A 70,551-nucleotide genomic window follows, 5' to 3' on the forward strand; every position below is an offset into this window, starting at 1 on the left:
TTAGTATTGAAGTTCTGCTGTACATACAGTGTATATAGTGTCTCAGTGTCGCGCCATATTCACACACGATACTTCTCAATGATCTGCAGTTCCATATTAACAGCAAACCCTTTCTTGCATCTTGTATAATTTTGTATAATTTACCTACTTATACTGGCCTTCCTCTCTTGTATCTCTTCCTCTCTCTCTTCTTCGTCTACTCCTCAACTCCTTCCTTTACTCCTTTATTTGTCCAACCTTCTTTCACCCAGTTCTTCTCTCCTCACCATTCCTCCATCCAATCCTTGCCTCCTCCCACTCCATCCCTCCCCTTCCTTTATTCCCTCTCACATTATCATCTGCCTGTTCCTAGGGGATTGGATGTGACCCTCTGCGCATGCGTCTTCGTGATCACAAGGACAGACTACCGGTTCCTTTCCGCTTCGATGCTCCGTGCTCGCTCGCCGCGAGTTCCGTTATTCCACCGGTGACCTTAGAGAACATTTTTACTTGAAATCGCGAATTACATCGTCCATACATAATTAACTTGATTGTGAAATAGCTCAACAAATGTCGCTCTCCCTCCTTTCCTCTCTACGGTTTTGTGGCGGTTTCCGAGCCGTTGGCAGTATTTTCACACATTCCATTGTCTGCATTGAATAGGATCCATCCAAGCACGCGCAGGCACGCACACTCACACACATACACACACCACGTCTTCCCAACAACCATCTCTAAAGGTAATGATGTTTGGGGAGTTATTGTGGAATATAAAATTTTTAATTTCTCGTCAGGAGAATCCAAACTTTAGAAATGAAAACTGTTTTTGAGAAGAAACAAATTGCAAAGAGTAAAACACACAAAATATAAAATACTTGTCTTATTCTTCACCAATCCAAATATTCCTTGACAATATAAAAGTTTCCATATTTCCCTTGGGAAAATTAATTGCCCACCCCTGCCCTAGACTGTCAAAACTGTAATTGTCAACTGTGTCTTAGTGGAAAGTCAACTGCTTCTATACTAAGTTGTAAGCGCATCAACTTTTTAATCGGTTTCCCAAACAGAAGTAAATATCTTTTTAACTATTTTTCCAGATGTAAGTTCTGTAAAAGTAATGAATAAGTAGCTCATCAGATAAACAAAAATTTTTTCTAGTCTATCAAAACTGTAAAATAAACTGAATTTCGTCTTGAAGAACTGTAACAGTACACTGGTTGCCAAATGTAAAGTATTTGTGAAATGTGAAACTGAATCTCGTCTGCCAGAATAATAAGTAGTAAAAGCATAAACTGCTTCTAGACTTCAAGAAATTCTAAAGCAGTGTTTCCTTAATTCCCTGAGAATGTTTTCTGGCGATGACTGTTTCAGACGGGGGACTGTGGCCGAGTCCATTGTCCCCTATAACTGAGCTCACATCCACAGACTCCCATTGAGCTTGTTAACTCATTTCCACATCTTGTTGCCAGCAGAGGTCCTCGCAGTCGTTTGATGGCGAAAGTCAGCTGACATCTCGGGCATGCACGCACATGCGCCATCCCTTCACCAATCAAGGTAGATACCGGAAGTGGACGCACTTGCAAGATGGCGTTCACAGGCCACTAGGCGATGGCTGGAGAGGATGGGAGAGGTGGATAATGTCTCGCCTTCACGAGCACGGTCTGTGCAGTTATTTCGGATCTTTAATGTTTTATTAACATCTTTATTTATTCCTTTTATCTCTAGATATTTCCTTTGTGGCTCAAAATCCAATTACCACAATCTGTGAATATTGTTGTTCCCTTTTTAAGATAACACAGAACCTACAAACGGGAGGGAAACAAAGAAGTCGTCAAAGCGTCCATAAATTACACAAGTTTTTACCACTTTTGCATCAGTAACGATATCCAAGGGTAAATGACCAGAAGCTTCAAATGTATTCTAAAGACAGATGCTATAACAATGAGAAAACTCTGATAAAGATTTTTTAACAAATTTTTTGATTTAGCTGGAGCCTAAAAGAAAGCCACACATCCGCACTTCCCCCTCCAGGGAGTGGAAGGGCACAGAATGTTTACGAAGCACAAAATAAAATAATTTAGAAGCTCTGCGAAGCTTCAAAATAATAAATAAAGTCATTTTGGGGAGAGGCCATGTTTCTAAATACTTAGTAACTGCAACTTGCATTATCTTTATTAGCCATCTCAAAAGGAGAAGGCAGGAGGGTCCTTTGCTGACCCAATTTCCGGTCTCCAGGGAAGAACAGGAAGTGACGGCAAAACTGTGCATTGTAGACTGAAAATAATCACAACTCGGAAAACAATCGCGGGCCTATTTTCAGCGTCCGGCCTGGGATGAAGGCCAGGGCGAAAACATTTTCGCCGGAAACATTTTTTGCGCTATTTCTGGACGGCGGCGCATGCAGGTGTTTATTCGCACGTGAGAATGTCAGCAGCCCGCCTAGTCATCCGTAAACGCCGGGCGATTGATCGAGCCTAATGATGAAAGGTTTCGCTTCTGTGTCTGGCGGGGACATGCAGCTGACAATGGCGGCGGTGACGTCACGACAGGAGGTTGTGAGGCTTTCAAAGGCGGATGAAGGCCTCTTCAGGGGCTGTGCTGCCTCTGGCAAATGAAGCTACCTCAGGGTGATAATGACTGATTACCTCACACTTAAATGTGTGCTTTGGTGGGAGAAAAACAAAATTGTTGTCGGACTGCGTTGTGTCAGTCCATGTCGAACTGCTTTTTCTGTCTGTGTGTATGTGATCATGGGTGGTGGCGTGGCACTCTCACTGTCTCTTTCCTTCTAGAGAGAGAGTGTACACACAAGCTAGCACATATACTAACAATCAAAAATAGTAAATAATGAAATCGCAATATTTGTATAGTGCAAAAACGCTCGTAGCTCTTAGCACTTAAGACAAGAACAAGACGTGGGCAATACACGAAGGATGGAAGGAAAAATAACAGTACTGATCAGTAATAAAAGAAAAATATAGAAAAGGCAACAAAAAAAATAAGGTAGCAAGAACTGGGAGTATAGTGATTCTTCAAAGAACGGCAAGCAGCTTTTGGATTACTGAGTTTATCAAGAGCCCCTTCACACACACCCTGTTCCCCGCCACCTACACCCAATAAGATTCTCATTTTTTACATGCATTTATAATCATGGTTTACAAATTTTGCTTTTGCTCAATCGTTATTTTCCACTTGCTCACAAATCAGTAATTTTACAGAAATCATTGGCATTGAAACCAAGGTTATCAAACTCTCAGTCTTGTCCATTCCACGAAGCACATGCAAAGGATTTTTCCCTCCTTTGTTCCACTAGCCAACAGGATCACAGAAACAGCCGCAAAAAGTTTACCCTCACTCTCTTCTCCTCGCTTTAAAATTCTCCTTAGTTTAAAAGCTTTGCGAACAATTAAAGAACAATTGTCTAAGAAGTGTGATTAGGCTCATTCAAAGGTCAAGGACCTACACAGACGCTATATTTCATTTTCTCTCTCATTAACAACCACACACATACTTTTTCACAAACTCAGGTATTCATGAGAATGGGAATGTTACGAGTAAGGATTCCATACTTAACAGTCATTTTCGCCATTCCCCAGGTGAACATTCCTGCTGATGGGACTGGCGCGACAAAGACCTGTCCTCCAATGGAAGCTGCTCAATCCATCAAACCTGAAGGCAACAAACAGCATGCAATGTCTGTCTACAATATTATTTCCCTCTTAATACCGCTGCCTCCTTCCTCTCGGTACAAACACGAAAGCCCTCGAGAGGAAAGCGACTGTTCAGCTCTTCATTTTAACGACTTACTTTAACACTTTCGCACTCATCATCATCACCGGCGTCTTACCGACAGCCCACTGCCACAGACAAAGTAGTCCCGCATGAACTTCTGCTGCTCTTCAGAAGCTGTTTGTAAAAATCCTTTCATCGTTTCGTGGTTATAACTAACTTATTATTTCAAGCTCTTGTGTTCTCGTTCCTGTGAATCACAAGGGGTTAACAGTTGTGGCTACATACTGTTCTCGAGCGCAGCGTGGAACTGAACGAGTCATTAAACTAAAATGTTACAGGGATCTCTCGGCTTCAGTCGATGGCCAACTTGGTGAAGGTCAGAATAATTTAGCTGGATTTTTGTGGGGAGAGCAAAATATGTTATCTTTGCCATTCCTATAACGACTTTGTGCAGAGGTGCGCTGTGGTTCGACTTGAAAGTAGTGCAGGACTGTGTACCACCTGAGGACTTGTTTTTCTCACTTTGGCGGTGAGCTGGCATTCGCTGGCAAGCTTTCTCCTAGCAGAGAGCTAAACTGCAAAAACAAAACGAAAATTAGCATCTAGCTAATTTAGCTGGCTGTTAGAGTGCCGTGCACCCGTTCCAATTTTCGTGATTTGTGAGAAGTGTTTCTCATTTTTTCATCCAGTATGAAAGAGAGGAAGAAATGAGCGCGCATTTTCTCTGAGATAAAAGACTTGTACAGTGCTATTCACCACATTCCGCGAATTAAAATCCATGTCCTCCTTGTTATAAATGTAGTTTCTTTGCAAGATGTTCTACTTGTTTTTCCGTGAATAAAGCGTTCGGCCAACCTCAGTAATTTAAAATTAATGAGCGGATAAATAATCAATCGATTGATAGATCAACAGTCTACATTCTCTATCTCTCCTTAACTGACAATTTTTATCATGCCCAAGGCCTGCAATAAATAATCTTATTGCTGAAAGAGAATGTTTTTCTTAGGTGATTGTTTATTCAGGGTGGAGGCGGGTTGTTGGTTGTTGGAGTGGGTGGGGTAGGGAGGCAGGTGTCCGCAGACACCAAACTGGCTGCCAAGCCTCTTTGTTCTCCTTCTTGATTATTTGATGAGACTGTGTGTACATCCTCTCTAGTGTCCAGCCGCTAAGACATCGAGTGGCCACGGCTAGGAAGAAGACATAAGAGGGTGTTTGGGATGAGACTAGTGACTACTCTTCCACTTGGCAATGTCTACACCCCAGTGGCTGAACCCTGTAGCCATCGCGGCCCCAGGTATCCCTCCCTTACTCTTCAGTTGTTCATCCCTCCGTCTGTCCTTTCGCTAGTCCGTCCCTCTGTCTCCATCTGATCATTTCAACGATCAGGCTGCTTGACTACGTGTTCTGAATGTCTGATTGTCAACAAAGCGTTTCGATCTCCGCTTAAGTGGAAAAAATCGATCAAACTGTAGGCACGTGGATATCGCGTGAGAACACGTGACTACCGATTGGCTCATTAACTATTGCGATTCAAAATGGCGTCGGCGAGAGCCGCCAGACCTGCTGAAAGCTTTAAGACTTTAGAAAAGGTTTACAATGAAACATTTCAACCGAAAGTTGATTCGCTCTGCATTGCAGATGGTCAGGCCGACCGCCGATGACCCGCTTCATCATGTCCCAGAGAGCAAGCAAATCATTAATAGGCCATCAACCGCGGCAGGTGCTTGGTGCCACATTTATGGTCTCCCAACAAACTCTATCTTTTTTTTTTTTTATTTTAATGAACACGCGTGAAACCTCCAGAGACAGGAAAATGAGAAACGCTCACGAGATCAGCGACTTGAAAGCTGGTGATTTTTCTCAAGTCGGTCATAGGTACTTGGACCACTCGGTGCCTCCCAATCTCCAAGGCCCTGAAGCAATTACAAGCGACGTGCAGGGAGGGACATCGTTATTTTAAGGGCGCCTTGGAAATGGAAGAGTGAGCTGTAGTGGGGGGACGGTCAAGCACCGTCTCACGATTGTTTGTTTGGAGAGGAACGAGTTTATCCGAGACTACTACTTCACGATTTTTGATGTATTAAAAAACATTACCGATGATATTGATACATCCTGCAGAAGAGCATCTCGCTATCATCGGTATATAGAAACATGCCATTGAACATTATGAGCATCCTGTCAATAATAGTAGGTGGTGAAGCACATGTTTGAAGAAGTTGATTTACCTGCTGTGACAGCCGGGCATTCCGCCCGTCGGGGTTTATTATCCTCACATCCATTATCTGCAGCCTTAAAAACGGAGAAATAGCGGGGTAATGATTAGTCTCTGTTGTGGGCAGTTGTTAGGGCAGTGGCCAGACAAACTGTAGACGCCCATCCTTGCTCCCCCCTGTCATCCCCGTCCCTAACCTCCCTGCTTTCTCTTTCCCATCATGCGTCTCGCTCATTTCCTCAGACCCTGCAGCGTGTCCCCCAACGACCCCGTGCACACTACTCGTCCATTCATCCTGCTTCCAGTCTTGCATCACACGATGACTACAGTGAGTGTTGAGAGGAATGAGTCTGTGGACTCTCTAGTCAACGACTGTGGGTAAAGGCGGCTGGAAATTATGGGCCCGACAGACGTGCTTCTGTAAAGTTGTCGTTCCCACACAAGACTTTATTTCAGAAAATAGTTCTGGTGATGAGCAGCTCCTGTTTGTGATTGTGGCGCCAGAGAATGTCTTTAAAGATGATTTTCGGAAATCTGAATGGTGGAAGGGTCTGGAGAGTGCGAGTTTGGGCAAATTAGTGGATGAGGTGGCAGTTGGAGTCGTGTAGTCGATCCCTGGCATGATGCTTGTGGTGAGAGTGGCATGACAGAGCAAAGAAGGGCAAGGAAGGCAAGTTAGAAAGGAAAAAACTTACCAGCGCCATGTATTCTGGTCCTAGTATTCGTCTGTCTCAGTGTGTTTGTGTGTCTGCCTTACGACTGATCCTTCACAAACTTATTCATTAGGTAGTCGTGAAGTATGAACGCAAACCAGCTGGCTTCTAATCCAGTCACTCAGGGGCAGATTCTCCATCTTGATTGTGCTCTGCATTTAAGCGGATTACAAAAAATTCTTGGGGGGGGGAAGGAATTGGTGTTTTACGCAGACCCAGCAACGACGACTATATCACGGCAAGGCAGCCAGCCCTGTAAACAGATACCACAGGCAGAAAAAAAAAACAGCGTGCCTGAGACGAGAGCTGAACCCAGGACACCCAAACTTCACTGTATTGGTGTCAGGCACTAACCGCTGCGCCACCGGGCGGCCCAAACAAAGTCTCTGAGTTTAGAAAAGAATAAATCACTTTTCAATATCGCTGATGTTTGTTTTCAAGCGCTCGTTTTCTAGAACTTGGTAAATATAGCTTTAAAATAATCATTCTTGCAAATGCCCTGGTTGGACTGCAAACATTTGGGATGTGGATATGGATGTGGATGTGGATGTGGATGTGGATGCAAGAGCTCGCTGCTTTCCAATAATCAGCTCCTTCAAACCACCTCACCCCAGTCGCCTCCCTTTAGCCTCCCTGTCGCCAGCTCTCATCCCATAAAAGGCAAAACCCGCGAAAGCCGTTCTCAGAAAAAAGATATACAGGTGTTTGAAGCAGTCTTTGTAGTGCAAAGCTCCCTCGTCTGTCAGTTGACATCGTCAACAGTCAAGTGTCATCGTCAGTGCGACCATGGACAGCTTAGTTTTGTCCACAGACAGCCTCGCTTCTGATGTTCATTACAAGTAAGCAAAAGGAGTAGGGGAGGGGATGAGGAGGAGCTCTTCACGGAGTCAGAGGTCAGAGGTCAGTGGACAGACTAAAAGAACATATTTCATGGCTTATTGCGAGTGTTGTGTGGTTCGTCCTCTTGAACCCATGTCATCGCCTTTGAAAGCGAAGAATGAGCTTGTGTGTCCAGTTCCTTTCTTTTTCTGTCATTCACCTGTCGCTCACCGGACATTCAGCCAGTCACACACGCGTCACACGACATGAGATCATTCACAATCCAGGTCACGAACAGGGCGATGGCGAACGTTGTATTCCCAACTGCCAGGAAAAAATAACTCCACAACGTGATCGGGGATTTAGGAGAGTGACTGCCGCTTGATCCCTTATTGATCAGATGATGTCAGATTGCGCGTGACAACTCCTGCCTTTCTCCGTTTACTTCCCGCTGCTCTCCCCTGCCTCAGGCGCTTGTCTCCACTTGGCCCACTCCTCCGTTCTCTTCGGTCTTGTGTTTGCTGTTCAGATCCCTCCCCCTTCTCCTCCCTGTGTTCATCCTTTTCCTCTCTCGCTCTGTGAGACTTAGCCAGAAGCCTGTATTATGAAGACATATTGTGTATCTCCTCTGCCTGTCTCTCTTTGTCTCTCCCTCTCTCTGTCTCTGACTTTTTTTCTTTCTCTCCATGCCCATGCAGCATTTTGTTATATTCTCCTTCAGGTACCAGACTGCGACAATCAGAAAAGCTATTTCTCTAGGCTGGAAGGGAATCGCAATCATTAGACGTTTTCATTATTGTGTAACCTGTAAGTTTTCTGCTACAAACAGCTGTTTGTTAGGTCTGGTGTGCTTGTGTTTGTGCAGTGTGTCAAATTTTACCTTCTGTACATTAATACTTGTGATTTTTTTTTTTTTGGGGGGGGGGGTGTATATGAGGGAAGTTGTGTATATTATACATATAGAGATATAGACTGTGTGACACTGGTAAAATACTACGGGCTACAGATCTTTCATCAACCGACATGTTATTCTATAAACATAACATTTGTAATGTTGCGTGCGTCCCTATATGAGTTGTTGCTATTTTTATTTTTATTTTTTCAAGCGTTTTGAACTAGTCTTTGGTGGTGGGATAAAGTGCGTTATAAGTAACTTTATTATTATTATTTTAAGATATATATACATCCACACACAGATTGTTACATTGGCGAAGAGGAAAGAATTGAAGACAGGATGAAGGATTGAAGGAAGTATTTAAAACGCATGAGCATGTCACATTTATACACACAAAATATATTTCAGCTAAACATCCTTTCAGGGTGTAGTAGAAAAGAAATAAAATATGTTCGAGTGAAGTATCAAGGCGCAAGAGTGGAACGGAGAAGTTTCTGTAGCAAGGTAGCCAGCTGCAACTGTCAGCTTGAAGACCCCTGGGGCTGTTGTAGGGAGAGTGTAGACCCTCATTATAGGCAACATCTACAAGTCGACATTCCACACTCTCAGCAGAATGGCACAGAGTGTGATGGGGGGCGAGTAAGAATGGTTGGCATGCCATGTTCAAGGAAAATGATAACTAGATGAAAGCAAAAACGAATTAAAGCGACATAAATTTAAAAATTCTAAACGCAGACGAGGAAACAGATTTTGATAGCATCCCATCATTCTTCAATTTCGTTGCCCCTCAATAATAACCAAACATACATACAAATATTTGCAGACACGTGGAAACAAAACAGAAATTATCTTTATTTGAAAATCTTTGTCCATAACAATCTTTGCTCTAATCACGGCAGTGCAGATGTCGGGTCAGGCACAAGGCCACGACTGGTTCCCTGCGACCTCAGGTCAGATGAAATGTTCTTCAAGGTGCCAGTCCTCCCAATACTGTTTACAGCCAAAACAATCACACCTCTTTGCCGTACCAAACAAGTCTTCAATGACCAACACAACTCTGTTTCAAAGCTTGAAAACTTCATTGTATGAAAAGGGATTTCCTAAAAGTTAATCTTTCATGTTTTTGGGAAAACTGTGTATAGCTGTCGTGCAAGAAAAATAGAGACAGCAACAACAAGAATGTAATAAACTAAAACGTGTGAAAATTTATCTAAATAAACTGTATGCATAGGTAAGCAAAGAACAAGATTACATTTCACATGGAAGCAGGAACCGTATTTATTGTCTTTGTTTACTCACACATTTTTATTCTTACGCGCAGATGATTAAAGAACCACCCCTATGTTTGTCGCATAAACATTCCATCCTCTCTTGACCCTCACTGTCCGTCTGATTCCTCTGAGATTTGAAAGGAATACAATCGCCCCTAGAGATATAGCACCCTGCAATGAAAATGTCCCAACGCGCAGTTTGAATAGCAAGAATAACATGTGTGTTGTCGTGGTGTGAATACCTGCAATAAAGTTATCAACACACAGCTCACCCGTACCTGTCTACCCGGCAGGGTTCGTATTCATCACACTACTCGGGCTACCCGCAGGTAGCGGCTACAACACTTGTTTGGGTACTTCAGGCTACACCTAATTAGTTTTAAAAGCAGTTACTTTATTGGATTGAACCCCTTCCTATAATTTTGTCCATGTAGGGTGGATATTATAGGAAATTATGGATTAAAAGAATATACGAGTATATGGGTTAAGAGGCTGGCTATTTGGACGAGGTGATGACGATGGTGTAGTTTAGATTACAACTTCTTCTGGTAATAGTGTGGCGACGAACTTGAAAGTTACCGCCGGACAGGTGCACATTTAATAACTTTGTAATCACAGCACTAAATATATTGACAGGGATTTAGACACTGACAAATACTCACCGAGTTCCTCTCCAGGCTGTAGTGTACTGCCGGACGCGTTCATATTCACGCATTTGAATTTCTGACATCTGTAAACAATCTCCTCATTCAGCTTCAGGCACGGCTTCCCTTTGAAATCTTTAAGATTTTTGGTGGAGCACTGGTTAGCTACCACAACATCAGTAAAAAATACAATTTAATTGTGATCAACAAAGAGTGCATGACAGACTGACAGTGTTGGCAGTGATGTAGAAGTGTGTGGTGGTGGTGTGGTAGTCATGGTTGCGGCGGAGAGGTAGCGGTTTAGAAAGATCCGATGTATACAATGTTTAAAGACTTTGTTACAGAAAAACTGTCTTAGCCACATTTTGAGTGTGCGCATGCACATGTGTGTGCGGGTCTTGTTTTTGTTTTTTGTTTAACAAAGAGATAATTCAATGATGCAATGGTGAATTTTCTTATACATTTTCTCACAAATTAGTTTGTAACTTAGGAACGTACATTTTTGTTGTTTGGTTTTTTTTTCCTTGAACCGTATCCAAGTTTTGCTTCAATAATTTAATAGCGTTGTTCTGATCTAACATTTACAACTAAATAGACGAAACTAGAAATCCATTACCTGGACACTCAGATTTGCGGAAAACATTCTGAGGGAAAGCCCACGTGACAACAAAAGCACACAGGAACAGCGAGGTGCGAAAGAAGCTCACCATGGCTTGACTGCAACAAGAAGAGTTAACAACAACCTTTCACACGTGTTCTGCGGCTTTGTCATTAGTGCTTGTAATTTAAGAGTTTTATAATCTTACATCTAATTATTTTAAATTTAGACATTTTCATTTTACAAGATTTAACCCAACGCTTTACCGGTTCAGCAACAAAGGTTCAGAATCATAAATTCAAAGTCACAGAAGCGCCAAACTGTTTGTAATCTTATTTAAATGTAAATTTAAAGTAGAAACAAGCAGTAAACGTTGCATAATCTGAAACAGAAACAACACAACAGATTTCTACCTGTTTGTAGTGAACAAAGTTCGTCTGGCTGTCAGTGAGTTGACTGTATACTGACGGGTACCTATCGTATTGTCTACGTCAGGACGTTGCTCCAGCGTCAGATAACACCTGTAGTTAGCGTGCGACACTCATCTCTGTGATGATGATTACTATCTGTAGTACTGATGCTTCATCTGTCTAATGTCGTTCTGTGGCAGTCATACAGAAGAGTTGTTTAGAGGATATATCTGTCAGTTAATACTGTCTGCTTACAGATTTGCTAGCTGTTTACAGATATCTTCTCAATCTGCTTCTCTTCTGCCTTCTTTTGTTAAGAAACAGCTGGCGACGATGGTCAACAATATGACATACAGAACTTTGCCCATTGCGACAGAAAGTTGTTGAAATGCGATAATTGCCCTCCTCAGATATACTTAACGCTGAATGATTGCAGTCAAAACGTTTGTCACTTTGCCTGCTTCAGACTAGCAGACTAGAAGGAAATTACATAATTTACTGAAGAAGACAATTGAGATGAAACAGAAACAACACAACATGTTTTTACCTGTTTGAAGAATATAATGAAGTAATCAGTCGTTTGAATCCCTGACAATATGTTTACGGGCATTGTACGTTTAGACTTTAAAGGACAAAGGTCAAATAACACAGAATCCATATCTAGCAATTATCACGTGACGAATTCTATTAAAATGTAATTTAAAAAAGTCTTCATTAGAGAATGTCGTTGCATATCAGCAATAATGACATGCTTGCTTTATTTGGGCTAAATATTAAACTTAATATCTTCATATTGTTCTCTTGATGTGACTGAACCGTAAGCTCTCTGACTGAACTTATTCTCTGAGTCGTTACCGTTAGATCTACAGTGATCTCCCTTTACTGCCGGAACACAAAGGTCACTGTTATCCACATCGAAGCGTGACCACAAAACACAAACAAAATCAAGGACAGCCGATCCCCTCAGCCTGTTAGACGGGGGGACAGAACTCTCAAATCATAAAGACATTTGCAAAATGGCCCACCTTGTATAATACTTACATCGTGTTAAAATGTAGCATACAGTGGCTTCGCTCGACAGGCGGCTTATAATTCAGGGGAGGTAACTCCCCATTGTTCGGTAACGGGAATAATGCAGTAGCGTCCCTTAGAATGTATGCCCGCTAATAAAAATCATACTCCACACGAATAAAAGAACTATGAAAAAGAAAACTCAAGTTTCTACGACAACTATTGTGTGCGCTTTGCAATGGCAAAGCAAAGTTTTAAATATGTTTGAGAACGCTATTCATGCAGCTTGTAATAAAAATTGAATATAAAAAAACTAAATAAATGAAGTACGTGTACTACAAAAGGCACCGTTAGAAGACTGTAGTGATATTTGATATGTGATGGTATGTGTATGGCTTGTGTCTTTATTTTATTTGCAAGCTGAAGTTTTTTGGTCAGTGCACGTATGTATGGAATGCTCGTGGGTTGTTTAGGCTGGTTTAGTAGGAAGGTGTTTACACCTTGAGGTGATTTCGTCATCGTCACTCTCCACCATCACCTCACCAACCACTTTTTGCAAAAGACTGAAGACCCATCTGTTTCTTTCAAACCAGTCTTAAACAACCAAGAAACACTTCTGCCTACATTTTTTACTTTCATGGTGTTTTATATATTTGTTCGCTTTACTCTTTCTTCTTTTGTTTTTTCTGCGCAATGAGCATTCTTCTGAATGAATACCTGCTCATTACAAATCGACATCATCATCATCATCATTTCGTACTTGGGCTGGAGGGGAAGAGATTAAAATAGCGTGAGTACCCGGAGAAACCCCTACGCCCAGACCTGCAAACAGGTGTCACATATAGAGAGTGTCCCAAGATTATAAGTAGCGACCACAAAAGCTGAATAAAAATTTGTTCTAAAATAATGGACAGAAAACAATTTTGAAATGGATGTGTTAGTTCAAAAGTCACAGCAAACTAATAAAATAACATGTTGTTGCTCTGGTGGCAGAAATAGTGAGGATATGGTCATCGTAAGGAAAGAGAAGTTCAGAAGAATAGTTAGGGCAGGAGCCAACAAAGAAATGAAGACACAGCACACACAGTTTGTACTGAATGTGAGGACGGGTAGGTAGTCAGTACAGACAACGAAGGAGAGGAGTGACAAGGTCCCGTGTCCTACCTCAAGGCACCAGAAATAAAAGTTCCTTCCCTTCTCTCAAATGTTGGTTATCGATAGATTCGTCAATTCCTTCTTCTCCTATTGTTTTTAAGTCTGCCTGCTGCACTTCATTTGTCGTCTTGCTATAAGCTTTTCTTCTTTCCTTCTCTCCCGCTATCTTCCCCATTCAGTAAAGTGTGCAACTTCACAAGTTAATAAAGCAAACATCAGGGATCGAATCCACGACCTAACAAATTGAAATATAAAACTATTAAACACTTAACTATGCAAGTTTTAATACAAGCTGTCGATGGCAATATAACAGCAACCTCCAAATGTTTTGATACGAAGGTTGTAGTCAAGATTATTTCATAGGAAGCGCAGGGACTACAAGCATGACGGTTGGGGGGAGTTGGTCCTCATTTGGTGTCACAGTGGAACTGCAGCATGCCATTGGTGCCTTGGCGACAGACACAGGAGGGGTATAGAGTGCCGTTCTTTTTGAAGGCAGACGTTTCCCCGGGCAACCGACACAGACCATAGTAATCCTTGCACTCTGCAATCAGTTGGTCAAACAAGTGGTGTTAGTCTTCTCACATTAATTGCTTCAAACCGCCGGTGAGTCTCCCCATCAAACAATGAGTCAGTCAAAGGTAAAATTACTGACTTACTAATTGATAGAGCATGTGCACTGACTTCATTGCATTAAAAGGTGCCTGAAATGAGTTTCCTGAAAAAATTAATGTGCGAATAAATCAACTAATAATCAAAAGGAAGATTAAAAGCTATTCAAAGAAATTTTATTATTTTCAATTGGTGTTTACTTGAAACAGTTCAGAGGTGTAATAAGAAGTACATATTGTATAAAAATCTTAAAAGAAGCTCTTAGGAGATGGATGTAGCAACCAAATAGAATTGTGGAGAACAGAATTTCCGACAAGTAAAGTTTTAAAAAATTACTGTGTCCTTCATGGCGATGATGTAGAGCAACGAATCAGTTTTAGTATTAAGTTAATTCAAGAATTCAATAAATATGTATTAATACATGATAAACTGAGGCTGGATTACTCTCTCTTTAGCTGTTGCCAAAAAGACTGTATCATGTTCTCACCACCATACCTTGCTGTCAATGTCGATACACATCAACTATTATTTTGTAATGAGTGCCAGACTTTCATCTACAAGACACACTGTTTCTATGCCCATCACCGGCTATCAAACATCTACTAAGTGTGTGAAGACAACTCACTTGCAGGGCCGATGTTTCGGAAGCGGTAGACCTCGGGGTCTTTGTCCTTTAACCTCTTGACGCAGGTGTACGTGTGACATTCGTGTACTACGATTGCGCCGAGAGGGTAGCATCTTTTATACCTAAAATAATAACAACCTGCGGAAACATACTTTGTTTATCGTAAATATTTTCTTTTTTATCATCATCATCATCATCATCATCATCATCATCATCATCATCATCATCATCATCATCATCATCATCCTTAACCTTCTTTTTATCATTACTATGATGATGAAATATAGTCGAAAGGATAAACGATTGATAAGTGTCAGTAGAGGCCAAGAGAACACACCTTCCAGTCTCTCACCCCACCACACCTCAGCCCAGGTGAAAAACCGATGACTGACCTTCTTCAATAATCTTTGCGACTCCATTTTCACAATGGTATTTGTTACAGGAACTGTACAGGCTTTGGGAAAAATTTGTTCCATGACGATAAAGCTTTCCGTCGATCAAGCAATTATCTGGAAAGAAAAGACAAAACTTTTTTTGTTAGTTTCTTGTCTGTAAACCATTTCGCAGCCAGTTCTTACAGAATGATAGTTTGGGCACAGAAAAGTGATGAGGTTATCTCAAACAATGGTGTCTGGTTACTCTGTCCAGATTCATCAAACTGCTGACCTTCTGTAAATGCTGCAAACATTCTTTTGGAGACTGTCGTGTTCTTCTCGTCAACTTCTTCTGTTGAGGTGCAGATGAGGACGAATGTCAACAGCCCGACATACACAATCTTTCCCATTGCCTCTGAAAGTTGTTAAAATGCATGTCTCTTAGAATATACTCCTTAAATACCCAAAATCATTAAAATATATACTTGATTCTAAATGATTTTGAAAAGTTTATCGCTAAAACGATGTTATTGCTTTTGGACAAGATTTTGTTAAAGGGAAGTTATACTCAGCGAAAAACAATTTAGCAAAAACTATCTACAACAGTTATTCAGCAAAGCTAGAAGTTTGTTTATACATGAAGAGAGACTGACAGGCTTGCTGGGAGGCAGACATTAAGATGAACACTCAGATGGATAGACAGCGTGGAGAAAAAAGAAAGGCACACATACAAAGCGCAGAAGTCGGGAGAAATCTGTCCACCTATCTTCTTTCTTTTTTAAAAAAAAAAAATACTGTATTATTGTACATACCCTGATACTCCAAGACTTGTCGTCGCCAAGAGACTGCACTCGTCTAGTCAGCGCCCACCTTCCCAGACAATTCGTTTATCTGTTTACGTCCCTTTGTTGACAAACAACTTATTGCCACATCCAATTTCCTCTTTCCTTCAATCAACTATTATCCTGAATAAAATTGTCATCAGTCCCACAGCTTTAGTTCACATCTGTAGGAGGCGTGTAGCAGTCTTCTTTCCATTCAGCAAGTCAAAGATCAGCAAAGTCAAGGAACAGAGAGAAAGCCATGCAAACAAATTCAATCACACAGATGACATTTAAAGATAACGAAAGAGAAAAACGATACCCTATCCATTAGATTTCATGTGAAAAATGCTTTTTAAATTTTATTTACATAGGCATATCAAAATACAACGAGTCTGCAAAACTTCGATGTTTGAGATCTTGTTACCTCTTAGGAGATTGCTCATGATGAATGTAGATAATAGCTGCATAACATCTCTTGACGATTTCACATTTCTAAAAGTAGAGTCATTAAATCATGCAGACAGGGAGTGTGTTTCAACGTTTAATTAACAGTGTTTTGTTTAATCATATTCTCCTATTTAACTGCGATAAAACAAATCATTCAAATACTTTCTTAACGTATAAAATGTCTTATTGTTAAGTACGCAATCAGATACCATATGGATAGATATCAAATGACTATTATAAGTAATGAGATTCAAGATAATATGATTTATCATGAAAGCGGTTGGTTTAAAGACAGCTCATGTCATCAAAGATTGGAACGATCTTCATTCCTCCCCTAACTGTTTTCTCTTTCTTTCTCTCTCTCTCCCTCTCTATGTCACACACACATATTCATCTTTTCCAAATGTTTCATACCTTTCCTTCTTACTTGTGGTTTTGTTGTGTTCAGAAAGATTGTGTTCAGTGTTGTCTGTTAATTTCTGTCTTGTCTGCCGCCCGATACACACTCACAAGCGCACTCACTGATACAAGCACGCTCACAGATATACACTCACAAGGACATATCTGTGCTGACAATACAAACAGAGGTTTATTTAACATCAACGAATCAAAAGCTGGATAAAAACCAAAAAGAACAACAAACAACAGAAAACACACTCAAAATCAATAACATAAACCTGATATCAGTCTTAGTTACCCAATGTGCTAAATACGTTCCAACGTCGACACAGAAAACAAAGAAAACATCTGATGCAAAACCTGACGCCCTCCACGCTGCCCCTTAGCTCACCTTGTTTCTCCCCCTCACTCTCAGCCCCCTACCCACTGACTAGCCAATCACTGCTCGGGTCACAGATCACCGCGCAGAATCCATCGTAAATGTCTTGCAGCGTCCTTTTCTCAGTCCTGGTGTAATTGTGCCTATTCCCTAGTTTGTTCCTTTCACTCAAACCCTCTTTTACAATTTCCTTATTCAACCAACCCTACATCATCTGCTACCAAATGAAAATACTCCGGCGAAACAATTAAAAAAAATTTAAACAATTAATATAAGATATTAATATAAAACATGATTTACAAGCATTAACCCCGAAGAAGATCCCTACCCTGCTGACCTTACACCTCTGACCTTCTACCCTTTAATATGTTCTTGGTGTATAATCTCCTCCAGCTTCTGCGGGATCTGTCTTTAAATTAATGTTTTCAATTTTCCATTGGAGTACTCTCCCTTACCGAACTAGTAAAGACGTGGGCTGAGGACCTGGGGTTTGAACAGTCACAGGTGAGACATCTGTCGCACGTACTCAGCGCGATTAAGCATATTTTAAGTACGTCCGATCCTTTGTCATCTTTAACATCTGGTTATCTGGTAACAAGAGTCACCTTTAATTTTCCTGCCGATGCTGATATGTGTGAAAATCTCATATAAAATTAAAAATGCTATAAAGATGTTTTATAGACATGTCAATTAGGCAAGATATACACGTTGCTGACCTAAAGTTGACTTACACCACTTAAACACTATACAAGAGGTTTTGCAATAGATAAGACGAAATTAATTTTTTCATAAAGTGCTATGACCTATAGGGACAGATGTTACTAAGAAAATGTTCCACATCATCAAATAAAACTTTAGTCTCGCAGCTTCCCAATAATTATTATTATTATTATTATTATTATTATTATTATTATTATTATTATTATTATTATTATTATTATTATTATTATTATTATTATTGGTCATTATAAAAATTAAACAATAATCTTGCAGCAAAGCAAGTAAATGAATAATGCATCAGAGCATAAAATAATACACGACAAACACATAATCATGATGAGAGTTATGTTCCTTCGCATAACAGACTAAAGATAATCAGTCTCTCTCCGCCGCTTCTACTATGTTAGGTCATCATCGACTGTAACTACTACTCTTTAGGACTTGTTTGTGGATATTATGATGTATACGTGGCAGTGAGCGCGCTCCTATTACGCTCCCTCTCTATCTATATATCACTAAATAAATGTGAAACTTCTTGTTTTTAGTTGTATAATATTTCTTATTATTAACAACCAGCTGATACCTTATACATCAACATAAACGCATAATAACAGTCTTTGCGTGCACAAGGGGAACCAACAGGCAGCCAGTGGGAACCGGGACTGGCAATGACAAACGATGAAACGATGAAAAGCTGCGATAAGTTGAAATCATGTTTGATGGGCATTGACAGTGACAGAACACACTGCACAATACTCTAGGATAAAAAGACAATAAAGACAATAAAGATATCTTGCTTCGACACCTGCACAGCTGATCATAAAGATCTTCTGTTGACACAAACTTTTTATGCGAACTGTTCGTCATATACTATGATATTAAATGTATATCATCATTGCATTACAATCATCTACCAAATATTAACAAGTTTACATAAATACTCAAAGTGTACAAGCAGCAAAGTTTAGTTGTTGGACTTGCTGTTGTCTTCTCTACTTCATGTCACAGTCCAGTGCACTTCTGTTGTCCTTCAGACGGCAGACACATCGGACCATTCGCAAGTCTTTCACGATGGACAAGCCCTGGCCCTTCTCGATGCACTGTCCGTACATGTCCACACACCCTGCAGGCACAACATCAAACAAACTGTCAACAGCTTCCACAACATCTGGCGGCTTGGACATCAGGGACGCAGACAGGAGACAACAGAGACAAAGAGATGAGCAATCAAGTTTACAGGACTGACATATTTCTCTGCTGCGTCTACCCGAGTGGTTCTGGCGCTGGCGACGGTTCGCTACCCGTGTAGGGCAGCAGATGAAGCTGTGAGACACCACTACAAGACCACCATTACCTACCCTTGTCTTTGACATCTACGTGGTAGATGAAGCTGTGATACACCACTACAAGACCACCACTACTTAGCGTGGTAGACGAAGCTACACCACTACAAGACCACCACCACTACCTACCGTTGTCTTTGACGTCTTCTACGTGGTAGACGATGCTGGAGTCAGTCACAGTCTTCACACACCTGAATGTCCGACATTCATATTGCACTTCTGTGTTTAAAGCAAAGCATCGTTTGGGTCCATGAAGAAATAAACAGTGTTGATCTGCAACAAGACGAGTGTCAATTAAAACTGGTTTCTGTTCACGCCCATTCCACAGTTGTGTTTGTTTCCCGTTTTGTTCTCTTTGTAAATATAATTATGTGGTCATAAAACATTTCTATTTTGGTTAGTTGTACGAAGCTTGCATTTCTTGATGATGCTTTCAATCTCGTGTAGATGTTTGTTGTTCTCACGTTGCATAGTCTAGTCTGTCAATGTTGACAACAGATAAGGTCCCTCTAGGTGAACATTTCATACGAGACTGTCCGAGAGTTCAGATGTATCTGTAATAGTCTGCGTGCGCTTGTGCGTCGGTCTGTGTGTCAGGAAGAGAGAGAGAGAAAAAAAGAGTGATTGAATAGGTTAAAGAAAGTTAGAATCCTATTGATAACAGTGGGCCGACTTGTCATTCTAACTACGAAGATATTGGTAACCCTGTAACCTTACAAAGGTCGCAACCTAACCCTACACCCTAAATACCTGGACAACCAACATGAAGACCTTCAGATACAAAGGAGCAGGTGAGAGTATATGACAGCACCACGAGTAGCCAAAGGCTTTGCATTGTGTCTCTGGAAATAAAACAAACCATTTTTTAATCAACTTCAATCTTTTTAATAGTCTTTTATATTGTTTATAAGAAACGGGAGTTTATTTTTATTATTTTACGTACCATCGAATGTTGATGATATTGTAGAAACAACTATTATAAGCGACAGGTGATTTTATAGCAAATGAGTTTCTAATGACGAAAGTATTGAAGTACGTGGTAATTTATTATTTATGGCGAAACTGGCGTTAATAATAATATTCCAGATTTATGGAGTTCATTTCTCTACTGTACAATACACTCAGAAAAAGCGACTGCAGCATTAATGTGTGGCCCCTCGGGATGTTTGCCTCTAAACATGATAAGCAGCGCTTACCTTCCCTTGTTTTGTGCCGAGAAATAAATAAACGAGACAGAACTGTCACGTGATCTTGGTTGCCAACAAACCGAGGCTGGGAAGCGGACGAAGACTGAGTGTTGTCGTCTGCCTCACAAATCCTCACAACACTGAGTCCCTCCAGCTTCCCTGGCGCATGCAGACGACATCATCACCTGTTCAGTTACCTCCCCTATTTTATTAAAGTGCAGACAAGCTGTTTTCATCGCCTGGACCACCAAACCTTCAGCACTTCCCTAATAAAATTTCATCGTGAGAGCTAAAACGATGGCGATGCCACAGGGTCACGACCCTTTGAGTGATTTGCGGCTAGTGCGTAGTTAGCCGCCATCTGGAGTATGTAACCCTGCTTATGCACTGCCAATAATTGTATTAGCAAACTGTTCGCAGATACTCATCCAGCTAGCGCCTCTGATTTGTTTTATTCATCATCGGTATTGTTGTTTATTCTTCCCCAGATCATATATTGTTTATTCTTCTGTCCCTCGGATGTTGTCCATGTCTTTAAGAACGTCCTCTCGAGGAGTGTTAGCGTGCACTTTATAAATTTTGAATTTATTATTATTATCTCTAATCAATCGGTAGTGCGTGTGAAATTATGTTCATGAGAACCCCGTGTGGTATGTCTTTCACTCCTTTCCTTCACGCACACAGCATGCACGTGTGTAGGTGGAGCTGTCTGTATGGCGAGACTCACTCTTAGCCTCTTGCGAAGTTCTCCGCTGTTAGTCTCGGCGAGCCTAAACAATGAATGTGACTAAACCGGAAGCTTTATACAAACCTGCTTTGTTTTAATATTTAAATAGAAACAAAACCGTCTGCCAATAATACGAGTTCGTGCTCACAGCGTGTGTGTATGTGCGTGTGTGTATGTGCGTGTGTGTGTGTGAGAGAGAAAGAAATACAAAAGAATCATGGTAAGGATCAACACACAAAACAATCATTTCAAGAAACAAAAATCAGATAATTCCTGCAATTTTATTTGTAGAGAATCTAAGACTATCATTGAAACATGTTGTTTACATATTTTCCAGGCTAACGTGTGTCTTGAACTTTGATGCGAGGTTTGCATTCATCTTCGTCCAGTTGGAAGCGCAGAGACTTGACATGTGACGTCATGGTCATGTGACGTTGCCGCTCACCTGCTGTGACACTCGTACCGAACGCTGGTAGGACCAGTTACGCGACAAACACAGGCTGGGTACGAACGGCCTTTTATGGTATATGGAAAGACATCCCCAGGCGATCTACAGACCCCATCCTCATCCTTGCACTCTGCAATCAGTCCGTCAGACAAGCGGCGTCAGACGTGTAACAACCATTGCTTCCCACTGTCGGTACGTCACGCCGTCAAACGTGTGAGTCAAACAGAGATGAGATGACACCAGACTGTACCATCAAACACTATTTGTCTGCAGTAGTCACCCACACTAGTTCTCCCGCCCACCATCTGATGTCTGAGTAAACAGTTGAGAAAACAACTCACTGGGTGGGTCGACGGGCTCGAATTTGTAGTGGGTGTAATTTTTGTCCCCCTCTTCGTGCAGCGGTATGTAATGCACTTGATTTCAGTCATGGCGTTTATCTGGATGCAGCGATCGTTTTGTTTAACATAACACCCTGCACAAATAATAATAATAAAGTGACTGAACAGCATCTTCCTCTCTCTTCAGAATGACTGTCATCAAGTGTATACGGTGTTCTACAGAGACACATGTTGAAAGCCAAGATACTACTTAGTCACCACACACCTACTCCTGCGTCTACCTAGCTATGGTTATATCCACCACCACCACCACCACCACCACCACCACCAACACCACCACCACCACCGCCGCCACCAAACGTTACCAAATGCTGACCCTCTTTCACAATCTTGGGAGTACCCTCTTCACAACGGTATTTGACACAGGGGCTAAGTTTACTCAGAGTGAAGGTGACTCCATTTCTGTAGGTTTTTCCTTCAGCAAAGCAGAATTCTGGAAAGAAAAGACAAAATTTTCTTTTGTTAGACAGATAAAATCTAGTCTCCTGACTATAACTGTTTCTCCGTCAGCTCCTACACAAGAAATGACTTCCATCTCCCGTCATGTAGTATACTCTCACTTACTATTGTCGCTGTATCTCTTATCTCTAAATATGTCCTCCTCCACCGTCACCCCTTCTGTAGGTAAAATATCCACATTTTTCGACACTACCAAAGGCTTGTCGTCGGCGGCTTCTGATGACATACAGGTCAGGACCATTGCCAACAGCACCACATGGAGACGTTTGTCCATTGTCATTCTGAAAGATTTTAATATGACAATCGTCCTTAGGACATACTTGACTGAATGATTTTATTTGCGACCTGAATATTTGACAGAGATACTGACTTCTGTGGATATTCTGTGTGGACACGAGTTTACTATTGTGGGAACATCGACAAAAGCATTATTTGATGTGAAAGAACACTCAGGTAAGCTAGAGGAGCGATACACGGACATGCAGCAAAGTAGATAGATAAAGGCTGGATAAAAGATTGAAAATACCAAAAGGAATGAAGTGTACAGGTCGTGAAAGCACTCTAACCTTTTTCTTTATCTGCTCAGGTAGAGTCAGGTAGACAAAGATGATATTCGCGACTTGCAGACAGATTCCTGTCCTCCAAGCTTCGTTGTCGCCAGCAGACGGATGAGCCCTTGTCTTGAGGAAGACCCTCCTTTTAAATCCGTTGAAGAGAGAACAAATCAATGCTAGTGATATATTCCCACGAATCACGACCGCCAGGACCGAACTTCTCTCAAGTTTAATTAAGACAGTCTCTCCTATCTGACTATTTTAATTAACCACCTTTGTCCCTTTCACTGTAATCTTGTTCTGACTTCATGTGGATCGACTTTCAGTTTTAATAATCGTGATTCATGGGAATTTACCTGCAAAATGGATTTTTCTGTTCCACGTTGTTTGCCAGGTGTGACGAGTACATCAACTATGGTGTAAATAAAAACTTGAACAAATTAACGCGCGTCACCTAAAACCAGGTTTTGAAATGCACGCAAAGACAATTATTTGTTTATTTCCTGTCATGACCTATAGGGACAGCTGTCACTACTAACAACTTTCATATTTTTAAGTAAACACTTAGTCTCACCGCTCCCCGAGGAAGGGAGGAGGGTGGTAATTGGTATTTTACGCCGAGTCAGCAGCTAGGGTTACATCACAATCAGCTAGCCCTATAGACAGACGCCACATGCAGAGAAAGAACAGCATCCCCGAGATGAAGGCTGACCACTCTTGTTTGTGTCTGTTTTTTTTTTCCTTCACTTCATTACTCAAATCCTTGCCTGCAAGCTGCCCTAAATACTTTTTTCATCTTTTAAAGGTTCCTCAAAACGCAGCTCTTCCTTGAGTATTACTCCTAACAACAGTCAACACAATGTTGATCCTCCGTCACACCCCACCCCTCTCCCCTCTCTTCCACTCAGTGCTACTTCCCTGCTTGTCTTCCTTTGCTCAGATGCTCTGTCCTTGTTACTTGGTTCCTCTTAGTGTTTCTGTATTTGTCTTTTAATCGTCACCGATACTGTTTTTTTTATTCTTTCATCGTTCATGTTTAATTTGTTTGTACTTCTGTCCCTCGTACGTTGCCCCTATCTGGTTTTTTTTTTAACGCTACGAGCATGCTCCTTACAAATGTGAGTTTTGCGCTTTAAAAATAATTATTATAATTAAAATAATTATTATTATGCAGATAAATAATTACGCCTGACAGAAATGTCACGTGATCTTGGTTTGAAGCGAATCGAGGCTGTGAAATCGATGAAGACTGTGATGTCGTCTGCTTCACAAATCCGCGAAGCACTGAGTGCAGTTTCCCTGGCGCAGCAGACGACATCAGTTATCGCCACCTTTCATCAGAGTGCAGACAGCCAGTTTCATCGCCTGGCTCTTGTCCAGGACCACCAACCCCTCATCTATTCCACTATAACCTTTCATGATGAAAGCGATGACACATCAGCGACGATGCCACAACCACAACACAGACTGTCAATACAAGGAATGAAAACGAAAAGGTGATGAGTTCTGCAATTTTATTTGTAAAAAAACTAAGATTTGAACATATATATTTTTGTCCGACTACCGTGTATAATTAGTATAGTTATATACTTTATAAAGCTTCTTAGCTCGTTCACGTTGCTAGATAACCTCACGTGATCTGTTACATCTAATGATGTGTTATTGCTGACGACGGGGGCGAGGGTGTACACATCAAGTACCACTAGCAGTCTGAAACGACTCTTGTCACTGACATCAATGTTTTGCATAAATAGTCCTCTTTATTAGATTAATCAATGACTATCTTCTGTTTTGGCATTGATAAAGTCAACAACATGCTACAGAACTCAAAATAAAACCTACCAACCCACGTGACATCAACACCCCGAACACCGATGTCTGCACTTATCGTCAATACCCAGAAAATAGAAAATTCCATGAAATTTTTGTAAACGTATATGCTCCTAGTCTTGAGGGCTGCATGATGTCTTGAGGTGTGACGCATTGGTTCAACATCGTCCAGTTTGAAGCGAAGAAGTTGGACGTGTGACATCATGGATGTGACGTTCTTGCTCAACTGCTGTGACACTCGTACTGAATATTCAGAGGGCCGAGTGGGCGGCAAACACAGTTGCGGTAGAGACGGCCGCCCAGTGCGTAGGGGAAGACCTCCCCAGGTCGTCTACAGCGTCCATAGTAATCCTTGCACTCTGCAATCAGTCCATCAGACAAGCAGCGTCAGTCCTCCTACAACTACTGCGTCACACTGTTGGTACGTCACACCGTCAGACAAGGGAGACAAACGTCACTGTTCTCACTCGTTGACTGTTTAGTACAACGTGCTCGTCGGCAAGCTTGTCTGTGTCAAGGTTTTATTACATGAAAAGACACATTAACCGACCTTTTTGTTTGAAGCAAAACAAATAAATACATAGCATAATAAACAACATTGCTCATACTGCTGTGAGTAAAGAATGAAGAGGACAAACTCACTAGCTGAGTAGATGGGATCAATTTTATAGAAGTAGAAGTTGTTGTCCGTCCTCCTGGTGCAGCGGTAGGTCACGCAGTTGATTTCAGTTTCAGCGTTGACTGGGATGCAGGTGTGATGCTGTCGAAAATTACATCCTGCACAAACAAACTGTGACCGTACTACATCTTTCTTTCTCTCCAAAATAACGGACTGTGATGTCATTGAGTGTGCATGATGTTCAACCCTATCTACCGCTACATCTACCCCAAAGTGCCTAAACTCCGGATAGAAGTGCCTTCTGGCATATTCCGATCTCTGTCCTCCACCAGTCATTACTTGAACACATTTAGTGATTTGGAGTTAAAACTTTCTAATCCGTTAAATTGTTTTTCTCACTCTCATCTTTGACTTTCTTCTTGTAATAAAGAGTGGAAGAAGAAAAAAATTAAAAGTCTAAAAATTATGACCTTCATGATAATCTCTTTATCACATCTTAATGGGAAGTTTTCATTTTTAAAGAAATACAAAATAAACATTTATTCGTCGAGCTGGGTTGTATTGTTCTTATGCTATCATGTCCAGTTATTCGCTAACCCATAAAAGCGTGTACTTGAAGCCAGTTAAATAGTGGATGATGATGATGATTTCAAGTTTTACAGCATGCCCGAGACGAGATTTGAACCCAGGACAGTCAATTCTTACTGTATTGGTGACATTGCTAACAGTTGCGTCACCGGAACACCATGTTATAACATACGAACGATTGGGAAGTGTAAACAAAGCACAACAGCACACACCTTCCACCCCTACCCGCTTAACCCAAGTAGTCAACAACTGCTCACCATCTTGTACCACCCTGTGAACTCCAAATTCACAACGATATTTGATGCAGGGGTTGTGGCCGGTAAAGATGTCGCCATGGTTGTACATGACTCCTTGAACAAAGCAGAAGTCTGGAAAGGAAAGAAAAATTGTCTTCTGTTAGACAGATACAATCCAGCATCATAACTATAACTATTTCTCCATCAGCTCCCACAAAACAAATGACTTCCATCTCCAGTCATGTAGTATACTCTCACTTACTATTGTCGCTGGATCTCTTCTCTGTATCTATTTTTTCCTCCACCTGCTCCTCTCCTGGAGGTGCAATAGTCACAGTTTCCGACACTGTCGCACCCTTGTCGTCGGCGTCTTCTGCTGAGGTACAGGTGAGGACGATGGCCAACAGCACCACATGGAGACCTTTGCCCATTGTGCTTCTGAAAGTTTTTAATGCCAAAATGTTTTGTTTAACATCTACTTCACTGAGTGATTTTTTTAAAAGTGTATTATTTGACAAAGATGTCGACTGCTGTGGATATTTTGTGTGGACATGATTTCGATATCGTGGGAAAGCATTACTCGATGCGAAAGAAAACTTGCTAAGAACACAAACATATTGTGAAGGAAAGACTGATATAGATATGAAAAGTGTACAGGTCATGAAAGCACACTTACCTTTTGTTGTTTATGCGCTCAGGTAGAGTCAGGTAGACAAAGATAATATTTGCGACTTGCAGACAGATTTCTGTCCTCCAAGCTTCGGTGTCGCCAGTAGACGCAATGCTCCCTTGTCCAGCCACCTTCACCTTTTATAGACAATCCCTCCTGCCTCCATCAGACTTTGCTTTAACCACTTTTATCCCATTCACAATAATCTTTCTGTTTGACCTTTCACGATTAATAAACACTCCTCTATTTGTGAGCATGAAAATGTCACTACTGCCACCTTTTAATTACCTCCACGCTGGAGTCTGTAATCACCGTTACTGCAATCTCTGCAATCAAGGAGTGCAAAGACATTCATTTGCTCTGTATGCTTGCTGACGTCATAAGCAGACATACAAAGACGCACGCGCGGACACACTCGCACACACACACAAGCATACCTACAGTAGAAAGATGGTGGAGAAGGTCAGTACGTACACTACTCTGACTAACAGTCATCAAATCACTGTATTTATTATATCACTAATCTCTAATGACAGACATTTGCAACATGTGAACGAGGTGATACGTCATGGCATGACTCACGTGGACAAATCTTCTCTGCCATTCCGGATATAGTTAGGAGCCCGGTATTTCCTGACTTCAAGGGTGCAACAAGTGTATCAAGTTCAGAGCAAGACATTAGTTCTTTTGGTGTTTAAAAGCTTTTTTGGAAACCATCACGAAGCCTTTCACCACCATCACACTCCGCTAAATATTGGCTTTCCCTTCTTATTATGACTTCACCTATACAGTAAGAAGATTTCACCTGAATAGTATCATCCTACTATAACATATTTTTAAGTTATAATGCATCATACACATACATGTGTATCATAAATCACTAAATAGCTTTAGTGTATAGTTTTCTTTGTTTAAAGTGCCCACGACAAAAAAAATGCTTTGCTGTTGGTTTTATTTCACAGGTTCTACACTGATGATAAGTATTATAAGAGCAACATCACAATACAACCAGCGTTTACTATTATGCCCAAGTTGGATTGTGGTTATTTACGTATTGAGTAAAGGAAAAACAAAAACACGAACAGAGGATACAGAAAATTAATGTCAATGTAAGTTTTGAATGGTTAACACTTTTTCATTAGAAATCTTCCTCGTCGCGTACATAAATGAACGCGGACACCAAAACACACACACACACACACAGAGTAATGTGATTGAAATGCTGACAAAATTTCCTTGGTCGCATTTTCAAGGAGGAATAAAAGTGAAAGATGCAGCAGGGGAGGGAGGAAGAGAGGAAACGTCAAGGTCAGAAATTATATGGATGATTATTTCTCCATGCAGGAGTGAATGAATAAAATTAATGCATAAAAACATCTAAGCGTGCCATAATTATTGGGTAAGACCACTTTGCCTGAATCCCCGAGAGTTAACTACCCCTGCATATGATGACCACGTGATATCAAACAGCCAATGACATCACGACCCAGGATGCGACCCACGCAAGATATCAACTACAGACGACTGTAATCGGCCCATCAGGCATCCGCTTTTAAAGGTTAACGACTGTTGTTTCTCCCTCCTCCTCACCCCCACCTCTGTCTAAATACCCGGACATTTGAGGCCGGAGTCACAGGACGTGGGGGTAAAACCGTCCTTCCATGGGCCACAAATGTCAGAAAAAAGCGCCAGGGAGATAATCAACACAATATTAACTAGAAGTCTGAGCATAAACATCGGCTACTGTGAAGGGGGAGGGAGGATTTGGTGTTTTATCACTAGCCAGCAACTAAGCCTGTATCACAAGCAGGCAGCCCTGTAAACACATGCCACAAGCAGAGAAAAAAAGAGGGCCCGAGACGAGAGCTGAATCCAGGACGGGCAAACTTCACTGTACTGTTGACAGGCACTGACCGTAGCGCCACCGCCACTGCTGGAGAAACATCTACAATAAAATCCGCCATTTACTACTGCACTAAATCACTTTGTTCAAAAGAATCAGGTCGGAATATGCGTGTTCCAGTTGTCCGATTTTACTAACCATTACAGGTAAGTTCTGAAACTTCGCAGGCTATAACACTCGCGATAGAAACAATTCTCTCGTCAAATTAATCTCAAAACTGATAAATAAATTAAATTATTAGAAGCAAATGCTTACAAATTTAGTAGACCTAGGGTTTGTTCAATCATGAGGGACGAGCTTGGCAGTTAGCATCTTTTAGAGGAGGACGTTGTTCAGATTCTGGCTGATGGATGCTTTTCATCCGGCACAACGCATGACAGTGAACAACTGAGGGAAGTGGAGTTGGAGGGTGGGGCTGGAAATACGGAGATGGGGAGGTCATCAGGGTTAGAGTCTGAAAAAAAAGCTAAAAGCAAACAGCAAAAGAAAGATTAGAGTTTTCACACATCTTTTCAAATCCTTGTAAAAGTAACCACTTAGTTTACTTTTATTTTCTCCTATACTCCTTGTGCACACGACCTCCTATATCCCGTTAGTTAGTGGTGCACGTGAAGTTCATGGGAATCTCGTGCCGTATTGTGAGTAGTATACAAGAGGTTTGTTGTGTGAGGGTCTAAGAAATCTTGACAGCGGGTAGACTTTCTTGGAGATAAATTTGCTGGTGGCAGAGATGTGCTGGGACCACGATAAGTTATTGTCGATGGTAACAGCCATGAGTTTGTGGAACTGTACTTACATTGTTGACTGAGCGCCAATATGGATACCTCGAAATGGGAGTGGGGGCTAGCTTTTGTCCTTCCTGTCTGGTCTGCATGACTTCAGTCTTCTGGGGGTTGAGTGACACGTGGTTTGAGCAGAGAGCTTAGATGTAGAGAGGGTGCACTCCTTCTTTGTCCTTACTTGTTAAGAAAAGTAGAGACGGAGTTGCGTCCCTTCGAAAAAAGATGCTACGCAGCAGTTGCTACTATCAACCACTACTAAACAAAGTCGTCGATAGCTGTGTTTATCTTTGGAGTAAATGTCTAGGTGTTTGCGATATCAAATGACCTTCATCTAAGAACAGATTTTTGTGTCTTTTATTCATGGGAATTGCTTAGATGAGGGTAGCTTGGGAGAGTTTTAATACATGTCTGACAGCTGACTATATTTAAAAAGGAAAACTTTTATAAATTCAAACAGCAAATCCATGAACACAAATTTGCATTTATTTAAAATCCATAAAAATTTAATTTATGAGACTTTATGAATATGAGATAAGCAGTTAAAAACAGACTTACATTCAGATTACATTCACATTCAGAAGACTTGCTCACATACTGAGACATATAGATTTCTGTTTACATACAAGCATGCAGCAATAAATTCTCACACAAATCTTACTACTACTACTAATCGTAATTAATAACAAATCATAATACTACTATTAATAATAATGTATATATCTATCAACATTCATATCCCTTATTGTAGGAACATTGGTGGACAATTTAAAGATAACAGCGATGCTTACAAGAAAATATACAGCAAGTAGATACTCAAAAGGGATCATTCACACATGTACTTTAAATAAAGATTTATAACATTTTCTTTCACACTGTTCTAAAACAATTTTAAATTACTTTAGCTTAGAAGCTACAAAACATGTAACTTCAACATTTTCTGATTTCTCTTTGTTCCTTTCTCAAAAAAGGACACAGAGCTATCTTTAAGTGAAAAATGAAGGCGAACATTGATAAATAGATTAATCACACTTCCTTTCAGATCACACGCACCAAGTGGACAACAGAGGTCAATGCTTTTTAGCTCTTCCCACAGAAGTCGAATCAACTGAGATTTAACTTTTTTCCCAGGAAGTAACTGGTCAATATTTTTACAATAGGCACACTCTAATATTTTAACTGTCTCACTCAGAGTTGTGCTTGGAATATAGAGTCCACCAAACTGCTTGTTTATAAGAAACTCTTCTGATTCTGATCCTGTGAGAGATCCTGCAATAGTTGTCTTACATTGATCACAAATCTTTCCCATTAACTTTTTAACAAGATATCCTGAAATATAGTGCAACACATTTTCTTCTGCAATGTTTAAACATTTGTTTTTTGGTGGTGGTTGTATGGAGAAAATGGCTAGAGGGTCACTACAGTTATCAAAATTATTGAAAGTGATATTTACTTTATCACTAATGTCTTTGTCATTTAAACAATCACTGTCATGGTCACAGTCATTCTCATCAATATCTTCATTACATATCATTATGTCCTGTTGTTTGTCAGTTGTCACAGATGTCAGAGTCAATAAAGAGCTGTCATTGTCCTTCTGGCAATTACTTCCACGACTGTGATGAAACAGGTTCTCAATCATGAGCTGACGGAAGAATAATCTAAACTGTTCTGCAGTGGGATTACGTAGATGCCCCCCTTTTCCCCGAATGCAAGAAAAAAAGTTTTCTAAGCAGTCTTGATTCAGTCTATCTGTAAGAAGGAATGAAATACCATGATTTGTCTGAAGCTCATCAAAAAGCTCAAGCAGAGCCTGTACAGTCATCTTTTTTTCTTTCGAGGTTGATTTAAACCTGCCGTTCTGACAGTTAACTGCAGAACAAAATTGCCCACCTTGCCTCAAACGATCGCCTTGTGCCGTGTTGTTTCGTAGCATCCAATTACGAAAGATAACTCTAACCCTGACGAGTTTTCCCGCCGGTCGCGAGTGCACCCTCTCTATATCTAAGCTCTCTGGTTTGAGTCGGTCCAAGCCTGAAGCTCGTTGCGCTCAGCTGTGGGAAGCAAGTGGCTCAATCTGTTGATGGTGTGTCTTATTATCTTGTGGGTGATTGTGATGTGTTTTTCTAAGGGTTTTGAGAGAGGTGATAGAATTGAGATTAGGCGATAATGGATCCCCTAATTTATGTATTGGGATAACATTTTCTTGCTTTAGATGTGTAGGAAAGTAGGATTGATGAATTCAGAGGTTGTACACGTAGGTCAAGGTTTCAGTAAAGGCCGGTGATGGGAGCTTTAGAATTTTGTTATCGATGCTGTCAGGCCCTCTGGTGTTTATTTCTTTGAGTTGGGTAACTGCTTGATGTACTTCCAAAAGGGTTAGGGTTACTCATTGAGATAAAGAAAGAGAGAAATAAAAAATCGGACTGGATGAAAAAACAACAATACAAGAAACCAAAACATCTTTCGAATGAAAAGCTGATGAGTTGGTAGATTTCAGCCAATTATTTGAACATGCTGCTTTATATATTTGCCTGACTAACGTTCACAAATCATGAGACAGATCTTTTACAACGCTTCATACCACACTCACATTGCTAGTTAATTTCATTAATTTTTATTTGTTGCATTTAATGGTGGGTTACTGACGATGGGACAATTCAAGTGGTTCAAGAAGTAGACTTTTTTATTTCTATCACCGCTAGCATTCTACAATTGGTCTTTGCCACGTCGCCTGACATGTAGTGTCTGACATAGTCTACATTACTAGATGTTTCAAAGACTTTCTTCTACTTTGTACTTTTCATATCCCACTGACCCGCCTTTGATAAAGTAAACAACATGCTACGGAAGTGAAAAAAAAAACAACATTAGGACCTCGAACACTGAAGTTTGTTCTCATCGTCAATTCCAATACAGTAGCAACCACCCTAAATTTTAACAGGTAGATGTCAGTAGACTTGAGCTGGTTACATGGCGTCTTCACATTTCAATAGAGGCTTGTATTCAACATCGTCCAGTTTGAAGAGAAGTTGGACGTGTGACATCGTGGATGTGACGTTCTTGCTCAACTGCTGTGACACTCGTACTGAATATTCAGAGGGCCGAGTGGGCGGCAAACACAGTTGTGGTAGAGACGGCCGCGCAGTACGTAGGGGAAGACCTCCCCAGGTCGTCTACAGCGTCCATAGTAATCCTTGCACTCTGCAATCAGTCCGTCAGACAAGCGGCGTCAGTCCTCCTACAACTACTGCGTCACACTGTCGGTACGTCACACCGTCAGACAAGGGAGACAAACGTCACTGTTCTCACTCGTTGACTGTTTCATACAACGTGCGCGTCGGCAAGCGTGTCTGTGTCAAGGTTTTATTACATGAAAAGATACTTTATTAACAGATCATTGAAAACAATTAATAAATACAAAACATAATAAATACAAACATGAAAATTAGTACGGGAAAAAATTTACAAAAGTCTACAAACACCCCAACAGTAAGACATACAACCAAAAAATACAAATATCAGCAAACCGATAGCCTTGGGCAAACATGAAAGGAAGTGTTTTTGATAGATTAATCAGCAGTAATGACCCAAACTAAGTCTATCGCCCACCACCTGATGTGAGTAAATAGCTGAGAAAACAACTCACTAGCTAAGTAGACGGGGTCGAGGCTGTAGTAGAAGAACCTGCTGTCCACCCTCTTGGTGCAGCGGTAGGTCACGCATTCGATTTCAACGTCGGCGTTGATCGGGTAGCAGGAGCGTGTTTGTCCGGAATAACACCCTGTACAGACAATACCGTACTTCATCTTTCCTCTTCTCCAGAATTGTACTTGTAATATCATCAAGTGTATATGGTGTTCTACACTGACTCGGTATTGGTGTTTTGAACCGAGCCAGCAAATAAGGCTACATCATCGTAATGCGTAAACAGATCCCACATGCAGACAATGAACAGCGTGCCCCAGACGAGATCTGAACCCAGAACAGCCAATTATAATTGTTTTGGTGGCCGAACGTCAAACTTAGGAAAAACGATTAAAAAGTGTAAAACGATTTCAACAGCACAAACCCTCTATCCTTACCCCAGTCATCCCATTTAACCCGTGTAGTTAACAAATGCTCACCATCTTCCAACATTCTTTGAACTCCAAATTCACAACGGTATTTCACGCAGGGGTTGTGGCCTGTAAAGATGTCGCCATGGTTGTACATGACTCCTTCACAAAGCAGAAGTCTGGAAAGGAAAGAAAAATGGTCTTCTGTTAGACAGATACAATCCAGCATCATAACTATAACTATTTCTCCATCAGCTCTCACAAAACAAATGACTTCCATCTCCAGTCATGTAGTATACTCTCACTTACTATTGTCGCTGGATCTCTTCTCTGTATCTATTTTTTCCTCCACCTGCTCCTCTCCTGGAGGTGCAATAGTCACAGTTTCTGACACTGTCGCACCCTTGTCGTCGGAATCTTCTGCTGAGGTACAGGTAAGGACGATGGCCAACAGCACCACATGGAGACCTTTGCCCATTGTGCTTCTGAAAGTTTGCAACAGCAAAATGTTTTCTTTAAGGTCTACTTGAGTCTGATTGACTTTATTTGAAGCGAAAATGTGAAAGAAAACTCACGATAAACACAGGCTAGCTAAAACAACGATACAGAAAATTACAATTCCATAATTTTTAAATGAAGGTAGACAAGCAGTTCCTCTTGTGGATAGACAGACATGTAGCAAAGTAGTGAGTCATATGGTGAGTTAAATCTGATATAGATATGAAAATAGATGTAGTACACAAGTCGTGAAAACACACTAACCTTTTTCTGTCTCAGCTTAAATGAGTCCGGTAGAAAATAGTAATATTTGCTCAGATTCCTGTGTTTGTTGTTTTCCAGCAGACGGAATCAGCAACTGTAGCGCCCTTGTCTCCTTTTATAAGCGGCAGACAATCTCTTGCATCTGTTTTTTTAACCACCTTTGCCCCTGCCACTGTGATCTTTCTGTTCGACCTTTTAAGAGAAACAAATAGTCCTTTATTTATTTTCATGAAAATGTCACTCCCGCCAGCTTTCAACAAACCCCAGGCAGGCGGCTGTCATTACCATTAATGCAGTCTCTGCAATTAAAGAGTGAGAAGACATTGATATGCTGTGTAGTCCTCCACAGTAGGGTAGCCCTATAGGACTGAACTCAACTGGACTTTCTGTCCTGGTGATCGTGATGCGTGCAAATAAATTTTAATAACAGAAAAAATTAATATTGGTTTTATTTTACAAATTCAACGCTGATAACAATTATTATACGGAAGAATAATATCACAATACAACCAGTAAAGCTGTATGCACTTAAAACAGCCACGTATTGTGCTCTTTGTCTAAGTGGATTGTGATTAGTTACGTTGTGAGCAAAAGAAAAATAATGACATGAACCCAAACAACAAAGAATTAATGTCAATGTAGACTTTCCATAGTTTTCACTTTTACACACACACACACAGAGACAAAGAGGTGGGGAACTAAAAAATAGAGCAAATTTAGCTTCATCCTTTTTGAAATGTTGCGTATAATGATCATTTCTTAATATCTCTCAATGGGCGAATACAAATGTGTTCAACAAAAAAAACATTACCATAATTACTGAGTAAGACCACTTTGCTTGAAACCCAGAGAGTTAACTACCCATTTATATGATAACCACGGTACATCAACTTAGTAGCTGCTCAGCTAGTGGCCTCACGATTCTGAATACGACTCTGGACATAAACTGTAAACGAATGTAACAGACTCAACGGGAATCAGCTTATTAATCACTGCTGTTCCTCCCACCTCCTCACACCGACCACTGTGTACATACGTGGACACATTTGAGGCCTGAGTCACTGGAAGTGGAGGTATAAACGTCCTCCACAAAATGTCAGAAAAAAACAGAGAGTAAGATAATCAACACAACATTCACTGAAAGTTATCAAACTTCTGCTGGGGAAATATCTACAATAAAAATCACTTTTTAACAATAAAGAAAATAACTTCACGCCATCAAACACTGTTAAGTAAATCCTTTATCTGAAAAGAATCAGGTTTGCCGTTAGTGGGTTCGCGTTGTTCGGTGTTACTAAGCACAACAGGCAAGTTTTGACACTACGCAGGCTACAACATTTAAAAGATGATCAACTATCTTATCAAATTACTCTAAAAGGTGATAAATATAGCATATCTGTAAAAAATAAAATGCTTACAAATTTTGTAGACTTGGTAGAGCTAGCGGTTGTCATAACTGCTCGAACTTAGCAATCAGCATTTTTTACTGTAAGACTGGTTACTCGTATTATGGACTGATGGATACATAGAATGTTGCAGCTAGTCAGTGAATAACTGACGAGGGTGGAGTTGGAGGATGGGGCTGGGAATAGGGGTTGGGGGTTGGGAGGTCATCTTACTTCCAGTAAAAGGTTAAAAAAAGTAAGCTAGTACAAAACAGTAAAGAAAGATTCCCGCTTCAGATCTTTGCAAGACTAGCCATTTAGTTTATTTTTATTTTCTCCTACATTCTTTAAAATGTTGCCAAAATAATATGATTTATATTTCGTTTCCCCTTCAATGTAAACGCAGCACTTATGATCTCACTCCATTGGTCGGTTTTAAAAGCGGAAATGGAACACTACGGAACATGACCAATGGTAGTTTACGTATGTGCAGTATATTTGCCATAAAATACCTGTTCTGTTCAACATTAAGTGCATTAATTAAGATGAAATATGTATTAAAAAGAAGTGCGTCACAGGACAAAACTAAAATAAAAAAGATATCTTCAAAAGAACACACCTCGTCATGGATAACAGCTGTACAAATGACAATTCGCGAAGTCTGCTTACATAACAACTATTGTTAATACAAAGAAAGTAGCCCTAAAACAACTGACTGAACAACATATTCTGTTCTAGAGTCATAGAGCTCCGTTTTGCACAGGGGTAGTAATCCCTGATTACATGCGTCTAAAAATTGCAGTGCTCTCCCTTTGTATGTTGTCTGGCAAAAAGTTATAGCCTACTTTCAAAGCTTATTTCGGGCGTCTTTCTTTGTTTTGTTTTTTGTTTTTGTTTGTTTTTTGTTTTTTTTGTTTTTTTTGGTTTGTTTTTGTTTTTGTTAGTTTGTTGTTTTTGTTTTTTTGAAAAGAACATTTTGAATCTTTCCCCATCTTTTCGTGGAAATCGGGTGCAGCACATTCCCGAGGCGTGGTTCTCACTATGGAAACCACACGTCATAGGGTCACGTGACGGAGAACGAGATTTAGTCGAAGCAAAAAAAAAAACAACAAAAGAGTCCCGTGTAATTTCTCTTATTAAACACAACATTCTACTAAAAACCTTCAACGTCTTCCACATGAACACACATATAAATAGACGAGATTCAAATTTATCTTACTCTTTACGCGATTCTAAGCACTTTTATTTTGCCTTTAGAATCCCTATATAAACATTGGGTTGTAAAACGCTATATACATTGTTCTAGTACAACACAGATTTAATGTATGCTTATTAGGTGTGATTTGTCAAACAAAGTTTTCTTTTTGAATAGTGTGCTCGTACATAATCTGAAGAATGAAGAAAACTCGAGAAGACATTGTAGAATGTAGAGGCTTCATCGGATGATTGTATTAAGGAGTACTAAGCATAAATTCCACTTCAATATTTATGTTTCTTGAGATTATTACCTTCTAAATGTTACATTACAAATCTCTCTAAGGAAGCTCAACTTTCGCGTAGGTAAAGCACTTTTAATCTGCTCAGTGAAGACTTCAAAGTGCATGGAGACCCCCAACATTCAGCACTTAAGTGTAGCTACTCTGTCAACTACCTACAGTTATTTATCATGGCTTTACCTACTGGTAGTGTAGAAACAGATGGTTAAGCCTTAGAGTAAAGCCGCAAAGAATAATAAAAGTGACATGAGGATGCAATCTAAGCTTGTAAAACAAGTGGAATGATCCGTTAAGTCTCTGGTTAATGTCAATCAGTGACATATTTCCTTGACATCATTAGCGCGTTTATATATTGATAAATGTTAGGTATATTTAAGCCACCATTACGAACAGTTTTCACTACAACTTTCCTGTTTATTCGATCAGGTTTTCCATCCCACACAAAGTTAAAGCATTTCTATTGGAGTTCCTTCTAGGAAATCTTAGTGTGCCCTCCGACTCGTCGTCACTTAGAAACTCATCGATGAGTGTAGCAAGGGCTATCACAAGCGATGACATAAACTTATTGAAAGATCTTGAAGTGAAATAATACCATAATCTTACCGAGAGGGACCCTTCAGATAGTTGTTTTGCGTCTTTCCTGTATGACTGTAAAGTTTCAGCAGAGTGGTTAGCACTTTAGTCGGGAGAAAACGAACACACTTAGCACATACACGCTCCTAAACGAATTCTCTCTCAAATATCTGTTTAATATATTTGATATTAATTTCTCAATTCTTTAAAATTTCTTGCTTTTGCTCTTGTGTGCATGTGCGTGTGTGAGAGAGAGAGAAGGGAGAGGGAGAGATAAAGAGGGAGTAGGAAGAAGAAGAGAATAGAACTAAAACTGAAGTGTACTCATTACAGTACCTTTATTCCGAAAAAAATACTTTTGTTTTAAGAAATTTAAAGTTAAACACTTTTACTTTGAATAACTCGAAAACATTATGAATACATATTCACATTCTATTTTTGAGGACAGTTAAAGGGATACAGGTGTCAGGACTGGTTCAAGTTAATTCAGTAGAATTAATTAGCAAACTTCAATCTGAAGCTAGATTTTTGTTTAGGGTTACGTTTAGAAAGAGACTACGCCATTGCATCGTGAGCTTTACACTCACCACCGGCCTAAACACACATGACTCATCAAGCAGACATAAAGAACACACACGGAACAGTAATCGCTGAATAACTAACGAACTTTGCGATCAGCAATAGGATTGATAAATTTGATTTTATTTTATCCAGGCTGTACTCGAAGGTGGGAAGGAGGTATCGGCCCTATTTCTAATGCTGTTGGTGCATTAAGGTGGTCATCACTCATTTGTCAATCACTCAAGATAAAACGCTCTTCATTGAAGTCAATCTACTTTTAAAGCTATATATGGATTAAAAAGCTAAATGTCACTGAACACCAATGGAAAGATGTAAAGATAAAGATAGACCCAAAACTCGTAGATATAGATAAATATGGCCCAAATGTGTAAAATGACACACAACATAAAAATAAATTTTGGGAAGATGTATTAAATGCTTATAAGGAATTATATTATTATGTCAAGCCAGAAACATCAAAGGAGGTAATGGCAGAACCAATTAATACACTTAAACAGTAGATTTCAGCTTGGCAAGAAGGTTATTTTCTTTAAAAACTGGGTTAGTAAAGGGTTATATAGAATTCAACATTTTTATAATGAATCTGGAGTACTTTTGTCCCTGGGTGAAATTAATGCCAAGTATGGAACAACAATAGATATAGTTACATACATGGGCTGTGCAAAAATAATTAAAAAATTTATACAGTCAATGGGCATTACAATTAGGAACAACACTGCGCAAGAAACATCAAAAACTATTAAACTAATTAATTCTATAAAGAAAGGTTCCAAATATTATTACGAAATATTGACAAAAAATACAATCAGGCCCAAATGTTGTGAAAAGTGGGAAAATAAAATGGGGGCCCAATTACCCTGGAAAATAATATTTTCAAAGGTTCAAGGAATAAAATATTAAACTGAGATGGTTTCAGTGCAGATTACACACAGAATTCTAGGTACAAACTCCTGGCAGAATATATGGGGTAGAAGTTAATAATAAATGCACTTTCTGTGGCAATGAAAGGGAGACAATTGAACATCTATTTTGGCGCTGTAAGGCAACCAAACTATTTTGGACAAGCCTAGAAAAGGCAATAAGGGAAAAATGCTCTAAAAATAATAAATTAGCACTTAACGAATCTGTAATACTATTTTGATATGAAGCAAACTGTCCAATAGATAAGGTGTTAGAGAATATACTACTAGAAGCAAAGTTGTTTATCTATAAATGTAAAATAGAGAAGAAACAGTCAGACTTAAGAGTTTTTATTCTGCAGTTAAATAGAAAATACAAGATTGAGGAATTTAGCGCACTTGTTAATATGAAATTGCAGGAATTTATAATAAGCTGGGCTGATTATATGAATTTTATGAATTTATCTGAAACTATATAATTTCACAACTTTATATTAAACAAAAAATAATAATAAAATAAAAAATAATGTGACTGCCTGGTGGGGGGATAGGTAAAACAAGAAAAGTAAAATACATTTAATTTGTTTTGCATTTAGTTTTAAAAGTCCTATTTTCTTTCAACAAACAAACACCTGGTAGGTACAGAGAAAAACAAATGTTGAACAGACATTATTTCCTCCATATTCTACCAATGATCACGTCAACTACTGTGCAACTTCTAATTGTTTCTATTGATCTGTTATTTATGTGGGTACTGTTTATTGTTTATGAATTGTTTGCAGTCCTATGCTCCAGTGGGGGCATACAGGACTAAGAAGTCTGTTTAGTAGTGATGCTACATATGCAAACTTTTGGAATGAAAATAATGATTTCATGTCAAAGTTTCAGTGACTAACATTTGGTTTAAGTTATTTTTGGTGTTAATTAAGAGGGGTCATTTAATATATCATTTCCAGAGTTTTTCTAGTGTGAATATTTTTTAAGTGGATATTTTCTGAGCTTGGGAAATGGTCAAATTGTGAATGAAACATATGGGTACTGTCAAAATTTTTGAATGTCTACATTAGAAATATGCATAATCTGTATTGAATCAATCTTTGTGAAAGAAGGGTTTCCTTTGGACGTGAACAGAATGCTTGAAAAAAAAAAAAGGTGCAGGTGTAGGGAGCCTTGCTATGCTGTTGCTAAGCACAGATCACCTCAATTTGAATTATTTTCCAGGTAATGGGTTGATTGTATGCATGTCAGTAATTGTAGTACTAGTACAACCCAAAACTCAGGTATGATGAAAACAATATATCAGAGTGTCAAGAGAACCAAGAAGTATGTTTTAGAAGAATACAAAGGACAGTGATGGTGTTTTGCTTTCTTAGTGACACATTTAAGCTCTCCTACTGGTCAGTTGATACTTCAAACGGGAGTGCTTATGTCTATGGGCTGCTGGAAAGTTTAGTACAGTTTACTCCATTTGCATGTTTCTCAGTCTCTGTCTATGCTCTTTTGTGTGTGCACCTTTCTTTTTGAATGCTGTACAGATGCACACTGGTCAATCCTAAACAAATCTTTTGCAGTACTCCTTTTTTTTAATTACAACGCTTATAGGTTACTTTTTGCTTGTGAATTTTTTTTTTTAATTATTATTTTTTCCTTTCTTATTTTTGTAATGTTTGGTGTTCCATATTATAAGATGCATTATTGATGGCGAAAATAAAAAAAAAGTATTAAAAAGTAAAAATCCTTACAGAATACAAAAAAAAAAAAAAAGATTTCCTAGAAGGACACTTCGTTGGTGATTGCTAGATACAACCAATCCATGTATCTCTCCTCATAAACACTCTCAAACAACATATCTAAGCTGCAGGGGCAACATTTCACTTTTTATTGAGCTTTTGGAGAACAGATGACAGCAGCCAAAACTGAAATCAAACCCTTTTCGATTCTACTGTTTGGAATTTTCAGCTAACTGCACTCTGTGGTAGTTAACTGAAAAAAACAGGCATACCTGATACTCATTAACGATAATCGCTAGTTAAAACTGCATTTTATTCCTAGAATCTTTGAAGCAAAGCTGAATGCGTTGATGCGTGTGTGTGTGTGCGCGCGCGCTTTGTTGTAAGCTATGCAAATTGACAAAATGTGCAGAAGTTTTCCATGTACGGGGAGGTCATACACTACGTTCATAAGTCTGGATCCTCCGCTCTATGCTCCATAAAATAAATCTACGTAGAACAAATTTTGACAACATGGTCGTCTGTCTTTCTCTCTCCATCAAACACACATAGAGAGAAAAAAACCACCTAGACAGACAAGATATATGCATGGCGGCCGGCAACACTACCATGTTTCTCTCTCTCTTTCGCTTCCCTGTACCCTTATATGTCATCCCTACAAACAGTGAGCGATGTCAGCCTAGCAGGCGAAGGGTCATCAACCAGACAACACAAAGTGCTCTGGTTATTAATGCATTTTACGCAGTATTAGCTTCGTGCATATGTTCTTTGGTTTTTCTAATTTTCTAACCCCCTTGAAAGAGCAGGAACTTTTACGAATTTGCATGCTTTTCAGTAGCCACCTCATTAGATTAAACTGCTCATTAGATTTGTTGTGTTACTATAACGTTTAAACATATGTCGACCCAAATATAACTTCTTTCTTATTACTTCGATAGTCTGCTGTACCAGCTTCTCCAAACTAACAATAATCGAGATCAGTGTCGAGTGTTAACACGATCAGTGTCGAGAAATGTATATGTCACAGTTTGAGACTTCAACAACTCCGTGCTCTTCAAAGTGATTCTAGAGGCAAAATACAACTGCTTAGAATGGCGTACAGAGTAGGATCCATTTGAATCTCGTCTAGTTTCCCGTCTCTTCATGTGGAGAAAGTTGAAGGTTTTGTAGCATGTTGTGTTCAATAAAAGAAATTACACAATTATTTCTCCTGTATTGTACTCTGTAATTGTATCTAAATATATTTTTGAAACGTTGGACCGTCGCCACAGCTTTATCACAAGCCTTGAGTATCCTTTTCAACAGGAAAGTGCTTCCACATTGAGGCGATTTCACACTAAAGAGAGGGACAGGGGGGGTAGAGGAAATCAGAGGACCCGGAGAAATTTCCCGACGCTACTCCCACGGACAGGTGACACATACAGAGCGTGTCGCGAGACGGGATCTGAACCCTGCGTCTGGGAGTGAAAGATACTGTGTGTAAAGATAGCAATGTGTGTGTGAGTGTGTGAGTGAGAGAGAGAGAGAGAGAAAGATACTGTATGTAAAGATAGCAATGTGTGTGTAAGTGTGTGTGTGAGAGAGAGAGAGAGAGAGATACTGTATGTAAAGATAGCAATGTGTGTGTAAGTGTGTCTGTGTTAGTGAGGTACTTTATGTAAAGATAGCAATGTGTGTGTGAGTGTGTGAGTGTGTGTGTGTGAGAGAGATACTGTATGTAAAGATAGCAATGTGTGTGTAAGTGTGTGTGAGAGAGAGAGAGAGAGATACTGTATGTAAAGATAGCAATGTGTGTGTAAGTGTGTCTGTGTTAGTGAGGTACTGTATGTAAAGATAGCAATGTGTGTGTGAGTGTGTCTGTGTTAGTGAGGTACTGTATGTAAAGATAGCAATGTGTGTGTAAGTGTGTCTGTGTTAGTGAGGTACTGTATGTAAAGATAGCAATGTGTGTGTGAGTGTGAGTGAGAGAGAGAGAGAGAGAAAGATACTGTATGTAAAGATAGCAATGTGTGTGTGAGTTGTGTGTGTGTGAGAGAGAGATACTGTATGTAAAGATAGCAATGTGTGTGTGTGTGTGTCTGTGTTAGTGAGGTACTGTATGTAAAGATAGCAATGTGTGTGTGAGTGTGTGTGAGAGAGAGAGAGAGATATTGTATGTAAAGATACCAATGTGTGTGTGAGTGTGTGTGAGAGAGAGAGAGATACTGTATGTAAAGATAGCAATGTGTGTGTGTGTGTGTGTGTCTGTGTTAGTGAGATACTGTATGTAAAGATACCAATGTGTGTCAATATGTGGCAATGTATATTTGAGATCTCAATACACATTAGATGGCGAGAGATCAATAATGAATCTTGAATCTTAACTTTCTCACTACACTAGTGACAAGCGAGTGTTTGAACCCCTACACGACTGGACCAACGACAAACGGTCTTCTAATGGGAGTGACAATGGATAACGAAAATAACAGGAGCAGTGCTAACAATCTTCAAACAAAACAAAATTCAGAAACTGCGGACTCTATGAAACACCCTTCAAGATATTTCACGAGCCTCAACCCCCGGACTATGTATTTGTGCTTTATTTCCAGCGATTGTCGTTCAGTGTGGTGTTGGCCTTGAAGACCTGAATCTTATATGAGAAGCGTGTTATGAAGACAATGTATTCTGAGTGCACACGTGTGTTCTGTTTGAGAACGTTTGTCTTGGTTGTCACGTGGTGCTACTGGTTGAACACTACTACACCTGCTGGCAACACGTTTGTGGAAAGTCATCAATGACACTGAGAATATTTGTGGACTTTCTGTATACTTTAATATCAAAGACTCTTGAGCTCTCTGACAGTGTGGTATACAGAAGTCATTTGTAAATTGCATAACAGGAGTTGATCAACAATTTAGTGTATGGCTATATATGCCACGTGCGTGAAAACAGTGTACCTTTAGTTAATAAATATGCTAGTATAGCCTTAAGTTATACAAGTATCTCTGAAATAGGAGTGTATTAGTACAGTGATACCTCGGTTCTCGAACGCCTTGACTTTCGACCAAATCGGTATTCGACCAGGAAATTCGAGAAAATTTTGTCTTGGAATCCGAACAAATATTTGGAACTCGAACAGCCGAACGTCCGAGATGAGCCGAATGGCGTTCATTCTGCCCAGCGCGCCTTGCTTGCGTCATCAGTGTGAGTGCAGAGAGAGAGAGTGACGTTTTGTGGAGAGAGTCATGAAATGTGTGCAAAATGGGCAGAAATCGCAAATTTTGTTGAACAACATCACCCTGATAAAGTGGTAGCAAATAGAGCAGTTAACATTTTTAATGACAATGTTATGTCCACTTTCCGCAAAATTTTGCAAAGGAGAAAAAAACAGCAAACAATTGACAAATTCTTCAGTAAAGAAATCAGACAAGCAACTGCAGAGCAAGATTCTGATTCTCCTCAGCAAAAGATACAAAGAACAGAAACACCCGAAAAGCAGTTACCCTCTGTTTTTATTGAAGAGGACTCTTCAAAACAATAACCATCCCCCTTTCCTCCTCCCTCCACATTCATTCCCTCCTGCCATAAAGTTTGGTACAGGTACAGTAAATGAAACACAATTTACTGTACTGTACAGTACATTTTATTTTATTTTGTTTTAATAAATACACTTTTATTTCTTATTTCTTGTTGAGACTCATGATTTTCTACATATTATATACAAATTAGGCCAGTAAATAGGCATTTTCTGGAGCTTGGAACGAATTAATCCAGTTTCCATTATTTCCTATGGGTTTCATTGCTTCGGTTCTCGAACAATTTGGTTCTCGACCGTCCTCCCGGAACGAATTATGTTCGAGAACCGAGGTATCACTGTATAACAGTACAACTGATACACGCGTACAGTAGTGAGAATATTGTCTCCTCTTTCTAGAGGAGTTATGTTTCCCTCCCTCCCTATGAGAACAGCCAGAGCGGTGCGGTTGTATATTTTTGACAAATATCACAATTTTGACAAAAGGCATACTTTAGCGGATTACTTTGTTTTGTTTACAACCCTATGTAAAATACTTTTTTTTCATCCGCATCGAGGTTTACTTGTCACACTTTCTAAAGTTTAGTGATGCTTTAACACTGATTGCGCCATTGAAGTACAGTGTATTCCAATAACAGACTACGCTCTCCACCACTAAGATCGAGCTAAACTATACAGACTTTATCATTGAGACCTAGCTAAACAATACAGATGTTATCATGGAGCATTAGCTAAACAATACAGATGTTTTCACTGAGACCAAGCTAAACAATAAAGACATCGCTGAGACCTACCCTTTGATGTATAAATACTAGATTTTGTTGTTGCCTGTGCTATCATCCTCTTACGACTTGCTGGTATCTCGTGATCAAGTGTACGTATAAACAAATCAGTAATTATGAAAGTTCTGTTTTCGTGAGCTGATGGAGTTGCTCCCTAACTTCTGGTCACAGCGTTTTTTGCGATGTTTTGTTGGAAATTCGGTTCTTTACTCCTCCTCTGGTGCTTCTTCTCCACTGCAGGAAAACATAAATTCAAGGTTTCAAATACAGTAGTTCTCTAACGTATAAATTATACCTAAAATTTTATTATTTCTTAGAAGGACAAGAAAGGTAAAAACAATGCACCACAGATAAAATCGAAAGTGAAAACATCAAATGTTGCCTTCAATTGACGTGTCTTGTTATTCCTGGATTCAGTAGTCTCTTAGACGGGAACCTACTTCGTTGGTTTGTAACTCACAAACAGCAGCTACCCAATTTTTAGACGTGTGCGATGAGGTTTTTAAAAAAGTCTGCATTTAAAACAAGACACTTCTGTAAGACAGTGTCTCTGTGTCTCTATACACATCTACCAGACATATCCCCTGTCTCTGTCTCTGTCTCTGTCTCTGTATACACATCTGTTTGCTAAGCCCAAATACATGATATCGAGTCTTCGGTGCGCCTTTCCGTCTGTCAGTCCAATGGACAGCATGAAAAGGTCAGGTAGACGTTTGACCCTCCATCTCTTTACATTTCTGTCAGTCCCACCATCTCTCCGTTTTCAAATGCATGTCGGTTTGAATGTCGTATTTTCTGACTAGTAAAGTCCACTTACCCCTCTGCTGCTGATTCTTTTGACCTGCAACAGCAGATATAAACATTCGCGCTTTCTTCAAAAGCATAAACGTTGAAATATGAAGTAAAATGCCTTAGCTTCTAATGAAGAGAGGAGAACAGCACAGTTGATATATATTTTAATAGGAACTTAAACTTACGACAGCTCCGATAAAACTGTAAGAACAACACAACGCATCTCTATTTTTTGTTGCTCTCCTTAACAAAGACGTAAATTTCTCGTTCTTAGCAGCTCTCATATATAATAGAGTAAAAAGATAAAATAAAAAAGTCAGTCAGTCAGCCACACAACCACACTCACACTCAACCACTCAGTGGCATCGCAACTGATTAAAAGGTCTTGGGGAAAGATTTCTTCTTGGCGACTAGTTGTTTCTATTGGCAACCAGAGGGTAGGATTTGGAAATGGTGACGACGGGTTATAGTGGTCTGTGACATGGGAAGCTTTATTTGTTTCCTAATCTATACTCGTACCTCAGTTGTGCAGGCACCTGACATTTTTAAAAGCAAACTTTACTTTGAATAAATTTTCTAAAGATCATCAAAGCTGTGCTCCATTGTCACAGGGAGCGTTTATGTCGCTACTTTCCAACTAAATAATGTTCTTTGTCTTCAGCAGTTTCCCTTGAGAGGTGTGTCCTGTCTTACACGTACTAACAATAAAGTCGCCAGTGAAATACATTTCTCTCACACTGTCTTTCTGTCGTTTTCTTAGGAAGTTGTATTAGCCCTACCATTCTTCTCAACTTTTAACTTTCTTAGCAGTTCGATCTGTCGTCAGACGATGTCATAAACTATTCAAGATTTACAGTATATACTTACTCTTCGCTACCATCGGCACTTTTGTCTCCTTCCGATTCTTCCCTGCAGTAGAAAAGAAATCGCAAGTTAAGACAATATTATCAATATGGTAAATTAAGTAATTTCAGAAGCATTTTACAAGAAATTATATTAGCTTTCCATACGCAGATAATTTATTTCATTTTAAAGTAAAAGCATTGTCAAATACACTAAGAAGTGTGAAAACATGTCTTAAGATAAATATCATATAAGTATACAGTAAATATCAAGTCACCAGTAAAATACATTTCTCCCACACAGTCTTTCTGTCGTTTTGTTAGGAAGGTGTATTAGTCCTACAATTCTTCTCTACTTTCAAGTTTGTTAGCACTTCAATCTGTCGTCAGAAGATGTCATAAACTGTTGAAGGTATACAATATTTACTTACTCTTCTCCGTCATCGTTCTCTCTGCAGTAGGAAAAAAATTTCCCAAGTTAAAACAATATCATTATCACGAACAAGCCTGGTTCAAGGCAGAACTAGAGGTCAGACATGGGGTAGGTAATTATAGGTGGACAGCAGTCAGTATTAGCGGTCAGTACAGGGAAGCCTTTCTGTTGGTTTTTACCTCTTGACAGGTGGCCTTGACTGATGGAGGCGATGGAGGCCCAGGGTCAAGTTGGGGGGGATAAGATGAAGCTGTTTGGGGGGTATAGCGCGGTGAGCAGTAGTTTCCTTAGTGTTAGAGCGATAGCGACAGGGCCGGGTTGATTCGGTACCGAGGGGTCACGTGTTCTAGCAGTATATAGTTTAGAGTAGATGTTTAGGGGCCTTTTCCCAATACACCAGCAGGGACTACCGTCTCTGAGTGTAGGCAGCAAGTCTGAGGGAGGCCCGTTCCACGTGGACGCGTGGCGCTACTTGCTGGCACTAACAGTCTGGCACCGTGGAGACTGAGAGAGGGGTCTCCGTCCTCGCAGACGACAAGAAGGGGACACACCGTCAGAAGCGCGAACAGCAACTCTGCCACCCTCTGCCTGGGGCAACCGCCGGGGGTAGTGACTATACTGTGCCTGTGTATCCGAGGTCTTTGTCGTATGAAGCCGGTGCCGGACCACTGTCGCCTGAGATCGCCACCCCATCAGTCGTCCGTTGCCTGGGGCAACCAGAGGAGCAGCAGTGCCAGTGAGCTAGGGACAGTGCGTCACGAAACTCACTTCTAACGTCGTCGCCATCGTCATTGCCATGGGGCAACGGTGTGTGACCTGTGATCTCGGCCAGTAGTGACAGTAGTGTGCCGAGGCAGTTCTGCGACTGTCCACTACTGGGTGTCAAGGGGCAGCCTGTCGCGAGGACACTGCCGTGCTCCCAGGTGTGTCCAAGACTGGGGAGGTGTGAGTATCCGGGGGTGGGGGATGTTCGTCACACACAGACTCAGAGTGCTGGCAGGAAAGTGCGTTTGAATTTTGCTTTGTCTAACTTAAAGGGACCTGATGACAGATTGTGTATTCAGAGACCCGTACTGCGTCTCATATTATTCAACCTTGTTTCTCTTATGATTATAATTTGTTTGTTGTACAACTGTCTTGCCGGTTGTATTTGCGCACGTGGGTGAGTGTGATTGTCGGTGTGTAAGCGTGTGGACGTGTCAATAGGTGGGTGAGTGGGTGTAGCGGACAAGTCTGTAGAGAGGGGGATGGGGGAAGGTTGGCACTTGTTGACCTCTTTTCGTGGAAAGCGTTGGCCACGAGTTCAGCGAACTCCACGTGCGGGTCGGACAGTGCTTACATCTGGTCGAGTGTGACTGGGGTGGGTATTTAACCCGAACGTAAGCGGCCAATGGGCTGCTGCTGCTGTTAAAATTGTGAATTTTTCACCGAGCCGCTGCTGTGGCTGTGGATTTATACCAAAGCCAAACTGCTGCTTCGGTTAGCAACTTTACCTAAGTTTGCGGAAGATGCTACGCCCTTCTGCTGCTGTGTGCGGAGAACAAGCGCCGAGCTGAAGGAGGGTTTCCAGAGGAAGGACAACCGGAGCTGGCGAGAAGGCGGTACGAATCCAAGCAGCGCTACCGAGAGTGTTGAGCGATTGGGCTCCACCTTCGCCCATTTCAGCGACGACAGCCCACTGACTACGGGGAGGGCCGTCGCGGCAGCGCGTGGAAGATAGACACGTCCGTGTGCACCGCGCCGTTACGTCCGGGGGACCTCTGACACAGGGCCTACGCGTGAGCTATCGGGGACGCCGACGAGTTTTCACAGGTGTCAGCGTTTTGAAAGTAAGACTTTCTTTTAAATTTTACATGTAGAAGGGGGGGGGGTGTCGTGCCCTCGTTGTTACCTTCCACCTTCGTCTACAGGGTGTGAAGTAAAGACTGTTGATTAGATGGCTTGTCAACGAGCACATGCGATTTATTTTGTATTAGAAAAGTGCTGTAAGGGGCTCAGTAATTAGAATGATTAGAATCTGAAGTATTTTTCTTGAGCATCTTTCGTAACTTCTGTGGACTAAGTGTGCAGTCTTAGTTACTGCTTTAATTTTGGCTGTGTGCGGTTGTGGCATTGACATTATTCGTGAGTGTGTAGAATTGTTTATTGCTTGGACTGCTTTGATGTAAAATTTATTGTATTTCTAATTACACTTGACGTTTTCTTGGGCTTATTAAGCATAGGTCCGGGAAGGGACCTCCCAATCTAAAGTGATTTCGTGTTATTGATTTGTAAGAATGCGCATGTCCGAGTGGAGGTCGGGACAGTGGGTGTGAGGGCGGAAGTCGGGTGGGCGACCCATAAAGTAACCCCTTTACCTTCGGGCGAGTTAGGCCCATCCTTCTCCCCGCCTCGTTCGTCACAGTTATCAGTATGGAAATGTTAACAATTTCATGAGCATTTGACAAGAAATGATATTAGCTTTCCATAAGCAGATAATTGATTCCACTTTAAAGTAAAAGCATTGTCACATAAACTAAGAAGTGTGAAAATGTCTTAAGACATAAATATCAAGTCACCAGTAAAATACATTTCTCCTGCGCTGTCTTTCTGTCGTTTTGTGAGGAAGGTGTATTAGTCCTATTATTCCTCTATACTTTCAAGTTTGTTAGCACTTCGATCTGTCGTCAGAAAATGTAGTACACTGTTGAAGGTATACAATATTTACTTACCCTTCTCCTCCAGCTTCTTCTCTGCAGTAGGAAAAGTAATCCCAAGTTAAGACAACATTATCAATATTCTAACTTAAGGTAATTTCATTAGCATTTTACAAGAAATGATGCTATATTACCATACGCAGATAATTTATTTCATTTTAAGGTAAAGCATTGTCACAGAAACTGAGAAGTGTGAAAATAATATCTTTAGATATAAACATCAAATCGCCAGTGATTATCATTTCTCCTACACAAGGAGTATTTTTCTGTTGCTTTGTTATCTTAGTGGATTAGTCCTCCAACACTTCTCTACTGTCAGGTTTGTAAGCATGCCTGTCTGGCATCAGAAGATAAACTGTTCAAGGTATACAGTAAATATTTACTTACCCCTCTGGATTTTCGGCATTTCCTCTGCAGTAGGAAAAGTAATGCCAGGTTTAGACAATAATATCAGCCTTGTATATTAAGGTCATTTTACAAACCTTTTACCAGGAATAAGACAAGATTTCTTTAAATACTCTGTTGTGTTTTAAAGTAAAAGCATTGTCACAGAACGTTAATGAATATGATTAAAAAGTGTGTCTTATTGTTGGAAAATCATTTTAGAAGTTTTACAACTCAGGAATGAGACAAAAGTGTGTGAAAACATTAAGTCGCCAGTGAAATACATTTCTGTAACACTGGCTCTGCCATTTTGTCAGTCCGGTGTATTAGTCCTACAATTATTCTGTACTTTCAAGTGTGTTGGCATGTCTGTCTGTGGTCATAAACTGTTCAAGGTATTCAGAGAGCATTCACTTACCCTTCTGGAGCTTGTGCGGGACTGCAGTAGAAAAAGGTAAGCCAAGTTTAGACAATGATATTTATCTAATAACTGCTAAAAGCTGTAAAAGTAATTCCTAGAGCTTAGCTTGGGAGCGGAACCAGGCTTAGTTTGTGTTTGTGTGGAAGAAATCATGCGAAACACCTGAGGACGTGTTTGCAAAAAAAAGGCGAGCACGAGTGTCATGACACCTGTCCCGAATGTTTGTAAATTCACCGTCTTTAATTATTTTTCTTTTTTCATCTCAGAATATCGTTCTCCTCAATAATAATCAGAGGATTTTAATAAAAATAATTTGTTTTCACATATCTAAATCACTCTGTCTCTTTTTTTCTGGCTGATAAGTTATCACAAAAATATTTACCGTTGGGCCTGCCGACGCTTTCTCCACACTAGGCACACACACAATGCTGCAAAATACCAAAGTTTAAAATATGATTGATAGATTGAGGCACTTTTGTGTCTCAGATTCACAGTTTCTTGTTAAGTTTTATCATCAAGCTAGCTTGAATATTCAAACCTTCATGATTATCATCATGAGCAGCAGCAGCAACATGTCCTGTTAACCCTCATTAGCGTGGGGGAGGGACACTAAGTGTTCTGCACTTTTGTGTGACTTGAGGGTCCGATTGGCTGTTGTGTGGATTTTGTTTTCCTCTCTTTTACTGATGCTTACCTAAAGGCAAGGACTTATAAACTCTTGATGTAGATCCGTGCCTACACTATTGACTCAGCCTGTGAGCGATACATCTATATCATTTGACATACAGACATTGTAAAATATTCAGTTCAAGTTTCGATGTTTGCCACTCTTGAGACAATGGTAGATTATTATATCTTTTCTGTATTATTTTAATTATTCGGTTTCTGTCTAACTTTATTTATCATTAATATTCACATTTCTTCTGCTGTTTTCATTTAGTCGTTTTACCATATCACTTTCTATTTTGTCTTTGCCGTTTACCACGGCATTGCTCTTGCCAGTGCTGATCTGATGTTTTCTACACGTGTCTGTCAGTCCGCTTGTAAGGTCTTACAGTTCGCTGCTGCTGATCGGTAGGTTTCGTAAGGAGAGGTCGACGCTGAGGTGGACAGAGGAACAACTGGCAGGACTGGTGATTCCATGTAGGACCTGCTCACCCTTACTTCAGACAGGCATGTGGTGAGCATTGTAAGCCCGTACACTCGTTCTTCTGTTGTGCGTGCGTAGGTGCGTTTGTTCGTGCGTGGGAGCTAACATTCAATGGCATCCGATTTCCCGTTTAAAAACTGAGACAAGAAACAACTGACTGGCGGTGGATACTCTTTCCTCAGGGTCTCATCTTAATTACTTCCTTCCATTATAAAAAGAAGACACACACATATTGCAGAACCAGCACGTGCCCTGTGACGTTCACGCATTATTTAACAAAGACTCACCAATCAAACCGGCAATGCCAAGTGCAATGAGAATAGCCGCCCATATCGGAAATTCTTTCTCTGGTGCTGCAGTAGTTGGTGCCGCAGTAGTTGGTGCTTCAGTAGTTGGTGCTGCTTCAGTAGTTGGTGCTGCGGTAGTTGGTGGTGCTGCAGTAGTTGGTGGTGCGGTAGTTGTTGTCGGGTTTATTACTGATTCATTGAAGATTGAGATTAATAATAAACTTCATTAGCTGATATTCCGGACACTTACATTTTGATCGAGAAAATGATTTCTAACAGATTTTCATTCTAGCAATAGTGATATCTAATAGTCGACAGCATTCAACATTTGTTACACTTTTACTTTCTGGATATTAACTTGTATTATTCTCTCTCTTTTCAATTTACAAAATCTTAATCTCAAAAGAATGCTTCACTTGATTACAAACAACACTTTTATACATCTGGCCTACACTTTAGTAAAAACACAATAGTATCTACCAATTCTAAGGTAACACAACCGACTGTACTTGTCGTCTGTTTTCTTTTGTTGCCAAACAGCAGCTAAGACTTGAGCCTTTTCACCATGTAGCCAGTCAACGAGCTTGTGCTAACTGTCTGATTGTAGTCAGTCATTACACGACCTTTCAACTGTATGTCAGTCTTGCTTTTCGCTTCTCACTCCAGCAAAAGACAGTGCCCAACCTTCCCTCTAGCAGTCTAGCATAACGTAGTAAACCTGGATGACTCTACATTATTTCTACAGGCCTCTTCCTTAGTTCACCATGCCTCTACCTCATTTCTACATGTCACTGCCTTATTTCTACAAGCCTCTACCTTATTTCTGCATGTCTAATCTCGATTTGTAGCTTTTCGTCATACTAAAGCTGTGTATGTAACTTTACCTCTAGCACTTCCTCCATCAAAACTGTGTGAACGTTACGAAGCTAAGCCCATGCTCAAGACAACTTAATACTGAGCCCAGGGCATGTAAATGAAAGAAAGCAGCACCAGAAGTCCAGGACCAGATACCTCGTCAATTGTATATAATATCAATCATATACCTAATACCGTGTCTATAATATCAATCATAGACCTAGTCCCGTGTCTACAATATCAATCATAGACCTAGTAATGTGTATATAATAGCAATCATAGACGTAGTCACGTGTCTACAGTATCAATCATAGACGTAGTCCCGTGTCTACAATATCAATCATATCAAATTTCGAGAATATTTGCTGAACTGTGACAATCACAGACAACGCGCAGTGTCGACAGGTGCTGCCATGACATACGATGCACAGTGTCTGACAGTCGCTGACAGTAGTGTCTGTGTCTGGTCTCCAACATTTACTGACGACAGACAAGGAATCCAGTTATCTCGCACACAAAGGGGAAGAGTGAGGTGAGTGAGTGAGTTAGTGTGTGAGAGAGTCTTCTCTAAAAAATAGTATAACAACTTACTTTTTATCTGACATGGTGGCATGGAGTTAATCAATATACAGTTTTTTTTTGTCATGATCCTCTCGGCAATATTCAAAACAATACATGCTTTCTCCGGAGTACTTTTGAGTTACATTGAAAGAGCAGGTATACGTCCTGTAGGTGTTCCCCTCAATACAGTTAGTCTCGCCAGTTGGTTTTCCAGTCTGGCAACTGCCATCACTCTCCGTATATAGCTTGCAAGCGACCAACGATTCAGAATTAGAACTAAACTGGAGCGTCCTTTCATTCCCGCAGTTGCTTTCACCACGTGTAGTGTGGTGAATATTACAACTCAGTGTGTGAATTGTGTTTAAATAGAAAGGGCCGTTACATGTCATGCTAAAGTTGTTTCCCTTTCTGTCTGAAAAAAATAAGATAAACAATAATAATCATCAACAGTTTCTCTTGTGGATTTCAAAATTGACAAGAAATAGGATGTGCAAATATAATGTACTACGTAATTACTTGTTAGTAGGTACTAACGCACCTTCCTAACACTTGGCTTAATATCAAACACACAAGTCTTGTCAACTCTGTATGTGTGTATTGAAGTGGCCGACTCTTTATTCGCTGTTTTCTTGCTCTAGTTTTTGGAGGAGGTTTATTCGTTCGCACGTTTTAGGAGTCACGTGAGTTTAAATCAAAATATCGTCTGCAACGTTTTTCATTTTCATGTTGCTGTCGTTGAAATGGTAGTTAACTGACTTTATTCACCTACAACATATTGAGGGTTTTAGTAAGCGTAACATTCTATTGGATATTTAGGCTACATCTGACAAAGGAGGTCAATGTTTTTGAAACGAATCAATTTTCTCTGTTCGAATCTGACCATCGAGTCACCGAGCTGTCCTGTCGATTGTGTAAGTGTTTAGTAAGTGTGCATGGTCCTTACACCATTGTTGTCAAGCTGGCCATGACATGTGGACCACTTTAACAGCAAGAGCCTTACAAAAGGTGTCTCTCGCAGTTCCTACATTAGTAAGGGTTTACTGTCATTAGTTCGTAGACACTACAAACAAGGTAACACTATGGCGGTAACCGTCCTGGCAAGATATTATTATAATAAAGGCTACTTTACAAGGCGCAGCATCAACACCAAGATAAGCCGCACTCTCTGCGCAGACCAGTCATGATAACAGATAACAGAATAGATAACAGACAGCTGTGAGACAAGGGGCGCCCGGTAGTTAGAACACTCGCTTGGTACCACTGCAGTCAGTGGCTCAGGGTTTAGATCTCGTCTCGGGACAACTATTTCACACGTTGTTCCCAGGGCTGTGCGTCGGGGGTTTTCTCCAACCATAGTGAGAAATCGCCGCAAGGTAGAAGCCCTTTTCTACTAAAAAAAAAAGCAACCAACCAACGGTGGGATAAGTATAGGCAAACTGAACAAAATAAAAATGTACAAGAGTAGAACCTAAAGCAATGGATGAAGGTATGAAGGGATTTAGATACTAGAAACTGTGTAAGATGGAGTTGTTACATGATGGTTCACATAACAGACAATATTGCAAAAGGAGTTAAGGATAGAATTTCAGGGAAAGTACTTTAATTTGTGAGGGGGGGGGGTGAATTGGTGTTTTACGCCGTGCCAGCAACTGAGGCTATATTACGGCAAGGCAGCCAGCCCTGTAAACAGATGCCACGTGCAGAGAAAGAACAGCGTGCCCGAGACGAGAAATGAACTCAGGGCAGCCAACCTTCACTGTATTGATGACAGGCGCTAACCGTTGCGCCACCGGACCGCTCTTTAATTTGTGAACAGATATGTTTCCAGAAAGCTTTTAAATGTAGCCTTCGAGTCCTAGTGGCGAATGTGATTGTCATGAACAAGCCTGGTTCAAGGCCTGAACAACAGGGCCGACGTCGGGTAGATTTTATAGGTGGCCAGCGGACAGTAAAGAGAAGTCTTTCTGTTTTTGACAGGTCACCTTGATTGATGAAGGCGATGATGAAAACCCAGGAATGTGCGAGGGTAGGACATAGCTGCTTAGGGGTATAGCGCGGTAGGTAGTAGTATAATATCGATAGCGACAGGGCAGGGTAGATTTGATTTTGAGGGTCACGTGATTAGAGAGGTATATAGTTTAGGTTACATGTTTAGTACTAGGTGTCACATGGTCAGATTTGCGAGTCCGCACTTCTGGACTTTCTGAAGCTTATCAATGGATACTGTAGATGCCAGCAAGAAGAGAGTTGCAGTAGTCTACTGTATACAGAACAAATAAGCAGAGAAACCGTGAAATCAATCCTGAAGAAGGCAGATGATCCTTATTTAGCGATTAACACATATCGCGGTACGCCACTTCAGCAAGGTCTCAGTCCAGCAGAACTGTTGTTCGGGAGAAGACTACGCACCATGGTCTCCACCATACCATCTCAGTTTTCCGAGAAAAAGGAAAAGGAAAAAGAATGGAAGGACTTTCATAAGAAAAACGAGATGCAGAAGTTGAAACATAAACAGAACTTCGACAGAGCACACACAGCCGCTGAGTTGGAACCAGGTCAGCCGGTTTGGGTGAAACCAACCCAGACACCAGGGACAATCATCAAGTCTCTGCCCAACAAGTCTGTGCGCAACAGCCGTCTCTTGATTCCCAGAGATCCCAATCCCGAGAATCCCAGACCTATCCCAAAGAATCTGTCATCCCTTATTCCAACAAACCCAAAGTCCGAAGAGGATCCCGACCCCTGGTCTGGTACACACTCAGACGTTCCTGTTGCCAATTTAGAGCCATGTCCAGGAGCCGCAGAAGAAAAGGTGCCAGCGTCCAAAGTCATCGCTCCTCCAGATCAGCCTGTCAAGACGACCAAGAGTGGTCGCACCATCAAGATCCCACAGAAACTTGACTTGTAAATGATTGACTCGAATCAAACGCACATAGACTTGAATAGGAAATTCAAGAATATTAAAAGTTGTGTTATAGTGTAAGAAAATTGCAAAAATAATAAATGCACTAACTAGGAAAGTTAGGCGTGGAGGATACAGGCTAAAATTAATGTTAATTAAGTTAGGTTGAAACATTAATGTCCATTTTAACTAAAGAAAGGGAGATGTGACATAAGGCAAGTGTTGGCCTGATTCCGAAAATGTAAAAATCCGTTAAAGGTTTAGTTCCGTTTTGGTTGAGTATACTTGGGCGGGAGCCTACAAGAAGATGTCTCTTGTGCGTGGTCTGACTGAATGAATGAAGGAGACTTATAACGCGCAAAATCCGAATCCCTTGGGAAACGCTCAATGCGCCGAAATGTTACAGAAAAGTACACCAATAAAACATTATCAGCTGCAGAAAACCAAAAGGAAAGTTAGAATCAAACGATCGGACGGCTAAAAAAGGACCACAGTTGTGAGCGAACGATCTGCTGCTACAAAGCGCATGACCACTACTCACAACACAGGTCCACAAATCAGAAAAAGGAAAAAAAGGTGTTTGCATGGGCAAAAATGAAGGGTTAGATCATCAGATGCTTGGCCCTGCAGTACAGTCCACAGTCCTCTTGACGAGTGCTGAGCTACATGCACTGTGGTCGTATCTCTGACCTGTATATAGCTGATCGATACAGGCCACACTGTCAAACTGCACGATGACCCCCTCTGATGATTGTGATCAACATCTACAAGCCACATGATGTAAGTGTCTTTGTGTTGTTATCAACATCTACAAGCCACATGATGTAAGTGTCTTTGTGTTGCATTCTGCGAACTGACTGATCTACAGGCTGGATGTCGATCGCTCTCGCGTGCTTCACTCACTGTCACAGCGAACTTGAGTTGTAGTAAAGAAAGTGAAGCGACGATCCGTTTGTCATTGTATAATATGATAAGATTCCTTCATAGTCTTAAGATGTTCTCAGTATATTCTCAAAATTTTTCCGATGTCATCGATCCTTGTTATCTGGAGTCGTCGCCGTTAGATCTACAGTGATCGCCCTTATTAACCACAAATAACCACAAAACTACAAATAGTTTGCACTTCTTTCTCGTGGAACGGCTGAGACTCTCAGCTGTCAGTGTTAGTATCAGCTGCACAAAGGACTGTCAGTGTCCGCCATAGAAGCAAACTCCGAGAAAAGCTCTTGTATCGGAAATATCGTGTGGCAACAGCCTGTCCTCAGTGTTCACAGAACAGGAAAACAGGTTCTTGTTATCTGCACAATGGTGGGGAGGTGATGTCGATGGTAAGGCTGACTTGCTGGTGTACAATCAGGCAGTTTAGCAAGTCGTCTGCCCTGGGCCCGTACTGGATCTCAACGGCCCTGAGTTCAGATCTACAGCTCGGAAAGCCATAGTGTCGTCATACAGTAGCAACGCAGAATAGAGCAATGATGAAATCACAAAACAGGAAAACTGCATGAAAATTTTGAAAGCAAAGGACTGACTTGTGTGATCTTCAAGATCTTCAGAAAAAAAAACCGTTATGCAGAGAAGACCAGAAGTCGACGGAAAATCCGAAATCGCAGAAGAAACCAAAGTCAAATAGTCTTGCACAGCAACGACGAAACGAAAAAAAAAGCACCGGGCTAACCAATGGGCACCAAAAACACAGCAAACTATTAAAAATGCAAAAATTGCGGAGAACCGCCTCCCTCAAACCTGCCAGGCTAAGGGACGCTACTCACTAGAGAGTTTATTGAATGTCACCACTCATAATACCCACAAACCAATAACACCACAGTTGAGATGCACAGAGTATGACGAATGGAGCTGATCTTCCAGAGCTCATAGTACGCAGAACGACAGATGTGAGAGATATGTTCATCAAGAAACATGTCTAGAGGGGGTGTCGCTTTTTGCTTTGGCTTAGTTTTTTTTTTTTTTTTTTTTGCTTTTTTGTTGTAAGTTATAAGTCAAAGCACAGTGAAAGTAAAGAAATGTCAGAGTGAGTAGCAAGTTGTACAGATTGTGTACACTCATACAAACACAAGAGAAAGTAAAATCGGCTTACAGTCAAAATTGTGAAATATGGGGCACTTCGCGCCGTCGAAAGCCATCACTCCACGGATTATGCAGAGGATCACCAGCAAATGTGTCAAAGGGCTTGAGGAGTTTACAAACGCCATCTGCTGGACACTGGCTGTCACAGGCTGAGGCCAATGCCGCTTGGAATGTTGCCCAGGATAGATCAAGCTTCGCAGGCTGTGATGGCGGCCTAAGCGTTGTCACGGCGGAAGTGGAGTGACCGTTGGTAGTACAGTAAATAAGTCCACGTATTCTACAAAATCATAAGCTAAACGAGAGGACAACTACACGGTTACTGTAGAAATGTTAGCTAATTACTGTTGAGTCAGGTACAAAAATACAGCATTTCAATTCATTCTAGGCCTTGATGACCCAAGCGGATGTGAACGTTGCACTATGTCAGATCACTGCGCCATGTTGTTGTCACATAGATCTAATAAAAATGTCGACAAACACACTTTGGCAGATGATGATGATTATTATTTATAATGCGCAGGTGTCCATTCATAAGAATGCTCTTTGCGCAGATGTGATGGTGTCGCATTTAATTCTCCTCAGACATTTGTTTCCACTATGACTGCCTCATTTTCTGAGTTGTGACTAATAGTTTGTTGTGCTCGATCGTGGCAACCAACATAAACAGATGTCCTTCGTTTTGTAATATCACGGTCTTTGCTCTTCCATATCCTTAGATTTCTTTTAGTTACAAGTTGTATTTGTTTCTCTTAAATTTGACTTTGTTGCTGTTTTAACTGCTTGTGATTGCCTTGCTTTCTGTTTCTGTGGATTTTACTGTAACGGTTACGCTCTCCGCCATTACCTTAGATCTGATTCCTACTGCTCGTGTTGTTTTCTTTTTTTTCTAAACTTAGTCTCACTTTAAATTCTCACATGGCGGACCTCCGCTATGTTGTGTAGCCGTGAGTACCTTCTCGCACTCTCTCTTACTTCGGCGACCCTCCATTATGATACTTCCACCTTTCCAACTATTATCCTACCTCAAGACTCGACCGTCCATCAGAAAAAAAAGCGAAAGAGAGGTAGGAGAGGAGGAGGAAATGCGGTCTAAACGACAAATGTAAATCTCCACCACTACTACACCTAACCACCAAACGAAGTACAAATGGTGGGAGAAAGAAAGGTGGCCTAAATTTTAATGTGAATTTTCCTTTGTCAAAGAGCGGGCGACTTTCAATAGAAACGAAAGATGTGACAAGTCTATGTGTTGGTCACTTAAATGTGCAGTCAGTCTGCAACAAGGCTGTGGTCATTCATGATTTAGTGTTGGATAGTGGCTTTGATGTATTTTTCTTGTCAGAGACATGGTTAAAAGAGATAGGTGATGAATCAGTAATCAAAGATCTTACGCCACAGGGCTATACATTTGCACATAATCCCAGGAGTGGTAGGAGTGGAGGTGGAGTTTTATTTAAAGTACATTTGAAAATTACAGTTCTGAAGAGACAAACACAGTATAGGTCCTTTGAATACATAACAGCAAGACTGACATTAGCCAAGCAGACATTAGAGATCATTTGTTCGTACAGACCTCCTCCATCGAAAAAGAATCAGCTTTCCGATTCTCTGTTTCATGAGGAATTTATTATGCTGCTGGACAGTTTACTCACAAAGGAGAAGATTCTTATTTTGGGGGATGTAAATTTTCACTTTGATAGACCTCAAGATAGTGATGTGAAGCGGTTGATTGAGGTTTTAGATAGCCGTGGTCCTTGTCAGCTGATTGAGAAACCAACTCATAGACTTGGACACATTCTTGACTGGGCTATCACTCGTGCGCCATCAGAGTCACTGGTCAAGTCAGCTAATGTTGAGGATTTTTTGATTTCAGACCATTTTGTGCAGTCCTTGGTGACCGATCTTTCTCGACCAAGGCGTAGAAAGTCATCTGTTTTGTGTATAAATTTGAAGAAGATTGACCTGGACGCTTTCAGAGAAGACCTGCTTCAGTCAAAGTTGTTATTAGATCCTCCCACAGTAGGTATAGGGTGTGTAGCTGGGGGTTTCCTCTGGATGGTCTTGACTGTTTCCCAAAACCGTTTAGAATCAGTTATATTTTCTTTTAGACATCTCACTAAAGAGTTTTTATGGTCTGCTTTTTTCTTACAAAGCAATTTTTTGTAGCTTTTTCTATAGTGCAGATATTTATGTCTATCCTCATCAGAGTGTGATGTACAAAATTTCTTGAGGGTCGTGCGTAGATGTTTCCTGCTTTCTCTACATTCTGCATCGAACCAAACTTTTTTCCTCTCTCTCCCTGTGTATATGGTCTTCTTAACACATTCACCAGCTAACCGTAAGCCATCACTGAACATTGTAAAGGCAGTATTTATGTCTTTTACAATAAGATTTTCAGCCTTCCATAACGTATAAAAGGTATAACATAAAAGTAAAAGGCTAGAAGTGTGCAATGTTTCTAAACCATTAACAATTACAAGGTTAAATTCATTACAGACCTGCAACAAGAAGCGTCCAAAAGAGTTAATAATTACATCAGCAGAGTAGCTGTGGAAATTGCATAAAGTAGTATAGCACTGTTGAGTTATACCACTCTCGTCACCGTCAGCTGTACTCAAATTCTCAGATCCCGTTCTTGCATTCAGGTCGCCTATAATCATCAACGGTAATACCCCTAGTTGTTTTGACACTTCAAGTATACAGTCTTCTAATATGGCTATGCCATTGTAGATATCAGTATCTTTATAGTAAGGTGAATTTGGTGGGGGAATGTATAGACCTAAAAGTACAGCCTCTTGATCTCCACCCATCAGTTGTTTTGACATCTTAATAGCAACCATGTCAAATTCAACAAAAATTTGTGTAACGAATTGTCTCAAGTCATTCTTAATTAGTAAAGTGACACCGCCCGAAAGCCTGCCGGGAGAATCTGACAATTTAAAAGCAGGGGAGGTAAAAACTTTAAAATTTGGGAACATGGCCTCAGGCACTGATTTGCAGAATGTTTCTACCAGTAAAACCCCCTTATACTCAGGGTTGCGTACCCGCTCACATAAACATTCCAGGCCAAAGTCGGCCGCCACAAGCGGGCAGCGGTTGATGTCCAACTTCTAGCATCACTTGTACCAACTGCTGTCCACCGCGTATCGTGGTCTACAATTTTGCACAGGTTAAAAAAAAATATTTTAAAATTATCATATTTGGTATTTTATTGTAAATTGTAGCTGTACGTCGTGATAAGAAATTGAAAAAAAAAATGTATTTACATATTTAAAGGGTGTAATGCGTGTGTCGTGGTCTCAACACTTTCCCATCTAATGTTCTCATCCATTCAGCCATACATTCAACATACACTTGCTGTCTGTAACTCGTAAAAGGGTTAAAATTAACCTGAACAACACGGAGGCACGGACTGGTCCGTGACATACACAATTGGAGGGTTTCTGTTTTTTCCGTTGTTTGTTTGTCACAAGCCAGTGCTTGAGGTCGGTAATACGGGTTTATATAGGGGCAGTAGCAGAGTAAAACTCAGTAAAGTGGGAGCAGGGTGAGATGTTTGACCATCAACGAACACAGACTAGATGCTGTAGGTGAGGTAGGAGTTCAACCATGAGAGTGCACGTCCTGAAATTCGGAGACCACTCGTGGCACTGAGTAGGTGCACGGGGACGACGACAGGACGTTTTGGACCCAGACAGGTGAAACCAATTTCGGGTACAGGACATTGGTTAGGACACTATGTGGCAATGCAAAATCAACAAAGTGTATTATATATTACCTTATACCTGCCCTCTATCAATAGATATTATTGATTACAATTTTAATTTGTAGGAATAAGAAATAAAAATTGCTAGATGTAACCATTTTACAAAATTACCTTGCGTTTAAAAAAGAAAAGCTGTGAAAAAAGAAATGTTTTACACAGACAATACACTTTCTTACAAGGTGGTTGTCATGAGATAACTAGGAGCAGAACTATAGCGTTCGTACCGCATTACTTCGTAGAACACGAGGGGGGGGGATTGGTGTTTTACGCCGTGCCAGCAACTGAGGCTATATTACGGCAAGCAGCCAGCCCTGTAAACAGATGCCACGTGCAGAGAAAGAACAGTGTGCCCGAGACGAGAAATGAACTCTGTTCAGCCAACCTTCACTGTATTGGTGACAGGCGCTAACAGCGCTAACCGTTGCGCCACCGGACCGCTCGTAGAACACGAGACGACAGTATCGCGAAAGACAGGCCAAGGAAAACTCTCGGCCATTATCTCCTCATAAGCTTGGTCAGCAACTGGTAACCACGGACCCTTGCGTGTTCCGACTTTATCACAGCCGGCGTCAACGCTGACAGTGAATCAGAAGCTCGACTGTGTGGATCCTCTTCCTCCTTTTGCGGAACAGTACGTAGGAGAGGAGAAGGGTGGATTGGATGGGCAGTAGGGAGCTAGAATGACCACCTGTCCGTTATGTACGAGATAGGCAGTGGTTAGTTGTAGTTGCACGTTGTAAGGAGAGGCTGTCAGGTGTGTTGACATCAGATCCTCTGTAGGATGTTGGTCAGGCATTTGTGACTGCTTCAGCGCGACATACTCGGGTGTGTGCAGACACCATCAGCAATAAAGCGCTTAACGGCATGGGTGGGAGCCAGAAATTTTCCTGGGACTGAAGATTTTTCAAGAGCCATGTAGTACTAGAGCATATGCATATAACGTTATATGACACATGGCTGCATACGCGTTTCACGTTTTTCACATACATAACACACATAAGTCATACAATGTCTTTAGTAGTTAACAATGACAAATGTCCAACTTTATTAACCCTAATGGGCAATTATAACTTGGGAAGTGTGTTCTGTTACAAAAGTTTAAAAAAACTGCTAGTTACAGTATTATGCGAGTGGTGCATTATAAGAACGTGCATTCTTATATATAAAACATTCTTAAGGTACACCTATATCACACACCCATGCACACATACAACTGACAATTAATCTATAATCTAGGGTTGAGCATGTGGACTGCAGAGGTTGTAAACCATTTCAAGTCCCTATTGCTTTTGCATATAGGCATAGTATGTTTGCCTGCCTGAACTCAATATAACAAATTCTCCTGCTAGGACATGTTCTGGTATGGACAAAATGCTGTAAACTTTTCTGACAATTTGCTGATCATAAAAAGGAATCCAAATTTCTGTGCTTAACACCAATTACTTTAGAAAAATATGGACAGTGTAACGGACAACTGCGTAGTAGAGGGGGCAAGAGGGGATGGGGGAAGGTTGACATCCGGTGTTGACGGTTTGTTTTTAGAAAAATGCTTGCGACGCAATTCAGCGAAGACCACGTGCGGGCCAGGCAGTGCTGACACCTGGTCTAGAGGGACTGGGGTGGTTATATTTAAGCCCGACCATAAGTGGCCGGGGGGGGGGCGGCGGCTGGTAGTAATTTGGTGGATTTGTGGTTATAATTCACCGACTGGACGATCTCTGTGGACGTAATAATATGTATGTATTACGGGGGATCTACTTTGTGGTAGTACCATCTCTGTGGACGTGATACTGTGGCTGTATTACGGGAGATGTACTAGTGCAGATGTACTACTGTGGATGTACATCGTGTTTCTTTAGTCCTTATCATCGCTGTGGGAGCTCTGTGGTATGAGCAACAGGCCGTGCAAACTCTTGGGGGCCAAGAAACTGCACACTGACGTGGGCGAGCTGGAGCAGGGGACTTGGGAAGAGTAGGGAGGGGGCTACCCTGCCCTTCCTTATGCTGACGTACTGACCACCACCAGGGAGGGTGCCTGGTCAGCTGAAACTAACCGCCGGTGGAGGGATGGTTTCCTCTTAGTTTCACCCCAGCTACATATTGCTCTACCCACCCGCCTGACAGTAACTTATCGGTATGGTAAAAACACTCTTTTATCATTTATTGAACTGTAAAAGAAAGGATTAAAGTGGACCAGAAGAAACCGGGGACTGGAGAGCTGCAGAGACTAAACGGTTATTAACATGTTGAACTTTGGTGTGTTATTATGGCAATTCTTCATTTGATGCCGTGTGGATTCCGGCTGAGTGACATGTTAAACTTTGATGGTGTGTTATTATTGTGACTCTTTAAATTGGTGCCGTGTGGAATCCGGCAGTGACTTGGTAAACTTTGATGGTGTGAACGTGATGACGTGTTATTATTATTGACTGTGGATTACTGTGCATATTTTGTCTACTTGTAAACTTGTGTTTGGTTCTAATAATTATTGGTGCCTCTAAGGAGGGACGCCCACCCTTAAGCGATCTTATATTGGTTTTTGGAAAGAATGCGCATGTCTGCGGATGGTCCGTGACAGACAGTATGGTTCAAACTGTTCATATCATGGACAGAAAACTGTAAAACCAGCATATGAAGGAAAAAAGTGAAACACTTTCAATGAATGACTGATAAAAACAGCTCAATGTTGCTGTGCTGACTGAAAACTATTCAGCTATTGAAGGCACACATGCTGATCATGTTTACATCCCATTTTAGCCTGCAATCAAAAACAGAGCCTACGTACCTGAAGGAGTTAACTGTCTCAACAGGTACACAATAAAACAAAATTTTATTTTCCTAAAGTCTATGCCTATCTCTTCTGTCTTATCTACATTTAATTAATAAAAACAAGTAAAAAATCCAATACCCACCAAAACCTAACACTTCTTATTTTTTTAAAAATCCAGTGATTGATGTTTGCATTGGTCTTTGTTTGTTTATTGGTGTTTTATGCCATGCCAGCAACTAAGGCTATATCATGGCAATAAAAAAGTTTTTATGTTTAAAAGTTTCAGGGTAAATTTTCTCCAGTTATTTAACTTAAAATCAGACCTCGGTAATTAGTTAACTAGATGTTAAAGAAACAAATATGGTGTAAAATGGGTGGTGGAGCCCAAAAAGGCCGCCAACAAAACAGAAATTGAATAAGATATATTAGACTTAGATTTGTTGTAAAAGTCCTATTCTTTTTAAAAAACCAAAAATAGCTGCCGATGGGATGGACCTAAATAAAACATAATGAATTTACTGTATAAAATTGTTGACGAATGGTCTGAAGTTTTGGACAGTTTATGAGAAGGTGTACAACGTTAAGATGTCCCCCACACCAGGGGCAACCTGGTGGTTGTTCCCCTCGCAAGAGGTATCCTTGCGTGGCATATGTGTGTCCTGTCTTTAGTCTTGTTAGGACTACCTCCTCCCGCCTTGTGGTATGGCACAAAGGTGGGCGGTCAGAAAGACAGGGAAGAGTGGCGAATAATTTATTCTGACAGAGGGTGTTCCAGAGGTTTTGCCATAAAGTCAGTATGTAGGTTGTAAGTAAAGTTTTACAGTCAGATGAAATAAGGAACTGTATTTTACCAGGGGACTGACATGCAGCCTTGGCAGCCTGGTCTGCTCGAACATTGCCTGGAATGCCAGAATGGCCAGGAGCCCAGATAAAGACAATGTCCTTGTTTCGTTCGATAAGTGCTGCATGAATTTTATGAATCTTGACCACAAGGGGGTGATCAGATTCATTTGAAATAAGAGCTTGGAGAGCAGAAAGAGAGTCTGAGATTATCAGAAAGTTGTGCTCCGAAGAGCGGTGAGCATGCTGCAAGGCAAGTATGATAGCATAAAGTTCTGCTGTAAAGATAGAACTTTCGTCTGCCAATCGGGCTGAAGCAGCCCGTTGTGGTTGGCAGGATGGAACTGCTGCCGCAGCGACTGGGCCACCACTTGGGATTTTGGAGCCATCTGTAAAGATTGAACAGAATTGAGGATAATCAGAAATAAGTTTACGAAAGTGTTGAAGAAAGATTGGGTCACTAGTGTTCCCTTTTTTGAAAGTTGTAAGATCAAAGCGAATCTCAGGAATAGGGAGAATCCAAGGAGGAGTTGTTTGTGGAGGTAAAGGCTCTACCTGCTTGATATCTACTCCGGCAGCTTGAAGATGAGGTGCTACTCGGAGTGAAAGAGGCTTTTGCTCCTTGGTACGAATGGCATACAGGGCAGCACGCTGAGGTCTAAAGACAGCACGATACGCAGGGTTCCCAGGATGGGATTTTAAGCGACAGGCATACGATAGCATGAGTTTCAAACGACGGAGAGAAAGTGGAGGCTCTCCAGCTTCTGCGTACAAACTTTGTACAGGAGTGGTGCGAAAGGCACCCAGACAGATGCGGAGCCCTTGATGATGAATTGGATCAAGAATTTTAAGGTAGGACTCTCGAGCAGAGCCATAGATAATGGATCCGTAGTCTAGCTTTGAGCGGATCAGGGCACGGTAGAGACGTAGCAGAACCGTGCGATCCGCTCCCCAGCTGACATGGCCAACTACTCTAAGAATGTCCAAGGCTTTCTGACAAGATAGGCGTAGAGATTTGATATGAGGTAGAAAAGACAGTTTACGGTCAAAGATGACCCCAAGAAATTTAACCTCTTGGACCACCTTGAGTACCGTGCCTTTGACAGTGATAGAAGGGTTTGGAAACATACCTGTCAGTTTGCAAAAGTGGATGCATACTGACTTCGTAGGAGAGAAATTGAAGCCGTTTTCTGTCACCCACTTTTGTACTGCATTTACGCACAGCTGAAGCCGGCGTTCGAGGCATGGAAGGGAGCGGCCTCGTATGCAGATAGCAAAGTCATCTACATACAAAGAGGCCTCTAAACCTGGACAGACTGATTTCAAGATTGAGTCGATTTTGATGTTGAAAAGAGTTGGAGAAAGAATGCTGCCCTGAGGGACGCCCATTTCCTGTTCCTGAGGATCAGACAGTATAGACCCTACTCTGACTTGAAAATGGCGGTTTGAAAGAAAATTCTCAATGAAGAGTGGCATACGACCCCGGAAGCCCAGGGCATGGAGGTCTAACAGAATACCCGCTTCCAGGTAGTGTCGTATGCCTTCTCTAAATCAAAAACACCCCTAGAACATGTTCTTTGCCGACAAAAGCGTCCCTGACAAAGGTTTCAAAACGGACCAAATGGTCCAGGGTGCTGCGGCGTTTTCTGAAGCCACACTGCAGGTTGGAGAGGAGACTCTGAGATTCGAGGTACCAGGTAAGGCGAGCATTTACCATACGTTCTAGAGTTTTACATAGACAACTAGTGAGAGCGATAGGGCGGTAAGAATTTGGATCAGAGGTATCCTTACCAGGTTTGGAATGGGTATAACTACTGCCTCTCTCCACGAGGGGGAAAACAGCCGGATACCCAAATAAAGTTGAAGATATCTAGAAGGAGAAGGAGAGAAGACTGTGGAGATGTTTTAGTAGCTGATAGGAAATATTGTCAGGACCCGGTACAGAATCCTTGCACTTTTGAAGGGCCTGTTGTAGTTCAGAAAGAGAAAAAGGTAGGTTGTACTTTTCGGAGTTGTCTGAAGAAAAGTCACAACCCGATGATTCTTGGACAGATTTTAAGCGTTGAAAATCTGAAGAGTAGTGTGAAGAGGAAGAATTATGAGCAAAGGTGGATGCTAAGGAATTTGCGACATCCTGTACCTCTGTGAGAAAAGAGTCTCCAACCCGCAGATGGCCTATTGACTGAAATCTTCCCTTTATCTTCCTTATGGCCGCCCACACCGCTTGAGAAGTGGTACGGGAGGATAATGAGGACATAAATCTCTGCCACGCAAGTTTCCTTGCCTGTTTAAAAATATAACGGGTATGAGCTCGGGTACGTTTAAAATTTATTACATTTTCAGGAGTGGGTTGACGGAAGGCAAGACGCTGGGCTTTTTTCCGCGCACAACAGACATCATGCCAAACAGAGTAGGTGGTCTCTGTAAGACAGATACAGCAGGCAGCCAGGGTACTTGTGGAGACAAGGCCGTGTGTAGCGCCACAGCTAATGGAGTCTGTCAATGTCCTCCAGGGTACCAGGGCCAAACATGGAGACACTGTGTGCAGTTAAGTCGTTAAAATTAAATTATACTTTATGTTTAAAATTGTTAACTGTTAGAAAAAAAAATAGAGGCAAAACCGCGAGAGCATGCATGCATGTGTGTGATTTTTTGGGGGTATTACTGAGTGCATTTTTCCTTTATCTACTTTGATTTGTTAATATTGCTCGTTTGAATTATTTTTAAAAAAAATTGAAATAAATTCGCATTTACCTGCCGGCTAAAAGATTTTTCACAGGTACACAATTGGCGGTAGCTAGAAAAGCATTGAATCTTATCTGCAGTCCTTTGACACAATAGCGGGGCAGCTGGAGTAAGCATGTGGTTGCTGGTGCACATGCTGGTCACAGGACTGTGTCTGATAGTCTTCGTGGTGTAGAGTATGACATCCAACTACAGTCATGAACCTCATTCAACCCAGGACTATGAACATTAAAATTTTTTTTGACAATTTGAAATAAAAAGGTTAAAACTACGACAAATTGTAAAAGTGTTAAGCATAAAAACGAAAATTAAAAATTGTTTAAATAACTTGTTTAAGAAAAGAAAAGCATCTGACACCATTTAACTAATGTTTCTAAAATGTTTAGAATATCTTCAAGTCTACATTCCTTATCCATATATTATTTACACACACATGCACACACGCACAGGAAGTGTGCTCTGTCAAAAACAAAACAAAACGAAACGAAACAAAACAAGTGCTAGTTGCGAAATAAACATGAAGACATTGATAACTATATTTATTTTTAAGGACTTCTTTAGTAAACGAATTTGCATACCTGATGCTCTAAATAGAACTGCCTTAGAATATGTGGTTGTATAACTCCTTTTAATATCTGCTTGCAGACATCATGCCAGATAGAGTAGGTGGTCGCTGTACGACAACCACAGCAGGCACCCAGGGTACTTTTGGAGACAAGGCCGTGTGTAGCGCCACAGCTAATGGAGTCTGTCAATGTCCTCGAGGACATGAGGGCAATAACGGCGACACTGGATGTAGTAAGCTGACAAATTTTTGTCACAAACCTGCTGTGTATTTTGTTTAAATGTTTTTTTTTATTTATTATTATTTAGTTAGGAAGGGGATAGGGAGAAGTAATTGGAAAGGGAAGGTGGTAAAACACCTATTAGTAGGCTGTCAGTGTCAACAGCCTGAGGCGTGCCGCGCCATACAGGGATGGCCGGTTGGTCTTTGTGTTAATTAAGTTCTGTTGATAGGTTGTTGGTGGTTACTTTGAACAAAGGAAAGAGTGTGGTAGTGTTTGGGATGTGTGTGCTTTGATTGGGGTTTTTCCTTGACGGAAGTAGGGAGAAGGGACAGTCTCTTTGGTGTTGTCAGTGCGTCCGGAGCGGACGGTTTTTGTTTGTGACCAGTCTTGACTGACTTGGTGTTGTTGTACAAATCCTGACCACATTTGTATTGTGTGGTACAAGTCCTGACCAGACTTGGATTGTGTGTACAAGTCCTGACCAGACTTGGATTGTGTGTACAAGTCCTGACCAGACTTGAAGTACCATACTTGTTTGTACTTTTGTTAGCATTGAACCTGTAGAGGATTTACTTGTGGATTTTCTGGTGTATTTACTTTTGGATTTTCCTGTGGATTTTACTTTAGGATTTACTTTTGGATTTTCTTGTGGATTTTCTTTGGATTTTCTTGTGGATTTTCTTTGGGATATAACTTCAAGTAGAAGCGGAAACATTGTGCTGTTTCAAGTGAGACTTTGAGAGGAACTGTGCAAGAAGATGGAATACTTTTAAAACTGTTGGAAGAAACGTGTGTTCGAAAGTGGGGTTGGGGAATTAGGAATTGTTTTGTGTTGTGTTTCTCATTTTGATTTTTAAATTATATTATATTTTTAAATTTTAAATTGTTGT

At 40.8% G+C, this 70,551-nt stretch overlaps 5 protein-coding genes across 8 annotated transcripts; all 5 read right to left on the reverse strand.

Moving 5' to 3' along the window:
• Positions 1-9,182: 9,182 nt before the first annotated feature.
• On the reverse strand, positions 9,183-12,382 carry LOC112565979. 2 transcript variants are annotated; one of them, XR_003099520.1, is made up of 5 exons: positions 11,277-11,429; positions 10,882-10,982; positions 10,284-10,430; positions 9,650-9,792; positions 9,183-9,340 (listed from the first exon to the last, which is right to left on the reverse strand). XR_003099520.1 is itself a non-coding variant. In XM_025241892.1 (5 exons), exons 1-4 carry the CDS (start codon positions 12,332-12,334, stop codon positions 9,662-9,664), a joined length of 399 nt encoding a protein of 132 aa, XP_025097677.1. In that variant the 5' UTR covers positions 12,335-12,382; the 3' UTR covers positions 9,183-9,340; positions 9,650-9,661. The 2 variants fall into 2 exon arrangements, 1 of the variants encoding a protein (XP_025097677.1); XM_025241892.1 differs by lacking the exon at positions 11,277-11,429 and adding an exon at positions 12,315-12,382.
• Positions 12,383-13,067: 685 nt separating this feature from the next.
• On the reverse strand, positions 13,068-16,115 carry LOC112570579. The gene is made up of 5 exons (XM_025249095.1): positions 15,863-16,115; positions 15,343-15,465; positions 15,069-15,185; positions 14,677-14,814; positions 13,068-13,983 (listed from the first exon to the last, which is right to left on the reverse strand). The coding sequence occupies exons 2-5, from the start codon at positions 15,458-15,460 to the stop codon at positions 13,847-13,849; spliced, it is 510 nt and encodes a 169-aa protein (XP_025104880.1). The 5' UTR covers positions 15,461-15,465; positions 15,863-16,115; the 3' UTR covers positions 13,068-13,846.
• A 776-nt stretch (positions 16,116-16,891) lies between these two features.
• Positions 16,892-20,533, reverse strand: LOC112576217. The gene is made up of 4 exons (XM_025258515.1): positions 20,359-20,533; positions 19,913-20,004; positions 19,292-19,435; positions 16,892-18,942 (listed from the first exon to the last, which is right to left on the reverse strand). Exons 2-4 carry the CDS (start codon positions 19,995-19,997, stop codon positions 18,812-18,814), a joined length of 360 nt encoding a protein of 119 aa, XP_025114300.1. The 5' UTR covers positions 19,998-20,004; positions 20,359-20,533; the 3' UTR covers positions 16,892-18,811.
• Positions 20,534-21,341: 808 nt separating this feature from the next.
• LOC112568096 lies at positions 21,342-23,234 on the reverse strand. The gene is made up of 5 exons (XM_025245200.1): positions 22,951-23,234; positions 22,490-22,665; positions 22,242-22,358; positions 21,866-21,999; positions 21,342-21,654 (listed from the first exon to the last, which is right to left on the reverse strand). Exons 2-5 carry the CDS (start codon positions 22,662-22,664, stop codon positions 21,595-21,597), a joined length of 486 nt encoding a protein of 161 aa, XP_025100985.1. The 5' UTR covers position 22,665; positions 22,951-23,234; the 3' UTR covers positions 21,342-21,594.
• Positions 23,235-24,435: 1,201 nt separating this feature from the next.
• On the reverse strand, positions 24,436-35,816 carry LOC112568087. 3 transcript variants are annotated; one of them, XR_003099988.1, is made up of 6 exons: positions 35,802-35,816; positions 34,384-34,575; positions 33,931-34,106; positions 33,691-33,800; positions 33,213-33,347; positions 32,165-32,767 (listed from the first exon to the last, which is right to left on the reverse strand). XR_003099988.1 is itself a non-coding variant. In XM_025245174.1 (5 exons), exons 2-5 carry the CDS (start codon positions 26,640-26,642, stop codon positions 24,991-24,993), a joined length of 552 nt encoding a protein of 183 aa, XP_025100959.1. In that variant the 5' UTR covers positions 26,643-26,649; positions 34,384-34,503; the 3' UTR covers positions 24,436-24,990. The 3 variants fall into 3 exon arrangements, 2 of the variants coding, with proteins under 2 accessions (XP_025100959.1, XP_025100970.1); XM_025245174.1 differs by lacking the exons at positions 32,165-32,767; positions 33,213-33,347; positions 33,691-33,800; positions 33,931-34,106; positions 35,802-35,816 and adding exons at positions 24,436-25,127; positions 25,411-25,545; positions 26,233-26,343; positions 26,474-26,649 and having other exon boundaries at positions 34,384-34,503; XM_025245185.1 differs by lacking the exons at positions 32,165-32,767; positions 33,213-33,347; positions 33,691-33,800; ... (1 more) ...; positions 34,384-34,575; positions 35,802-35,816 and adding exons at positions 24,436-25,127; positions 25,411-25,545; positions 26,233-26,343; positions 26,474-26,649; positions 26,888-27,027.
• Between the last annotated feature and the right edge of the window lie 34,735 nt (positions 35,817-70,551).

Source organism: Pomacea canaliculata, linkage group LG1 (assembly GCF_003073045.1).
Source record: "Pomacea canaliculata isolate SZHN2017 linkage group LG1, ASM307304v1, whole genome shotgun sequence".
NCBI classification, from domain to species: domain Eukaryota; kingdom Metazoa; phylum Mollusca; class Gastropoda; order Architaenioglossa; family Ampullariidae; genus Pomacea; species Pomacea canaliculata.

Excerpts from the sequence above, each read along its gene's own strand:
- LOC112565979 (XM_025241892.1), bottom strand. The coding sequence starts at position 12,334 with ATGCTACATTTTAACACGAT. Across the intron at positions 10,431-10,881 it reads CCGCAAATCTGAGTGTCCAG|CTAACCAGTGCTCCACCAAA; the intron begins GTAATGGATTTC and ends ATGTTGTGGTAG. Across the intron at positions 9,793-10,283 it reads ACAGCCTGGAGAGGAACTCG|GGTGCTATATCTCTAGGGGC; the intron begins GTGAGTATTTGT and ends TTTTCATTGCAG.
- LOC112576217 (XM_025258515.1), bottom strand. The coding sequence starts at position 19,997 with ATGCAAAGCCTTTGGCTACTCGTGGTGCTGTCATATACTCTCACCTGC. Across the intron at positions 19,436-19,912 it reads TCTTCATGTTGGTTGTCCAG|ATCAACACTGTTTATTTCTT; the intron begins GTATTTAGGGTG and ends GTCTTGTTGCAG. Across the intron at positions 18,943-19,291 it reads AGAAGACGTCAAAGACAACG|GGTGTGTGGACATGTACGGA; the intron begins GTAGGTAGTGGT and ends TTGTGCCTGCAG.
- LOC112568096 (XM_025245200.1), bottom strand. The coding sequence starts at position 22,664 with ATGACAATGGACAAACGTCTCCATGTGGTGCTGTTGGCAATGGTCCTG. Across the intron at positions 22,000-22,241 it reads TCCCAAGATTGTGAAAGAGG|GGTGTTATGTTAAACAAAAC; the intron begins GTCAGCATTTGG and ends TTATTTGTGCAG. Across the intron at positions 21,655-21,865 it reads CGAGCCCGTCGACCCACCCA|AGTGCAAGGATGAGGATGGG; the intron begins GTGAGTTGTTTT and ends GACTGATTGCAG.
- LOC112570579 (XM_025249095.1), bottom strand. The coding sequence starts at position 15,460 with ATGGGAAAGATTGTGTATGTCGGGCTGTTGACATTCGTCCTCATCTGC. Across the intron at positions 15,186-15,342 it reads GTTTGCAGCATTTACAGAAG|ATAATTGCTTGATCGACGGA; the intron begins GTCAGCAGTTTG and ends TTTTCTTTCCAG. Across the intron at positions 14,815-15,068 it reads CGCAAAGATTATTGAAGAAG|GTTGTTATTATTTTAGGTAT; the intron begins GTCAGTCATCGG and ends ATGTTTCCGCAG.
- LOC112568087 (XM_025245174.1), bottom strand. The coding sequence starts at position 26,642 with ATGGGCAAAGGTCTCCATGTGGTGCTGTTGGCCATCGTCCTCACCTGT. Across the intron at positions 26,344-26,473 it reads GAAGAGATCCAGCGACAATA|ACTTCTGCTTTGTTCAAGGA; the intron begins GTAAGTGAGAGT and ends TTTCCTTTCCAG. Across the intron at positions 25,128-25,410 it reads TGATCCCATCTACTCAGCTA|AGTGCAAGGATTACTATGGA; the intron begins GTGAGTTTGTCC and ends GACTGATTGCAG.